The following is a 63,754-nucleotide window of genomic DNA, read 5'->3' as shown; positions in this document are numbered from 1 at the left end:
TTGACTTATCTTGACACTATCTTCAATAAATTCTGCTTTGAGCAGGATGCAGTGGATATTTTATTACCTGAAATACAATTAACAAAGCAATCACTGTAATCTGTATTCTATTACTTATTACAATTATTCCAGTACTGAAAGAACCACTCTGAACTTTGAAGAGACTTTGAAATTGTTTTAAGTACAAGTAAGCTGTCATTGAGGTTTTGCTGTGGAGCCTGATGCTGATTTAGACTTAAACGAAACTTTGTGTGCTAAAGGCAACTTGAAAATGCTGTAGCCTTGCCTATTTTGATTAGATGTTCAATTCAGAGTAAACTTAAAATAAGGTGCTTAGTCTCCCAAGACTGCATAGCTTCCTGCTATGTTCCTGCTTGTTTTTTTTTTTTTAATCAAACTATTTCTAATGCTAGCCTCTTTTATTGATGTAGCTTTACTGTTGTTTGTGCCAACAAGCAGATTTTGTTTTGTATTTCCTTGTCAAAAAGAGTTCTTCTGGTATCCCAAAAGAGGAGATGTTTAGGTGAACTTGGGCCTTTCCTTTTTCAAACCTCCCTTCAAGTAAGCTGTTAACACCTCTAGCAAAACCCAAGCAAAAAAAACCTCTGTTACCACATTTCTGGACTTTTTTTTTTTTTTTTTTTTTTTTTTGCAAGGCTTCCTTGTTTTCTCAAAGGAAAGAATTTCTTGATATGGTTAATTAAGGAGGAAGACTTGAAAACTACAATTTACTGCTATTGTCTCCTAAGCATTATGGAAATACATCCCAGGAGCAAATACTGTAAGGGACCTTGCAGTGGTTCAGTTTCTAATGTCAGAACAGTTCACAGTATCACAGTATGCTAGAGATTGGAAGGGACCTCAAAAGATCATCTAGTCCAATCCCCCTGCCAGAGCAGGAACACCTAGATGAAGTTACACAGGAATGTGTCCAGGCAGGTTTTGAATGTCTCCAGAGAAGGAGACTCCACAACCCCCCTGGGCAGCCTGTTCCAGTGTTCCATCACCCTCACTGAGAACAAGTTTCTTCTCAAGTTTAAGTGGAACCTCTTGTGTTCCAATTTGTACCCATTACCCCTTGTCCTATCATTGTTTGCCACTGAGAAGAGCCTGGCTCCATCCTCGTGACACTCCCCCTTTATATATTTATATACACTAATAAGGTCACTCCTCAGTTTCCTCTTCTCCAAACTACAGAGACCCAGCTCCCTCAGCCTTTCCTCATAAGGGAGATGCTCCACTCCCTTAATCATCTTAGTTGCCCTGAGCTGGACTCTCTCCAGCAGGTCCCTGTCCTTCTTGAACTGAGGGGCCCAGAACTGGACACAATATTCCAGATGCGGTCTCACCAGGGCAGAGTAGAGGGGAAGGAGGACCTCTCTCGACCTACTGACCACCCCCCTTCTAATACACCCCAGGATGCCATTGGCCTTCTTGGCCACAAGTGCAGTGTTGGCTCATGGTCATCCTGCCATCCACTAGGACCCCCAGGTCCCTCTCCCCTACACTGCTCTCTAACAGGCCGTTCCCCAACCTATACTGGAACCTGGGGTTGTTCCTGCCCAGATGCAGGACTCTACACTTTCCCTTGTTATATTTCATCAAGTTTCTCCCTGCCCAACTCTCCAGCCTATCCAGGTCCCGCTGGATGGCAGCACAGCCTTCTGGCGTGTCAGCCACTCCTCCCAGCTTAGTGTCATCAGCAAACTTGCTGACAGTACACTCAATTCCCTCATCTAAATCATTGATGAATATATTAAATAATACTGGTCCCAGTACTGACCCTTGAGGCACTCCACTAGATACAGGCCTCCAACTAGACTCCGCCCCACAGACTACAACTCTCCGGCTTCTCTCCTTCAGCCAGTTCGCAGTCCACCTCACTACCTGATCATCCAGACCACACTTCCTCAGTTTAGCTATGAGGATGCTGTGGGAGACTGTGTCAAATGCTTTGCTGAAGTCAAGGTAGACCACATCCACCGCTCTGCCATCATCCATCCACCGTGTTATTTCCTCATAAAAGGCTATGAGGTTGGTCAAGCATGACTTCCCCTTGGTAAAGCCATGTTGACTGCCCCTAATGACCCTCTTATCCTTGACATGCCTTAAGATGGCATCAAGGATAAGGTGCTCCATCACTTTCCCAGGGATGGAGGTGAGGCTGACCGGTCTATAGTTACCCGGGTCCTCCTTCTTGCCCTTTTTGAAGACTGGAGTGACATTTGCTTTCCTCCAGTCCTCAGGCACCTCTCCCGTTTCCCAAGACTTGGTAAAGATGATGGAGAGTGGTCTAGCAATGACTTCTGCCAGTTCCCTCAGCACCCGTGGGTGCATCCCATCTGGACCCATGGATTTATGGATGTCCAGATGTTCATACAGTACAAAGCCCCTGCCTCTGAAGAAACTGTGGATGTCAGAGAACAATGTTGTTTCGGGTTTTTTGTGGGATTTTTTTTTCCTGTATTTGCTCAAATAATGTTTCGCAGGTAGCATGAACAGTTGGGAATGTGGGATAAAAACTGTCTTCCTGCTGTTTAACGTGATGCTGATGAGACCTGCTCAGGGAATGATTATCTGGTGATTCTAAAATAGTGCTGGTACATATGTCCTAGGCTAAAATGTTCAAGACTAAGCAGATGCAGCAATGGTGACAGTTTCTTGGGGCACTTTTTTTCTTTCTTTTTGACACCTCAAGTGTTCTGTATTTTCCACACCAGTGTGGGAAAACAGACGATTGAACATGAGGGGGAACCTAATAGGTCTCTAAAATCAGTATACTTCAAAAATTATTTTCATCCTTTGTATACATCTGCCCAGGAACAGAACGGAGCCTGTCCTGTTTATGGTTGCCAAGGTTCAGCAGCAGATGGCTCTGTTTGAATTAGGGTAGGAGTCATGAAAGCAGCTGGAGCAGAAACTATAAGGACTTCAATAAAGCCTATGATTTCACTACTGCCTGCTAATGTATAGTGACTACATGGATGAGGAAGCTCAGAAATTATTTAGAAAGTCTTTCATCCACACTGTCACAGTTCCAAGGTAAGCAGCACTTTGACCCTCACTTAGCTCTTCCTGGGCAACATCCTGTATGTTGCATGGCAGTCACTGCTTCCTCAGTGAACTGTGCCGTCCCATCCAGTCTTTCTAGTAATTTTCGTTCTCTTTGGTAATGCTACTAAGGGGAGGTCATCCTAACTTTCTGCCTCAAAGGAAAGAATTTCTTAGTATGGTTAATGGGGGAGAAGGACTTACACCCCAAACCAAAACAAAAGCCCTGTATAAAGCTAGTGTAATAGTGAAGTCGCATCTTCAAATGTAATGCTAGAAAAAACACGTAACCACATGTATTGCAGTCTTGAGGGAATTAGACCAAAGGCGGCCATTTGCCATGCTTTTGTCAAACCCCTTTCCCCCAGGTCCAATTAATAATAGTTAATCTCTGTTCTTAATACTAGAATTGCCAACTTCACTGGAGTTTCTCCTGTTGTCCATAGGATGTGGAGCATTGAGGTGGTGCTCTGCAAACTGAATGGAAGCCACAGGGTGAGCAGAGTATTTATGGCCGTTTAATTTGTTTTATTGAATCAGCAAGCAGCACTGTCTTGATCTGTAGGTGCCCAATTACCAGACCTGGCCACAGACAGCAGGCTGGGGAGAAGGCTACAGGGCAAAATTGACCTTTGGTAGCAAACTGTAATTATCTAGGCTAATTAATCCTGATGAAAAAATCCTGCTTCTCTTAAAGTTGAGGTCATGAAAGGGGGAGAATTGCTCCCATTTTAAAACAGCTCTGGAACAGCTTCTGAGCTGTTCTGCCCTTCACAGGGGAGTCTCCTGGAGCTCCACTTCGAGTGCCTTTTTGCTGGAGATCTGGCCGTATCCCTTTGCATCCTACCTTGAGCAACCCGGTATCTTGGTAGCCTTTCCTTCCTGGAGTAGCAGTGAGACTGTTCCCCACCTGATGATGCTCTCCGCTGCGCTCAGCACATAGAGATCAGTGATTCTTCCGGATCGCTTTTTAACTAATCGAATACTTCACCCCGTGAAGCGGCTGCCTTGATACTTGTGCCTAGAGCGCGGCTGCTTTGGAAGTGTCTTCCTTAAGCAGGTCTCTGCTCTCAGCTCGGGACGTTGCCGCTCAGCCGGTGGGCGCTTTGGGGCGCAGACCCCGCAGGTGATGTGAGGGCGGGCGGCGGGGCCGGCGGGCGGGGCGGGGGCGCCAGCTCAACGCGGCGGCGGAGGGGCCATGGCGGTGGGGCTGGAGGAGGCCTTCGGAGCGGCGGGCGAGTTCGGCGGCGAACAGCGGCGCCTCACCGCCTTCCTGGTGCTGCTGCAGGTGAGGCGGCAGCGGCGGGGGGCGCCGAGGGCCGGAGCCAGCCGGGGCGGGGCGCTCCCGCCGCTCCCCTTGAGAACCGAGCCTCTCCTAGCGGCGTTCTCGGTCTTCCGTGTTTGCTGGGTTTTGTTAAGTTTGTTCGGGGTTGGTTTGGTTTCTTTTTCGCTCCCCGAGCAGCAGCATCCTGGGGAGGGCGGGCAGCGCGGCGCGGGACAGGCAGAGGAAGAGCCGGGGCCGCCGTGTGTGTCAAGGCGCGGGGTGCTGCGGCGCACCCGCTCGTACGTGCGCGGCCGCCTCTCCCGCGTTCGCCAAGATGCCCGTGTCCGTTCTGGACCAGCTTCCTGACCCGCCCGACGGCGGGATGCGGTGCGAGGCACTGGCCGCTCCGCCGGAGCTGTGCAGCGGGCGCGGGTGGCCCTGGGGAGGGTGGCGAAGTGACCCTCCTCTGGCATTTTTGCGGCAAACAGCCTCGTGGACCCCCCTCAGGCTCGTGGGCGTTTCAGAAAGGATTTGGTGGGGTTCGTTCCTTTTGCGAGTTGCTTTTCAAACCCCTTTCTCGCCCGAGTGCTGTCTTACATCTCAGCTAAGCCGAGTTTGTAATGCTTTCCTTACTTCTATGCCCCTCATTTTTGCTTCTTCACTTTAAGAGAGCCTTTTAAGTGTCTGCGAAGTGGAAGGAAATGGAGTCTGACCGCAGCAACTGTGGGTTTGGGTTGTTTTTTTTTTGCTTTTGCATGTCTTGTGACACGTGGTGTTCAGGCCCTGCCTTTAAACAGTGTCCACACCCGGTGTGCAAACACTTTCACTTGCTTAGTTTCTTCCTCACAGCTTCCTCCTGCATTTTGAATTAGACTGCTGTTCTGAGGGAGGGAGATGGTGCTGCGTGCAGGGTTTTGTTGTTTCTGGAGGAGTGTCCGAAGTAAGCACAGGATAAAATGGCAAATTAAACCAACGTCCAACCAAATGCACCACACAAAGACTTGTGGCTCAATGTAGTGAGCCATTCAAGATTCAAATCTCTTCTATCAATGGTAACATGCTGAAAGTCACCAGTGCGTGGATATGCTTGAGGTTAGTGTTATTTTACCTTAAGCAAAAAAATAAAACGAGATGTAAAGTGAAAAATCAGATGTAAAATGTGGAAGACATTCAGACCACCTTGACACCCATATTGATGAACAAATATTCTCATAAGGGTTTCTTTATGAAAATGGTTTTCGTTCCTGCATATTCTGTTTTTTATAATGACCAGGTTAAGTTTTCAGTCTCTACAATGGAAAGCACAAACAGAGACTTTTAGAAATATAACCTTAGGTTTCTTTTATAGATTTGTTTTTTGTCTTTGTTGTGTTTTTTCTTTAATAATAATAATCTTGATCTAACTGTTAGATCTCAAGATCTCAGCTATGAAACTATGATGAAGTTCTTAATACCTTCCTTTCCTGTGCCTGGCTGCAAAACTGCAAAAACAAATGGAACAACTTTGCCATAGGAAGGAGGATGTCAAGATGAAGTCTTCATTGAAAGTGTACCAGTATCTCTGGGGTGGTACCCGCTGCTCATAGCAGCCTCAATGACCGCATCTGGGAATTTAAACACAGTAGACTGACTGCATTTTCTTTGTGGTGCTGGGTAAAGGGAAATTGTTAATTTTCAGTTTAATGAAAAGCATACAGTATTCCATAAAGTCTCTTGGGATTGTTTGGGGTAAATGATTGTGCCTTATTTTAAGGTGTATGTGGCTTGTCAGTCGATGCTTATCGTGCTTGTGGGAGCTGTGCCTGAGTATCATATAGAGCAAGAAGGAATTCCAGCGAACAGAGCTGAGCTTGCCAAGCATATCCATTTTGTGGACAACTTCACTTCTATAGTAACTGAGGCAAGTAATTCCATGCATCTAACCATTTCTTCTTGGGATTTGTGTCACGGGTGCAGGACGTGCTGCTTGTAAAAGCTGAGAAGGGCTTAGTGTAATGTTTTCCTTACACCGTTAAGAATTATTGGAACCCACCCCTCTGGCTCTTTTATTTCATCATTCACAGAATCACAGAATCCCAAGGGTTGGAAGGGACCTCAAAAGATCATCTAGTCCAACCCCCCTGCAAGAGCAGGGTAACCTAGAGTACATCACACAGGAACTTGTCCAGCCGGGCCTTGAATATCTCCAATGTAGGAGACTCCACAACCCCCCTGGGCAACCTGTTCCAGTGCTCTGTCACTCTCACAGTAAAGAAGTTTTTCCTGATGTTCACATGGAACCTCTGATGCTCCAGTTTACACCCATTACCCCTTGTTCTATCACTGGACATCACTAAAAATACCTAGCTCCATCATCCTGACACTCACCCTTTACATATTTGTAAACATTGATGAGGTCACCCCTCAGTCTCCTCTTCTCCAAGCTAACGAGACCCAGCTCCCTCAGCCTCTCCTCATAAGGGAGATGTTCCACTCCCTTAATCATCTTTGTGGCTCTGCGCTGGACTCTTTCAAGCAATTAATTCCTTATGTACTTTGAGATTTAAAAATAAAGTATTAGTTTAGCTTTCCTAGCATAAATCTAATACTTAATAATTTATATTAAACTTTCTGTATATTATTTATTTTGTTTTCAGTTTTCTTTTATTACTAATGAACAAAGACATTACTAAAGAAGAATGATTATTTAACTACAGTTTACAACTCTGGAATTTAGGATGAGTTCCTCCCAGTGCCTGTTTTCTGCCAGGCAAAGGTTCAATTTGGCGTGTTTCTACAATCTGCTGTGGATGTAACTTTATCAGGTTGTGTTAGTTTCCCACAGAAGATATATCTTAAAGATTAAAGCTTGTATGAAAGTGAAACTCATGTACCACAGGTCTGGGTATTTTGATGTGTGGTGAAAGCAGGAGATGAAACAGATTGAAGTTCGCTGAGTGGGACAGAAGCTTGACCCTTTATCCTCACGCCTTATGAATTCCACGCAGGAGGCTGCATTTGTGTTTTGCTAGTCCCTGGGCTATAATCACTCAGGCAAGCAGGAGTGACCTAAGCATCACTGCCAGTGCCAGAAAAAAGACTGTGTGGGTGGCTTGGCTTGTAGTGTGAACTGTCAGAGTCCTGCTGCTTGAATTTTTGGAGCAGTTGTCAGTAAACTTGGATAAGACAGGTTAGCACTTGCTGTAGCTGGTGCAAGATTCTTGCTTCCTTCCCATTATCCCAAATGTGAGTGTATAATGTTTTTCTTGGAAAAATGTAGTGACCTGACATAAGGAGTGATGCAATATTGGATCATATCCCTTGTCAGAAACAGCCTGTTTTCCAAGAACACCCCTCAGTTTCAGGTTGTCAGGAAGATGTGTGATACAGGGTAGTGCTTAATTTATAATCAGAAATCAGCAAATTTTAACTAGTACTATGTTTTTAAAGTCAGTGTCCCTGTTTCCAAAATGCAGTCATTCTCAGGAGTTGTCAAAACAAATTTATGTTGCCCTTAATTTCCATAACTTATCTTAAGTTTTTAAAAATATATTACTAAATAGTCTTTTCACGGAGTCTTTAGATGCTCGCCAACATTTTGCTGTGTGCTAGCGGTCTAGTAAATAAATCAAACTCCATGTGGATTTAAAGAGCTGAGAGGCATTTTTGTTGTCAGGCTACAGTTAATTTTGACAAATACCTAACAAGTTACTTTTGTGCAAATAAAGTAGATAGACACATGCTTTTAAAAGTTATTCTTCACAGATTATTGTACCAGACTTGCTAAAATCCGAGCATCTTCCAGCAACATGCTAAGCAGCACAAGTAACGGTTTGCAAAAGCAATCTTTTCTCTTGCTCTGTGTTGAGAGAGGAAGCTGCTTTTGCAAAGTTTATGTCCCTTATTTTGGTGATGGAGCTTGATCTGTAAGTATTTTCAGTTCTGTTCTGGTTTGGCAGGGAACTGTTCTGCTCTGGAGCTCAACAGTGCTCCAGAGCAGGTCTTCCGTTCTGCTTCAAGAACTAATTGTTGTAATTAAGTTTGGAGTAACTAAGACTTCACAAATAACAGCTTGGGCTTGGTACGTGGAAAATACAGTTGTTAAAAATCACTTCTTGATCTGGCATCAGCCCTTGCTTTGTCAAGTGATGGTGCTTAGGAAGGCCTGTCCAGGAATGTCTTACATTTGCTGTAGAAATGGTCAGTTACTTATGAGAAGTTGATTTTTGCAGCCATATCCAGGAGCGTGAGGTTGTTTTGTTTCTTTGAATCAGCCTGAAACACTTCACAGACAAGAAATTGGCGTGCTGTGGAGTGCTAGCATGGAGAAGGAGGACTTAGCCAGCAGAGGCTGGACTGTGCCTTGGAGAGCACATGCTGTGATACTGTTATACTTGGAGTTTCCTGGGGACTTGTGCGCAGAAATATTTAATTACTAAAGTCTCCTCAGAAAGTTAAGAGACTAAGTTTGGGGGCTACATCTTTATCCAGTGAGGCAGGGTAGAATCTACTACTGGGTGGGGTATAGTAGAAGCCAGCTGCAAATGTTGCTGCACAGGAGTTTTACCATCACAGAGTATCTAGAAGTTCCCCAAAACTCTGAAGTGCTGGAACAGTGGGTGCATCAGACTAAAGAAGGCGTCCTGTAAACATGTCAAATCTGTTCCCGGTACCAATGTCTTGCAGGTTGCTTGATGGGTAGAGCACAGGTAGCTGGTGGGTTGCTGGGTGGATGGGGCCATGTCTTCTCTGTACTTTGCAATTATGTGAGTTCCAATTGAGTAAAAGCATATGTTTTGTGAGGTTGCTATAAATAAATTTTCTAGTAAATACGTTATGAATTATTTGGAATACTTAGTGATTAAATATTGGTTTGGATAACATTTTGCATGAAATAGTTAAATTCTTTTCCTGGAAAATCACTTAGGATTTTCTGATTGCCATTCTTTCCCAAGTTCATGATGTCAGGAATGTTTGTAATCTCAAAAGTGCATTTCTGAGTGTTGATTCTCCTTGTTTGCAGTGGAGGGGCTGCACAAGCTGCCTCTGTGCCTTGCCCCATCAGGAATCACTCCAAGTTTCATTCCAACTGTCAGTTCATTTTCTTCTCACAGTTTTTGGTTATGCTGCATAGGTTTAGCTTTTGGATGAGGTAAAAGTACATTTTATAGAGGAACTCGTCATTTGTTTGTAACTTTTGTTTGATTGCAAATGCATGTGCACAGTGAGATACTAACATATCAATAAGTAGTTAATAGCTACAAAACAAGGACATGTTTCCATAATCCCTTCGTGCTTTCTTCAATAGTTCAGCATGTGTATGATGAGGAAGGGCACCAGGGATTACTCATGGTTCAGGAAGCAGAGCTGCACAGCATTAACTCTCTAAGTACTGAACATGTGTTTTTCTTGTTAATGAATAATTTTTATTACCTGCTTATTGAAATAGGTAAGCTTGTTCAGTGTTGAAATGGCTAAGCTAGCACTAGTTCGGGCTTCCCTTGTTTTAATAACTCAAGATAGGTTGCCTTGCCAAAGCTTGGGAATTGGGGTACAACTAATTACACTTATTAAGTTGAAAGTTTATATTGTGATGAAATTTCTTGGGGAAGCGAAAGTGGAAAGAGATGTGAGAGTCTATTAGGAAAAAACCAGGACTACTGTTGGCTTACTTTGAATAAAATTTGAATTGGATATAAAGCAAGTGGGAAATGGCAAGAGAAGAATTTTAATAGTTTTTGATAGATTTTTTTGTTTTGTTTGAGGAGGTCAACAACTTGGTGTTGATACTTTTAACAATAAGGACATTTTTATTTTTTTTTTTTTGACAGTGGTACCTAATCGAGCAAGAAGCCTACAAAGTAAGCCTTGCATCATCCCTATTTTTTGCTGGATTGCTTATTGGAAATGTCACGTTTGGCCCTTTGTCAGACAGACTGGGCAGGAAACCAGTGTATATCTCAGGTAAGATTGTTGAAAGGCTTTTCTTAAGCATTTTGTATGGATAACATAATCTCTTTCTTTGCTGCCCGTGGGCCACTCTACCGGAAGGCTACCCATGGGTCATCCGCTCTCTCAGTGATACAGAGTCAATGATCTGTAGAAGCTTTTCACTTAGAGTAGAGCAGCACTAAAATTGGTTTCTATGACTGTGCTAAGCAGCATAGTGGTCACTAGAATATCAGTGGGAGATGAAAAGTAATGTGGTTTTGCTATGCCTGTCACTTTTGGAGCACCATATTCCACACGCTGCCTAGACGTATTGTTCTCAATAAAAATAATTAGCTTTTGTTTGGAGAGGGTGGAGGAAAATGAATACCTGAATACTGAACATCTTTAGAGTGTGTTACTCATATCCTGGGGTCTGTTTCCCAGCTGTGTTTGCAGCTGGAAGGGTGGCTTTTTAATGGTAACATTATCTCAAGAGAACGTCACCTTTGGCATGGCAGACCTCAAGTGTGTGACTTGAAAATGGTTGTAATTTTCATATGGTGTGATTTCAGGAAGTCAAATGTGAGAGATGAGGGACAAGAGTACTGTAAACTACTCATTATAGTCAGTAACGGACTGTGGTCCCTCCTTTTCTTTTGAGTTCAAGCTGTGCAGCAGAAGTATTAATTACTAATTTTATTCTCTCTCTACAGGTCTATTTTTGGATGTCATTTTTGGGTATGTCACAGCATTAGCTCCGAGTTATGACGTATTTGCAGTTTCACGCTTTTTTGTTGGAATTGTGAATGGTGGAATGGCCCTCGTGTCTTTTGTCCTAACACAAGAATATGTAGGAAAATCATTTTGATCATTTACAGGTGGGATTTGGGAATATTTAATCTTTTTATTACTGTGTGATGTATTGTTCTGACTATCAATACCTTATATTTTATATTTGTACCAAGGTTGTCAGGTTGTAGCATAAGTCAGGCAAGTGTGGTGAGGTTGATCCAAGCTCTTCTTTGTGTGGGAAAGGTACACCGACTAAGGAAGATGGGATTGAGTTTGATAAATAGCAAAATGGAGGGGTTTAAAAATTGGTACATTGAGGCCTAAAATGTCTCAATTTTTACAGTGCATTATATTAAAAAAAAGAATGTATCCTTTGGCAGATTCTGCCACCTTCTGAACAATGCTGTATGTTATCTTGGGGAAGGTATTATTCAAAGGGTTTTTCGAGGCTTCCCTGGACCCTGAAATGACTTAGTGCCTGGGTAGTGGTTTTTCCACTGCTGAATGTGCTGACCATCCAGTGTTTTTAAATCTCCTTTTTCATATGCCACTGCCAAGACTTAAAAAAATTTAACACTTGCACATCAGAGTGCTGTAAAGCCGGAGTACCTCAGAGTGTAATGCCCTTTTGGCTAGCACAATATGGGGAAAAACATGGTCCAAATGTTGACTTTCTGTGGCTGTGGACATATTTATTTCTCTCTCATTTCTTCAGTTGCCTCATGCTACTATTTTTCTTATTTCTTCTGTGGACTCCTGGGGAGTTATGAGACAGTTGTGGTTCACTTATAGCTTCCCACTTAAAGTACTGAATTTTCTTCTTCCGGGTTCACTTTTTTGACTCATGCCCTCTGTCTCCTCTGCCCCTCATTATCCCTTGCTCTGTTGTTTCTCTCTGCTCTTGCCAGCCTGTCCCCCTGCAGGGCCAGCATCCTGATGGACCAAAAACACAGCCCTGCTGCTTATCACTCTAGGTGCTTTATTCTAGTTTTGCTCAGCTGTTGAGAAAGAGGCGCTGAACAACTGATGAGGGGCTGAAGGAGGGGGAACTGCTGGGTGAGCTCAGCAGTGTTAAAGAAGCTCTCCTAGGTGTTGGCTGTGAGCTAGGCTTTGTGGGTGATAGCTGAGAGTTACTGGGTTAGTACAAGATCTCTTGTTAGTCTGCAGAGGGTTTGTTTTTAGGCTTCTGGAGTTCAAGCTGATCCCATATTTTTAACACATTTACTTATGCTTGTTCTTCAGAATTCTGTTGCAATAAACCTCTGGCTTGCAGCTGGTTTTGTACTGAACTGTCCTTGAACTTTTATAACTTCCAATTTCTGTGCCAGCTTGCTACCTCTATTGAAGATTAACTTAATAGGCCAAAATAAATCATTCACTCTCAACACTTCCTTTCCTCTCCTCAGGTTTTCTCTTTAGTCTGTAGGTTTCTGTTCGTCCCTTGCTCTCTCGTATGTACCACCCTATATTTTTGAAAAGGAGAACCGCCTGTGCATTATAGGAAGTTATTCTTCATTGGGATTGCGTATTAATTATAATACATGGGCTAGGGTTCTTTATTTGGTTGGGTTTTTTTGTTTTGTTTTCTTTTGTCAATGGTTTCTGTAGTCACCATTTTGGTCTTGTATTTTCAGGTTCATTAACTAATTTGACATTTGCAGTTGGCATTGCTGTTTATGCTTTGCTGGGTTACTGTGTGAGAGAATGGCGCTATCTTGCCTTGGTATCGAATACCCCAGGGGTCATCTTCCTTCTTCTTTCGTTGTAAGTGGTTCATGTGAATTATAATGATAAGAAAAAATATGCAGCAATTTAACAGTTACTTTTTCTTGTTATTGTTCAAGGGAGTGGTGGATGACTTTTTTCTGTATGGCTTTATGAACCAAGCAAGAGCGAAATCATATTGTGGAGGAAGAAGTGGGTTTAAATGAAGCAGGTCAGGGTTGCCCAGAAGACAGGCTTTTGTTTCTGCATGCTGTTACAGTTGTGGTGGTCAGTGTTGCAAACAGCAGCTGTGTGCCAGCTGTCCAATAAAACTCAATTACAAATCTGCTTGGGGAAGGGAAGGCCTGCCAGAGGCTGTGAGCTGGAGCATCAGCCAGGAACACTGCCTCCTGCCAAGAAAGTGTTTCAGTGCTACATACGTTTTGGAAGTGATCCTAGAGGGATTTTAGAGTTTCTTTTCATGAGACATATGCATGCAAAGGGAAATAAATGAGAGCACTTGGAATTGGCTTTTTAGCATGATACGCTATGTATCTGCTTGCCTTTGAGGTCCCTTGTGTGTGTTCCCAGCACTGTTGTGCTTAGGTGCCCCTATTCAGAATTCTTAAATAGGCATGAGCATAAAGACAATTATGAAATGCATCAGTATTTAAGGAATTGCAAGTGCTTAGCTTTGTCTTGGCTGTGTTGTTACAAAATATTCTTCTAGCATATCAAGTAATATACCTTGTATGCTTCTGACACTAGTGAAAGCTGTAGAAGAAATTGAAGTATTAGTTTAGTAGGTTTCCTACACATTAATACAGGGAATGTCTAGCATACAGCACAGAAAAAAACTGTTCTAATTTTTATTTCATTTTTTAAAATTTCAATTTTTTTTTTAGATAGACCTGATCTTGAAATAAGTGATGTTAAAGAATACACAAAAAAACTACAACCCCCTGCTTCCTGTAGTCAAGGAAAACAAAGGCTTTGGGCTGAGGAAGTTCTTCATAATGTGTTTTCCTTTATGGTATTCTGTTTCTGGTGAAGTAGAATTACTTCTCCCAAATACAAAAAACATTGGGATCCTCCAAAGTATTGAAACTTAGTTTGGTTGTAGGATGTATATTTGTTAAGAGTAGCAGAGAAAAATGTAGGTTCACTTAAAAATATTCCATTATTTATTTTATGGCTCATAAAAGTAGCAGCACACTCTCTGGTCTAAAAACCAAACCAAACAACCTAAAACAAATCAGGAATCATGAACTGAAGTTGTGGTAAGGATATTCTGATTATACTTGAGAATAAGAGATTTACAACTTAATGTGGGTACCAATGAGCTGGTACTGGAGCCTGACAAGTAAGTTCCCAGTGAGATTCATTTCTTTCTTCACTCCAACTTGGAGCCTTCCCATAATGAAGAAGCTTGAAATATACTTTGTGAAAACAAAGCTTTGCCTGGGCTGTTCAAACAGTTAGTTTGCAAGATGCTTCCTGGATAATGCTAGTGTAGCATTTCCTAAGAAGTCAGTTCAGCAGAAGTCAAGATTTACATTTAAACTCCTCTAGCATGACTGAGTGTTTTGTGAAGCATCTCCAACAATCCTTGTCTAAGATGACTGTATAATTATCAAGTACGTGGAATTTGAGAGGCAAAACAATGTAAGTAGAATGCTTTCTCAGAATTTTGTGTGGATACTTTAAACATTGATTTGAAAAGTGGAAAGATTGACTTCAGTGAGTGCTGTGTTAATAGGAATGAACTTGTCATTGTTGATTTTCTGTTCTTTCCTGTTAGTATGCTCCCAGAATCACCACGATGGTTGTATTCCCAAGGGAAAATGGAAGAAGCTGAAGATGTATTGCAATATATTGCCCTTGGTAATGGAAAAGAGAGATTAAATCTAAAATTAAAACCAAATGCAGGAGTTTTGAGAAAGGATGTATCAGCACCTGGTATCCTAAACTTAGTAAAACACCCTGTCCTTCGGTGGCAAACTGTCATACTGATGTACATCTGGTATGTAATAACAAGGTACAGAGGCTGTGACTGAGTCAGGCACAAGGAAGTGATTAGAAGTTTTCATCTTTTAAAAATCCTGTCCTCAAAACTGAATGAAATTTGTCAGTTGGTGGCTGACAATAATAATCTAAAATGATGTGTTGTAAAATTCATGTTTCATTATTATAGCTGTTGTGTTTTATTTTCAGTGTTAGTTAGAAACTGCTTAAAAACCTATTAAGAAGTAATCCGATGAGAACATAATATTTACATTGAGTGAAACGAGAAGCTGAAGCAGGAATTACTGAGAGGATGTGGATTTGAACCAGCCTTAGTAAGAAAAGGACTATGTGGGTTAGACAAGAGTAGAGATCTGCAGCAAGAATAAGCATTAATAGCCCGAAAGCCCATTACACAGGTTCAGTGGAGGAAGACTGGAGTCAAATAAAATACAGATTGCATAGATTTATATTAGGTGCTGTCTTCGAAAGCCAGTGTTGTTTTCTGTGGGGTGGGGATGTGTGGGTGTAGTTCTTTCCAAGGACAATGACAGTAGGTTTGTTGGGGAAGCCTTTCCAAGGTTTGGAGAAGATACTTGGTTTTAATCAATGGTTGCAAAGCAATCCTAGGAAGAAAACTGTATGTACAACAGTTAAGCATCAGATGACTACAGTTATTAGCTTTGCTGAATAACCTAAGGAAATAAGGTAAGCTAATAGAAAATTCTGAAAGTTGTGCTGTGCATATGAATGCATGCTTTTTTTTCTTTCAAGAAGATGCTTTGTTTAAATAAATAGCAACTATTCTCTTTGCCATGTTTTCCTGGGGGGGTTGGAACTAAGAGCTCTCTTCCTAGCAGGTAACTCAACATAGCTAATCCATAACTCAGCATAATTTCCCTTTTAAATACTTTCTTAGTCCTAAAGACAACTTATGTTGGTAATTGTAGGGATTGGTGCATGGATGGGAAGCTGCTAGGAGGGACAGGAACCAGCTGACCCTGGGGAGGTGCTTAGGCGGCAAATATAAGGAATTGTAACTGTGCAATAAATCGTTGATGACCCGCATTCTGTGAATGCTCTATGTCTTAACCCTAGTTCGGAGGGAACTAGTGCTTCCGTCCCTCACCACACGAGTAGCGAGAAACTACAAGTAATGTAACTTCTGTGGGGTTTTTTTAGGTATGTCTGCAGCTTTGTGTACTATGGACTAACTTTAAATGCTGGTGGATTAAGAGGAAATCTGTATTTAAATGTGGCTCTTTCTGGTCTTGTGGAAGTTCCAGCATTTCCTCTCTGCATGTTTTTTATTGAGAAATCCTGGTAAGAAAAACTTCCTTCCTCGTTTTCTGCATATATTTGTTTACAGCTTAGAACAATGTTCACCTTTTTCTGAGGAAGAAACTTCCCTGGTTTTCTGAACAGTATTGATTTTTTTTTTTTTTAATTATTTTTTTTATTCAGTCTGCTGCAGGGGTTTCTGCAGTTGATACAGAGGTTTTTCTACCTCTTTTTTCAGTTTTGTTCATCTTTGAAAAGCTCATCTCTTGAGTAATTAAAATGATTAATGTTCTTAAAGAAAGCTTGGTCTTTATGGAAAAAAAAGTGAGTAGCCTAGTTATTTCAGTATCTATAGCTTAGATAGATCTCTTACATATTTTATTCAGAATGACTTGTTTTTGTACTGCCTACCAACTGCAGTTGAAAGCAGTTTTCAGCATTGATCATTTTTACTTAAACGTTTCAAAGAGAACTTTGAAGTGAGAGCCATTCAGTTTTTGTTAAGGTATGAATGATCAATGTCCTTGTTATTTTCATACATTTCAGTGCTATTTGGAGGCCATCCTTTATGTGGGGAGTTATTTCCAAAGGCCAAACAGTCTGGCAACCCAGAGCTATTCGGGGTTTTATGTAACCTTCGGTTTGAGTATCTTTGTAATTGGTCTCACTGAGATCAGTGGCAAAAATCCAATTTTCTTCAGTCAGGTGAGGATGTCACCTTTTCATTTTTTTTGGGCAGTAAAAGTCTATCATCTTTGTGAAGCTAAAAAGCAAAACAACCAGCTAACCTTCACCTCTAGCCCAAGAAGCCTGAGTCTAGGACATGCATTTAAACCACAAACTGCACAAGTCCTTTTCTGTGTCTTTTATTTACATTGTAGTTTGTCAGATTAGTTGTCAAATGAAAGCTTATGGTTTCCTGAAATAAGGATGTGTGTAGTTTTAGGTGCTTAATGCAAACCAATGTGACAAGCCAGCTGCACTGTTTTCATTCAGTTTTTCCTTAAAGTATAGCTTTATTGTTGCAAAAATATTTAGAAATGTTGTTTGTTATAGATAAGCTGTGGTTCTGCTACTGTAGGGCAGTAGTTAGAAATAGCTGTGAGAGTTCACAGAGTAACAAGCATTTATACTATTTCTACATGCCTGCAAACTGCTATTGTGAATATCTCCATTTGTGATCCTTTGCAAATAATGATGAAATAAATTGTAATATGGCAGATGTGGAGACGGACTGGTGGTTTTCCATCCCATTGTTGTCTTTTAAAGCAGTAGGCAGTAGCCATAACCTTTGCTTATTTCTATGCGTATACGAGACAGAAATGCATACAAAACAGCTTTACTGCCTTTCATGACTGTATATATTTATGCAAAGTTGTAAAAGAGAAACACGGATTAGGAAGCATTAGAATTGCATTTTCTTGACCAACATGAAATTTGATCTTTGTGTGTATGCACTGTAGTACTCTCTTGGTGACAGGGTCCATTACCTTGCCCATATAGAGAAGAAAAGATGGAGCTCTTCTTGCTGATGTAGATGGGTTCTTCTCAAGGCTACATATTCAATAGCTTGAAAATCAGAGCTTTGCTAGAAATTAGAAAACTTCTGGGACGACTTCAGTACCAGAACTAGGAAAATAATGCAAGATTTGAAGCACTTACCAAGTTACAATGGGTTTAGTTGGTATCTTGCAGACAAATTGAAAGTATACTGAAGGACTTTGTTTCCATTTTTATCTGGATGCTCTTTTGCTTCTAGGTCTGGAAGACGTAAAACTATGACATGTTTTCTGATATTTGCAGGATTTGCCTGTATATTTACCATGTTTGTACCAACAAATGCAGGTAAGTGTGTAATGCTGCTAAAGTAGATGTTCGTTAATTTAGATAAAAGCTAACAAAACAAATTAATGGGTATTTTGTGACCAAGTATATGGGGGCCTAAAGGCCTATCCATTCATACCTCTTTCTTCTTCTGGGGCTAGTCAGGAATCCAGGGTCTTGTCTATATTGCTTTTAACTTGTTGCAGGCGTAATTTCATCCTGTTAGTTGACTAAGTTTGTCTGACTGCAAGCTCTTGGCTCTTTGAAGGTCTGACCAAGCTATTACATTCTGTCTCAAATATTGTCACTGCCTTTATTTATCACTATTAAGCAGCTTATCTTAAAATACTGGATTTAATAGCCAGACTGCAGTTAGTTTGACTGGATCTTGATGATATGGGATGCTGAGCTTAATTTTAAATTTGTTTTGGTGGCCTGTAATATTTATAGAAATAGGAATGGCGGTTTTCCTGCATTAGAAGGTTATTTCATCATTACAAAACCCAAACAAAAAAAAGCTTTAAAAATATAATTTGGTACTTGAAAATTAGAAATGGAAGACTTGTGATATGGAAGCCATGGGGATGGCAAGAAGCTTGCTGCCTTTCTCAGTCTCATGATGCATATTGCTGTGCTATGCAGTTGTGAGGACACGTCATGGTAACATGGAGTATCATCAAGTATATTTCTCATCTCAAAGTACAATGTTTTTTTAACATTGTCAGTGACATATGTTCAGTTTTGTATTTTCACTTTCCATTTCAAGTACAGTTTTTCTTTACTAATACTTAGGGTACTGAAAACTCATGTCTATATGACACTAACAGAAGTGGCTTCTTGTATGTTTTTTAATACTGCTTAATTTAATTACTTTAAATTAAGTAATAAATACTTTAATTGTATTTAATACTACTTAATAATTAAGTAGAAATTCTTTAGCCTTAAAAGTATTTTGACTGAGAAGCACCAGTGATGTGATTACAAGGCAGCCTTCTGTAGGTTGTGTTTATCCCTAACAGTTGTAAATGCTGTCTGGCATCCAGTTCAAACTGATCTTCGAAAAGTCTCAGGAAGAAAAACAGAGAGAGATTAAAAAATGCCATAATCCTGTTTGTCATGCTTGTATTAATTCAAGTCCTCAGATGTTTTGCTGCTCCTTTTATTGAGAGGTTTTTTCCTTTGTTCCAACAAGTTTGCTCTTTGGGCTTCTTTTTACCTATTTTAAAACAAAATAAAAGCAGTAGTGACTGGTCAGGATAGTGTAATCATTCCTGAAGAGTTGCTACATTTAAGGAAATCTGTCTTTTCCAGTTGACTTAACTTTAACCCCATTAAAACGTCTTACTTTTCACTGTGGTAAGAGTAAAGCTGGTTCTTGGCTCAGCATGATCTGTATCAGTTAAGTAGAAAGAAACTCAGCTCCAAGCATGATGATGACGAGTGAGGATTGTTGCATCTCTAGTCTGATGCTCCTATCAGTAAGGAGAACATAATTTGTCTAAGTCTGCATTCTTCTGAGAGATAAGGTCCTTGATTTTATTACAAGGGATTTAAGATTTTAATGAGAGATTGGGCACTTGCCTCTCATGTCTGTAACCTTCACTTGTTTTGAGAATCTGATAAAAGTAATTTCCCCTGTGGAATAAACCAAGAACATTGTTATTAAAGATCTGTACTGAGGCTGAGACTAAAAATCTCTTCAGTGGTTAAGTAAAACTGATACATCTTCAGCTCCCTCTTACCTTATCACTTAGAACTCATCAGTTAATTTGTGTATCAGATTGGAAGACAGTGGCAATTGAGGGGGAATGGAATTGTAATGCTCTTTTTCAAAAGTTGCTGTAAAGCATGAAGACATTGCTTTTTGTGCCTGCGTTATGCTATAGCAAGCAAAGGAGACTTCTAGCTTAGGGGTAACTAGATTTTAACTTCCATTTAGATTTATCTTCTTATGCTGAAAACATAACTTTTTGTGACTTTGATACGCTTTTCACTGAAGAAGGAAAGAAAATTTGGAATTCTTTAACAAGAGCTGAGGCAAAATTGAGTTAATGTCAAGTATTTCCTTTTGCATTGAGTGTGACCCTTTCTTGGTGGATATTTTTTCTGAAGTAAATTTGAAGACTTCCTTAGTTTTAGAAGTATGGCTTAAGTTACTTAAAAGAACTTCTACTTATGAAGACGACAGCCAGAGGGTGAATCTACATAATGGCACTGCAAATGAGACTAGTAATGACATAACTCTTATTCCATAAGGTCTTAAACATCAGCATCTTTGTGACCATTTATTTTCTCTGCAAGAATTGCAAAAAAAATGTTCCAAGGCTCTGAGGGAAATGTAATGTCAATGTCTGGGCTTACCTAGGGAAGCTGATGTGCAGAGGCTTAACACTGATTCTAATCCTGCAATAATTCCCAATGTAGCCAGTCTGCAGCCTCCCCTGAGGGAGGGAATCTGGAGAAGACTGCATTTTAAATTTGCTCCTGAGTTTGAGTGTTAATTTCTCTGTCTAGACAGACTCTTTCTTCTATTTTGATAGTAAGACCAAAACTTCCCAGGTGCACTAGTGCTACACTTCTAACACATAGATATGCAGTGTTCAATTGAAGTCTCCCTGGGAGAGAAACAGCAAATTTTAAAACATTTTTTAGAATTACAGATCTCTTCATCATTTCATTTTTGGTTGATGGAAGAAAAGGGATGTCCCAGCTTTCTGACAGCACCCAGTGAGGCTCTGAGGACCAGGTTCACACCTCTCCATCTTGTGGCTGTATGCAACATTCCACTGAGCAAAAGGAGAACTTGGATGAAAATGTTGTATCTCTTTTGCTTGAATTATAGAAATAACTGCAGAAATGCGTCACACTTAAAGACATTAAATAAAGTTTCTGGATTTCAGCGTATGTACAAATGAATTTCTGCTTTGGTTGAAATAGAATCTGACTTGATCAGATGAACTGAAGGGCAAAAATTAAAAGTCAATTGAGAAGCAATCAGATTTTCCATTACTTAATCAACATAATTTGATCCAAACCAAAACATGCTGAACTTGGTGCTGAGGAAGAGAACCTGAAATGCAGCTAATCAGAGCATTCATTCTTTCTTATGATTAAAAAATATAAATTATCTTTTTTTTTATTAAAATTGATGATGCAAACACAATCAAATCAGGATAATGAAAGACAGATTTCTTTTGGCCTTTAAATGATACACACTTCAGTTTAGTCAGTGTGGCTCTGTCTATTAGTAAACTGGGCTGCATTAGCACTTGTTCTTTCCAACAGCAACAAAGCTGTTGCATTTTAAGTCCCAAAAGGATGTCCTTGGGGAGCCAATAAACTGTTGAGGTGAATCAAGTTTTATGGTTTTAGTCTAATAAATTAGTTAAGGAGGCAATGATGTCTATTTGTACTTGTCAAAATATGCTGTTACCTGGTAAGGTATTCTGACTGCAGAGCTGGAAGTCATAGCCCTTCCATTTAGAGCTGTGATAGTTTTATACTTTCCCCCGCCAAAATGGGTCCAGTTTTCTTGGTGCTAAATATAATTTTATATATCTGTTCTGATTCTAGCTCTTACAATGGTTGGGACGAACTGAAATACTGCTTTTCAACATAGTTAAAAAAAGTGAGAAACCGGACTATTTATGCTTGTTCTATATATATATATTTTTTTTTTCCCCTGAAAGGTCTGCTCTTCAGTCCCACATTGTTAGCTTTGTGTGGAAAAATGATGGTCAGTGCTGCTTTCAACATATTGTATATTTATACATCTGAACTGTACCCAACAGTACTGAGGTAATTACCAGAGATTCTAGGCAATTGAAAATACTTTTCATGCATGGTGATACTGACTGCTGGTGTGCTTTAATATTTACCTGTAATGACTTTTACCTGTAATGACTTTTACCTGAAGTATTGATATGAATTCTTTCTGTAATTAAGGCAGCTTGACAGGGCTTGAAAGGGTTATTTGTATCAGTCACATGTTTTGCACCAATGCAGTTTCTTGGGCTGTTTGTGGCAACTGCCTTTAGCTTTGAATCTCGAATAAAAGTAGGAAAAAACTTCTCATACTGCAATGCTAGGTGCTGTATTTCTCATTTATACTATTGATTTTGGGGGATAAAATTACAGGATGCATAACCAAACATAATTATGTGATGGAAGTATATGCTGATTTAAGCATAAACATAGACTATGCAGTAAGGTCCCTGCTGAAAAAAGCAAGTGATAATCTGTATATTTGTTATTTAATTAAATATTCATAACATAACTCATTTTAATAGTTTAATAGTTTATGTTTGCTTTATACCATGTGATTCCTGAACAAGTGGGCTAAACCCTTATTTTTCATAGTTCTTATGGACTCTTGTGAGGTTACGCTCTCTCCTGTTGTCCCAAGATAAACCTGAGATAAAAAAATACAGTACCACAGTGTTGTTCTTCTCACCCCATCTCGGTTCTGCATAATTCTCTGAACTGTACTCTGTGTTCAGAATTTGAGCCATATTACACAAGTTGCTCAGAAGCAGCAACTACAAAACTACTGCAGAAATTGAGTCCTTCTTTAAAGACAGCAGGAAAGTTGAAAGCTGATGTGGAGTAGGAAGGCGTTCCAGCTGGTGGATGTGTCCTGTAGCACTGCAGAAGCAATTAAAGTGGTGACATGAATCACTTGATTCTAGGACACTCAGGTCTTGATGGGGAAAAGTATGGGGGTGGGGTGTGTGTAGATAAAAATGTGGGTGACTCCTTGGATTGGCTTTTTTTCTCTTGTGAGGTTCACAAATTGCCATATGTTCTGGAGGCATAAAAAGCTAGACTCTGAACGCAGGTTTTGTGTTTTGCAATCACACTTGAGAGGGTGGAGGTGGATTGTCTGTTTTCAGATACTGAGCTTGTGGTTTTTGGCACGGATTTAGGTTTAATATGCAACTCCCAAATACACTGATGGAATTTGGGTGTGGGGGTTTGTTTACATTCTCTCAGTCCAAACTTCTGTACTTTTCTTGTGGTGGGCAGTTTTTGACTCTTCCTGTCCCCTCTGCTTTTCTGGAGTTGAGAATCAAGAGAAATAAATCTCAAAATATTTCAATATTTTGATAATTTTTAATACTTTTGCTTGTTTCGCTGTGTTTCCATACGATGCTGTCTTCCTAAGTCTCACTGATATTCAGTGCCAAGTGTGTGGCAGCTCAAACTTAGCAGGAATTTCAGAAGTGTGCCTGTGTGTTTGAAACGAAGTGTTTGTGATTAGGAAGATTTTTTTTTAAAAAATTAATCGAGTAAAGGGCCGTTTCACTTGAGAATCCGCACTAAGATTCTAGCAAAAAAAGTAACTTTGTGTGACAAATACATAGACTGCCGGTGGAGAAAATGCAAGAATAAAGACAGTTCAAGAAGTTGCACGTTGTTAGGCCACTCATGTTTAATAATGTGATAAACTGTTAATTTAAACCGTATGAGAAGTCCTCGCGTGACAACGTACGTGTTTAAAAATATTTGATCTCTCTCTGGTGCTGTAATTGCAAGTATGAGAGTTCATGCAAGCAAAGCAGTGATGAGCGAGTGTTTTATTTAAAGCGAACCACGAGCACCATCTGGTGGTCTTTGCAAAGCTTTTTCCTGATTCTGGCGTGGCTCTGGCAGCGGAGCTTAGGCCCGCCGTGTGGTGAGACATGGACCATTCATAGCCAGTGGAGAGGAGGTGGAATGCACTTTTTTCTTTTTTTTTTTTTTTTTTTTCAATCCAGTTTCATGTTTTGCAGGAAAATTAAGCGTCTCCAGTATTACTGCTCCTTATTTAAACCTCCTCACTGCTTTAAGCGTGAGAGCTGTTGGGCGTATCTTTTTAAGTTAACTGATACATGGAGTAATGACAACTACACCTCACGTTAGAAACGGGGAGGTGCTGCAAGCTGGAAACTGTGTACGTGCTTTGGGCTTTTTTCCTTTTTGATGTGTCTTTAAAATACCTTTTGGGGAACAAAAAGGTTTAAAAAGAAAGAAGGTAACAATACCATTGCATTTTGGACAGAAGGGAAGACTGTCTTTGGGAACAAAAAGATTTTGTTGGTTTTTGGTTGGTTAGTTGGTTTTTGGTTTTTTGAGGTATTTTTTTCCCCATGCGAAAATGATTGATGACATCCTTGTATGTCATGAGTGAAACTGGAGTGGGGCCACTGGACTGTTTTAGGGTAGTTTTGGAAAGCTCATTTGCTTATTTTCACAGTGGGGAAACTCTTGTGTTTTCACTTAATGTCAGTGGTAGTAGGTAAAGTTTGTACTCCTTTAAAATACTTGCCCTTTTGATCTCTGGTTGTCTTTACAAGGAAAACCCCACAATTTCTTTCTGCTGAAATGCCCCTGGAGGAGTGCCACATGGCATGTTTTCTTTGGCGGGTAGCTGCAGCAGGGATAACTGGCTTGAGCAGAGCTGTGATTACTCTGGTTGTAGAGCTATTGTGGCTGGCATTAGCTCAGCAGGGTGCTCCATGCAGGGAGCACATGCAATCAGTCAGGTTTAGTAGGTGCTCTAGTGAGAGTGGTGAAACCAGGGCAGTAAGGTAAGACATGTGGTGCGTGGTCAGATGTTGGCAGTGCAGCATCTTAAGAACACTTGCTAGTAGTTCTTGGGCAATAATGCATTTTTTCCTTTGGATACCATGATGTTCTTCTGCTTAACCCAAATGGTGGAATTCTCCATCTCTGGATATGGACAGGCTTAGGGTCTGCGGGAGGGATGCTTCTAAACGAATGGTTCACACGCAGACTGGTGTGTCATCTGTTCAGGGATTTTGTTGACAGGGAAGGATGCTTGACCTTGTCTTTTGGGGTTTGGGTTAATGTTGCCTTAGTGTGAGGAAGTGTGGGTTGCAAATTCCCTTTTCCCAAGAGGACCTGATACGAGAGAAGGTTGCTTTGTCTGTTTATTTTTATAGCAGAGTCACTCAAAGTTCCTCATTGTCATCTGCTTCCTTTAACCTGTGCAAAGGGCCATTAGGAAGGGATGTGCAGGTGGGTGGTTTTGGTATAGTAGTGACCCATGTCACCTCTCTGCTTGTCATCTTTAATCCTGTTACTGTCTTCCTGTCTTTGGAGGAGGAAAAGGAAACAGGGTGAGCCAAAGCAGCTCAGCTCAGTGGTGTGACTGAGGATGATGATGATGATGAATGAGAGGAAGCAACTGAGACATGTAGGGAGAACAACAGCCACTGTGAGCTGGTTCTTGCTGTCTCAGTGATGTCTGGTGCCAATGCCAGTCTCTGAAGGAGCTCTTAAATACCATATTTAGAAGTGATACAGAGATAGGAGATTTTTGTATTTATCAGCAAACTCTTTTTCTTTTTTAACTTCTTTGAAGAGGATCCTTGAAGAGGCTCGTGCTGTTCTAACCTATGCTTTGATTATCACAGTCTAGATGGGATTGTTTTAAACTTGGCTGAAAACTGAAGGGAGCGTAGAATTCAGCAGCCCCTCTAGTGACGCATCTGGCCAGATGTTTGCAAGCTTCACATTGGCAATTAATTAGTTTCTGTTTGCGGGTAAGCACTGCTGTTTCATCTGTGCAACCTGAGATGGCAGAAGAGAGGCTGCTACTGACAGCCTGAGCTAGAGGTAGCATTCAGGATCTTCTGTCTGAAGATCCTGCCAGGTTTTGAAATCATGCCCCATCCAGCACAGGGATGTCCAATTAAATTGCCCTATGTGGCAGGTTGAAAACCTCTCTCTTTGTTCAAACTTTTGTGAAGGATTGCACAACAGGGTGGCTTTGTGAGGGTTTGAAAGGGTGTGATTCACCTTGCTAGCAGATACTCTTAGAAAATCTTCAGCGTAACTGGTGGAGGCCTTTGAAAAACTTTTTTTAATAAAGGCTAGTGGTAACTTAAAAAATAAAGTGTAAGTTGGTTCTGGCAGTGCCACCACATGTTCATACATGATTCAGTTGTTTATTCTGAAACTACAAGTCTTTCATTCTTTGTCTGAAACAGAAATGCTGGCTTGGGTATCTGTTCCATGTCTTGCAGATTTGGAGGCATTTTGGCTCCATTTGTGCCATCTATGGTAAGATTATTTTCTACTTAGAATGTAGCTCAGACTTATTGTCTCAAAAGCACTTTGCTGAATTTTTTTCTTGAAAAAGATTTGTTTTATGAAAAATTAAATAGCGTTCACTCAATTTCAAGAATTAATGAACAAGATGTTTAGAAATACCTTGAATTCTGTCCTTTTTGGAAATCAGATAATGTTCTGTGTTTAGTATTTCATCTGTTAGTGAAACGATTGTCGTAATACATTCAATACTGCTAAAGCTCACTCAGTATCTGAGTTCTTTTAGTAAACAAAATTTTTGTATGGGGCTGTTTCTGTGAAATTACATTTCTTGGGTATTTTTGTTCTACCAGTATATGAATAATTGCACAGATTGCTGGAGTGAAAAGTTGTAGTCTTCTGGTTTTGACTGGAGCTCATATGGATCATATATTTTAAAAGCAGGAAATAATGGTGGCTTTTTACTATGAATTTTTATTTTTAGAAATCTCTTAGTTGTTCTGTACCATTTGTGGTGTTTGGAATCACTGGACTGTCAGCGGGATTCCTGACTCTCCTTCTGCCAGAAACACTGAATAAGCCAATTGCTGAAAGCATTGAAGATCTCCAGAGCCCCAAATACCAAGTGCTTAAAAGTAAAGAGGTAGAGTAGTTTTTCTTTTCTTAACTGTAGCTTTACATTGTTTGCCCCTCTATCTTATGTGAGCCTATTATGATCTATACATGATCTATGATGATCTAGTACATACTGCTTAGATTATGCTTGAATGAATGTGTACATGAAGTTTTGTAAAGTTGTTTCTCTTGCATTCAGTGGAGATTAAATTTATTCTTTATTTGGCTCATAAAGATGAAAAGGCTGACACCTGTCACCTCTATGTATTAAATTATACGTAAATTAATGATATTTTATTTCCTTAAAGGGAAACAAATTGTAGAAAGGCAGTCTGAAATAGTCAGGAACAATATATTTGGCAACATTCCTGGGTTTTACCGTAAAACAACTAGGCATATTTTTCATATATTAGATTGTGCCTGTTTTGTAGTGGAACATAATCTTATATACCTGAGGAAGTGTTTTATTCTTCATTAGTCTCCTGGGTTAGACACATTTAAAGTGTTTTCCTGTTACTGATATGCACTAAATAAAACTTAGGCAGCGGGAATGAAAGTTTTCTTTGTTTCAGCAGGTAATAGAATAGAAAATGTGAAGCACACCCCTTAAGTTTGGGAATGGCTTCCCAGAATAATTAGTTTTCAAAGAAGGGGAGGCAGAGAGGAATTCCCGAAAGAAAGGAATTGTTTGCTTAGAACTAAGTAGGCTTAGTGTAGATACGTTTCTTATGTTTTTCCTTTATATGCTAGCTTAATTGTCTGGTAATTATTGTACTTAGTCATTTTAGTCATACTACACACACTATTATGCTTGCCTTCTTAGTAATCTGCATTCAGTTGGAATGGGAAAAAAATTGAGTTTTTAACTTCTCAGTTTTTTTAAAAGATTTCTCATTTTCATATTAATATTAACCTATAAAATAGGACAAGAAAAATCAGACATGCAAACTGTTTTTCAATAATTATTTTTCTTCTGTCTGACAGGCAGTGTTAGAAGAAAACACTTAAATTTCAGAACGCTTGTCTGTGATGGAAAATGCAGCTTCCATTGAGAAGATGCTCTAAGGGGTGAAGAGCAGATTCTTGCTCTACGTATCTGACAGGAAACGTTGGAGAACTTGTATAATGCTGCTTGTAGCATGTTAAACAGTTTTATGTGGAGGCAAATTGAGAAGATGGAAGAAGTTGATCGAAGCTTGTGAGAGAAGAGATGACAAATTGGTGCATTAATGACTTGGCATGCTGTAGATGTTTGGACTTCTTTACAGCTCCTTAAAATGAAGTATTAATTTATTTTACAAAATGCAATTGCTTGCTTCAGATTAAGCTATAATGTTGTAATTGAAGTTATGTGTATAATTTAAAATTTAGATGGCCTTATATATACAGGCAAGCTGTAATCGTGACAAGTAACAGCATCCTGTATACACTAATTTTCTCTACAGATAATTTTTTTTTTCCCTCTAAATTACAGTATAACTCACAATGTGAAGAGACCAAAGATTTCTGTAGGTTATTTGCCTTAGTGTATCTAGCATAAGAAACCTGAATAGGAGATCTGAAAGGAGTATAAACAGATTTTATTGTGGGAGTAAATAGTTTTTTCATACAGTTGTACATGAAAAGATATGTAAAGTTAAAAATAATACAATATTGGAAAAATTATGTCAGGCCTTTAAGAGGGACATTTAAAGGACAGAATGAGTAACTTTTTAGACAAAAGTTATTTAATTTGAGTTGTAAATGTGGAACTAGAAATTACTGAACAAGTCATATATTGTATAAGATATGTAATAATATGTAATCCGATACATTTTACATATGAGTTGGAAATTATTCCTGTAAGAGGGGAGGGTGTGTTTGGTTAACAGTTAATACATTTATGTTGAAATAGATGCATCACGTTATAATTTTCTGACAGCCAACACAGTTTTGTTATTAAAAAAGAAAATTATGTAACATAGAATCATAGAATAGTCAGGATTGGAAAGGACCTTAAGATCATCTAGTTCCAACCCCCCTGCCATGGGCAGGGACACCTCACACTAAACCATGCCACCCAAGGCTTTGTCCAGCCTGGCCTTGAACACCGCCAGGGATGGAGCACTCCCAACCTCCCTGGGCAACCCATTCCAGTGCCTCACCACCCTCACAGTAAACATGGGTACTATGAGTGCTGCTTTTTCCAGGATGTTTACCCAGACTTTTTTGAAGACTACTTGTATTATTTTGATTTTGGCTCCCTATCTAATGTATCTGATAGGAAAAGGTTAATTAAAGTCCTCCGTATTTTGAGCAAGTTCCGTAGTCAAATAATAGCTCTGCAAATGAACACGCAGCCGTGCAAGTGTATGTGCACTTATGCATACATGTATGCACAAATAAGCAGGTTGCTCTGCCAAGATGTCTCAAAGAAATCTGTGCTGTGTCTATGCATGCTGTACAAACGGCCTGATAGGTCCCCAAGAGGTGAAAATCAATTGGCAATCAGAATATTTAGATAATGCTGATGTACAGGAGGATTGCATGTACATTTATTTAACCTCTGGGGCTGAAGCTGATGACAAACAACTTACAGAATATGCTGCAAACCTTTATCTTCTGCTCATTTATTTATTCATCATTTTTGTAATTTTTCACTTTCATGTGGATTAGAATTAAGTCTGTGAATTTCCTTTTTCTGAATATTAATGCCTTACATTGCATGAATATTTACAACCATAGTAACTGATTGTACCTCTTCAGAGGATAATTGGGTCAGCAGAGATACGATAAAGAGCAAGTTTTGTTATTGTTGACTTCCAATTTTATTACAAGAAATAAAATTTAATAGGAGATAGAATGCTATAGAGTTGTATTCCCAAAGCAGAGACAAGACTGGAACAGGAGGATTGTAAAGGTACCATTATGTGGTGGGAGTCTGTCTCCCTTCTGCCACGTGTTATCAGACCGTATCATGACGTTTTCCCTCTGCATTTTATTTGATGTCATGTGAAAAATGGGTAACAACGATCATTTACATTTTGAACATCCTTATTTCTGCTTTATTTGACCTGGAATTTTGCCTGTCGTGACTTGTGTGAATTTTGTGGATTGATAACCTGAAAACTGCCCCTGAAAAGAAGTTAATGATCTTTTTATCAACTCTGGCATTACTCATGGTGCCTGCCGCAATTTTTGAGTGTTAGGCTAGTGTGGAAGCTGGCTTGGTGCTTTGTCTCCAAGATCAAAAAAAGGATACAGATAGAAACGTTGACTTCTATTTTTGCTTCTTTTCAATTCAACACCTTGTTTGACTTTTAAGTTAAGGCACCCTTGCTGCATTTTGCTATTGCTGGCTAAAAAGATGCAATTTAGAAAAAAAAATGTTTGGGTGGTTTGTTTTTTTTTTTTTTTTTTTTCCAGTTACATGTTTAGAAAAAGGGAAATTATTTGCAGCTATATTAGAATCTTTTTCAGTTGGACTAATGTGATCAGTGCATTAGGTCCTAAAGTTAAAAAGGTCCTGAAGTTAAAAAACCAGCTGTGTCATTCATTACTGTTATATGTCACAGCAAATCTGAAAAGACAGCATTTTTTTGCCAAATAGCTGCTTCTTGGAGTAGGTATCTTAAAACTTTTAACTTTGTGGAGTTAGAAATTCTTCACTTAGAGCAACTCTTTTTCCTATTTTTTTTTTTTAATGAAGACAAAGCAGTTTTGGGGAGGGATGTCCTAATAAATTCTTTACTCAGTGTGGAACTATTACCTATTGCTTTCCTTTTCTCTGTAAAAAGAACCAAGGCAGCTGAGTTAATTTAAGTGGTTTGATTATACACATTAGGTCACAATCACCATCCTTAAGTACCACTTCTAGCTCTTCCCCTGTGCTTTATTTGTGTGTAGAAACTTGATTATAATTTTACATCTGTACTGTTCATCTGTTTGTGTTAGAACAATGTCTTCAGTGCTTAAGCACATAGTTGTGAAATTGCCTTTTTCTTTATCTGTTTTTAAATTGATTTGAAGACTTTTTACTTCAGCATTTGAGATAATCCTGCTGCTTTCTGGCTTTTATGTTTCAGCTGCAAACCTCAAGGTTTAGAAAAAAAAAAAAAAGAAGATAAAGAGTTGGCTGATTTGCACTGTTCTTAAATACATCTGTGATACAGGTTGTCAAGAAGGGAAGTTTGAACTAATTTAAGGGTTTTTTTTCAGCCCTTTCTGTGTTTCATGTTTAATCTTACTGTATCCTTCCTGAAGGAGTGCTGGGATTGTTTTTTTGTCTTAGGTGCTAAGAGTGCTGAGCAGAGGCAAAGCTTGAACATTCATTTATGCCACCTACATTTTAATGCCATATTCCTGTCATTATACAATATTTCTCCTTTAATTCTTGGTTGGCTTTGCTTAAGTCCAAGTTTTTCCCTTATCAGAGGAAGAATATAAATTTTAAATATTCAAAAATATTTTTCCATTGTTGCTCCAGTTCATGCTATCTTTTGTATTTCGTTTCACATTTTGTGGTTCCACAGCCCTCCCAGTGACCCGCTCAGCACCGAGAATCAATGGGAAATCAGCTGAATATACGTTTTCCTGGCTCTCAAATATCCTCTGCTTTATTTTGTCATCAGCCAGCAATATACACCCACACACTGTATTAAAAAGCAGGTCAGGTATAAAGGCAGGGCTTGAGTTCCTTTTCCTGTAAAGTAAATTTTGCCCAATATTCATGTCAAGCTCACCTCAGATCTTTTTCATTGCCCCATTTGATGCTTCATCAAAGCTTTTTCCTCCAATGCTGGAGCACTGTATGTTATTGCTTGAAGTGAAGTCTAGGGATCCATTTTTAGATTTTATCCTTTTTAACCTGAGCAGAGTGAAGTACAAATAATCATTTGCTGTGTTGACTAATACTCTTGCAGCTAATCAGCTGAGAAAGGAGGAGGTGAACTTTTCACACTACCATCTGTAACCAGCTGGTTCTGCCATTTAATTTTTAGTTTGCTTCAGGCAAATAACTATATAGTGTATTACAGCATGCAAGAGATCTAATTTTTTTCCTTGCAGTGAGTTATCAGCAGTTCATTGGAAAGGTCATCTTTTTCCTGTCACTTGCCACAGGAGATGTAAAATTTCCCGGAGATGGCTTCTGATAGATGCAATCTTTCCATTAGAGTTAAACTTGTGAAAATAGTGGACAGATGTACAGCTGTAGGCAAACTGTCTGCAAATCTGGGATGGTCTTTTTTTATCGTAGCACAATTTCTTTATACTAAGACTTCTGAATCTTTGAAGAAAGGTTTGGGCCATAAGGTGCAGTGGGAGCATTGTCTGTGCTCACCTGAGCAGAGTGGTAGACCAGAGTGGCTGGAGATGTTTCTGAGGGAAAGGGGATGTGGCTGAAGAGTAGCAGAGATTTGGGAATCAAACTGTTCCCAACTCCTGCATACTTGTGACACGATCTTGAATTACGCCAGCCTCATTTTAACTTGGTATTAGTTATAGTACTTTCTATACTAGATACACTCCTGTTCCTCTGATTAGTCTCCTTGTTTAGGAAACAAGCTAGGATTGGGAAGAATAAACCAGAAAACAAACATGGTGCAGCAATTTTGACAGCTTATGTAAACACAGTATGGCTCTGCCTGGACTGGTTTGACAGCTTGGTTTCCTACCATGGTCCAAAGATATCTGAAGCTGTGCAGGCTGATGGCTTTCACTGAAGGAAGGAGTGTGTGAAACAGTGCTTTAGTGGCATCTTCCCAGGTAATAGCAACCTAATCATGCTAATGGCAGGTAAGGCTGAATAGACTGACCAGCTCTAATTTTTTCAATAGTTTGAGCACTTGTGATGAAAATTTTTATATTGGGCTTTTGTCAGCCAGGTAGCAGTGCTGCCAAGATTATGTTGACTGTATTTAAGTGTCTGTGTCATGAAAGGCTCCAGGGAAAAATTGGCCATTGCATGTTAACTCTTTTTCAAAGAGATTATGCATCTGCAAATTCCTTGTTTGCCACAGCCTCACTTGCATAATTTTCTACCTTCCACTGTACTTTTTTCCCTACTATCCCATCCACAGTGACGCAGAGGAAGGTTGAATCTTCATCTCTGTGTACCAGCATGCAAAGAAAAAAAAAGAGGCTGCAGTATATTGCTGGCACACCTAAGGAAACTAGAACCTCTACACAAAATGGAGTTACTCCAGATGCGTCCAGGATTGTTCTTTCTTTTCACCATCCCATATCTCATGGTTGATCAGCTTTATAAATGTTGGTGTCAGTGTTCAGTGACAGCTGGCTCTGAACACTGCTGCAGCAAAGCCTAGCAGCAGCAATGTTACGCTGTGCTCCCTCCACTAGTTTCTGTTGCAGCTCTGGATGCATTTCATCTGCTTTGAATACAAATGCCTGATCCTTTTTTAAGGCCTCCTGATCTCTTGATTTCAAGAATATAATATGACAGTTCAGCAGTCTGTCATTGCATTATGTTTATTTCCCTTTATTGTTTTAGATTGGCTGCCTTTTTGTTCCACTGGAGACACCAGTGATAGGAATGACAGCAAATAGGGATGCTTGACTTAAAGATATACCCTGCAGTTTAATGCTGTGTATTTTATTTTGTCTTTTTTTTCTTGTTTTGAGAATGTTCCAATTATTTCTCTGAATGGATGCTATTCCAGAGTGTCTCATTTTTATATCTGTGTGCCTTGAATTGAGTAAGCAAATGGCTCAAAGTGTTTGTGTAAAGAATCTCCCTCACCATGAGCCCAGTTTTACTTGTGTTAAGACCTGCTGATAAACCAGTAGCATGGCCTCTGTGGGGAGTCGAAGTGGCTACTCTGACTTGCAGGAGCGTGTCTGAGAGAATTATTGCCCGACCTTCCTTTTAACAAGAGGGGGGCTCTTCAGTGGTGAATTCCTAACCTGCTTTGATGGGATTTGAGGGACATTTTCAATGCTGAGATTTCTGACCGATTAACCCGTGGGTATAGTGACCCTGATGGTTGGGGTCAGAGCTGGAAAGCAGCTCCACCTCCTGCCCCCCTTGCTATGCTCTCACTCCCCAGGGCAGCGGGCTGTGGTCAGCTGTCAGCCAGGCTGGCCTGATCATGCATCTTTTATCATTGCTGGTGTGCTTTGCTGGGCCAAATTTCTGAGCTTTCCTGGGGATTGAGCTTTTACAGAACAATTTCTTGGTATTTAGCTCCAGAGAAAGTTCCTTCTGCTGTGGTTTGCAGAGTTTGTCCCAGCTGTTGCAGCATCCTTCGGGTGTTGAAATGGAAATGCTCTTGCTGGAGCAATGTGTGCTTGTGCACTGTACTGTGCTGCCTCAGGGGCCTTCTGGGTACAAGCAGTTGCAGAACTAGTTCAATAAAAATCTTGTAACTAGCAGCTTCTTTCTCTGAACAGTTGGCTGCTTGAGGGGGTGATCACTTCTCCTCAGCTGGAGGGAACTTTTTACATTTGGCCTGGTAGTTCTTAAAAACAAACAAACAAACCCAAAACCAGAATTTTTGAAACAAAAAACCAAGGAAGAACTATGACTTATGCAGCAGTTAGTCACCTCTGTTGAAGAATATCACAGAAAAGTAAAACTGGCAGCAGGAGGGCTCCAGCACTCACGGTCTTAAATCGCTACGGATCTGATTTGACTGTTTTATTATCTTTAATCCTAGTGGTCTACCAGGAAGGAGGGAAAATAATTACTAATGACAGATTTTAGTTAATTTATTGGTGGTGGAACTAATTGTGTGTTCCAGGTGTTCATCAGTTTAGCAAGACAACATTTAACTATCAAATGTTCTAATTACAATGTGGTTAATTAAACATGATTAAACTGTTGGGTTTACAGACATGCAACTAATTATACATAATTACACTTCTAGTGGATTTATGGTATGCATCATGCAAGATGTATGTAACTTTTAAAAGTTGCTTTTTGTAAGACGCTACTGTATCTTTATATGTTAATATATAGGTATTGACAGTTTGCTGTGTTTTTAAGCTAGAAATATACTGTGAAAAAAAAGTGAGATACTGAATTAACAGATCAGTTAAGAGCCATAAAAATGGTGGGAGGTGGAAAGGAGGGTGCCTGCTCAGAATTTGCAACTGAAAGTGTAAGTCTTGTATGAATTAATAAAAGCTGGTATTTCCTTAAATTTTTCTGCTATTAAAGCAGAAGCAAAGGCTTTTGATACAGTAAGGTCAGTGTTCATTGGGTTCTCCAGGTTGTAGGTTAGCACCTGCTTCAGAGAGATTTGATGAGAGAATGGGGTGTTTACTGGTAGACTGAAAGTCTCTGAGATGGGTTTCTGGGGCTCTCCTGGGGGTCCTGGCTCCTGTGGTGGGTTTGCTGGAGATGGGATGTGGCCCCCAGTGTAATAAGGACATGGAGCTGTTAGAGTGAGTCCAGAGAAAGGCCACAGAGATGACCAGAGGGCTGGAGCACCTCTCCTATGAAGACAGGTTGAGAGAGCTGGGGTTGTTCAGCCTGGAGAAGAGAAGGCTCCAGGGAGATCTTAGAACAGCCGTCCAGTGCCAAAAGGGACCTACAATAAATCTGGAGAGGGGCCTTTTATAAGGGCATGTAGTGACAGGACTAGGGAGAATGGCTTTAAACTGTAAGAGGGTACATTTAGGTTAGATATCCAGAAGTAATTCTTCCCTGTGAGGGTGAGGCCCTGGCACAGGTTGCCCAGAGAAGCTGTGGCTGCCCCAACCCTGGCAGTTTTCAAGCCAGGTTGGATGAGGCTTTGAGCAACCTGGTCAAGTGGAAGGTGTCTCTGCCTGTGGCAGGGGGTTGGAACTGGGTTAACTTTAAGATCCCTGCCAACCCAAACCACTCTGTGAAGTGTGTGTGAAGCACGCAGCACTGATTGTTATCAGCCAGACTCATGGGCAGGGCATGTGGAGAGCTGTCATCCTGCTGACATCTCGCCTGGATCAGTGCATGCACCAGTGTCGTCCTTGAAGCCAACTCTGCCCAATTCAGTAACTGTAGTGTGTGAATTTCAGCACATCTTGAACCTCCCCTCAGCCCGCTGGCTTGTGCCTGCTTCCCCACGACTGGCCCCTGCAGGTGGAGGATGAGAGGGGTATGTGACGCAGGGGCCGTGGCCCATGGCCGCCTGCCCACAAGATTGTGCTGCAGAGCATGGGTCAGAGCAGCCTCAGAGGAGACATGCGGCAAGGATAAGGGTGGTTAATCAAGCCTTCTGTCGTGGTTGTGGCCTCCCACCGCTCTCCCTTGCTAAGGTGTTCTGCTCTTTGTTGTCCCAGGGTAGTATAGATGCTTGTGCCTTCTTCAAACTTAAAAAGTTACGACGTGGATTAAGTCTTTGATGCTTGGGGTTTGGTTTTGCTGTCAATTATTGTCCTTTTGATTAGTGCCTTATAGCTGTGTCATGTATAAGGTCTCTGTAGTAGTCTTTTATTTTAGGTTTAATTCCTGTCCTGATGGATGCATGTCCCACTTAATTATGAAGAGTGCTTTTGTTAGGAAAGCTGTGCACTGTGCTTGTAATAGAAGTTATTTTAATCTTTAGTTATTATTAAGACTCTGTTTAAGTTGAACTATGGAGAAAGGGGCACCAAGGAAAATGGGTGTTAGTGCGTGAAGGGGTTGTGATGGCTTAACATAGGAGATACGAAGTGCTTGCCTTTTCTGGGGCGTTGGTTACTCCAATGACTGTGCTCGCTAGGACAGGGGGGAGCCATGGAGGCTGGTGTGAGCATACCTGGGCTGTGAGCTGGCATCTTGTCCCCAAGCACCAGTGCTCACCTTTGCTTAGGACCTAGTCTAATGACAGGTGAAGTCAATTTTGCAGGATTTCCCATACCATTACCTATATAATAAATACAGTGGTCTTATTTCTGTGTTCTAGAATAGAAAACATTCACGCAGTCTGTAGATGAGTATTATGGAGACAGCTGCATCAAGGTTGCTTTCTAATTTGGCATGACCAGGTGGTTTGTGTATTGGAGAAAGGAAATATTTCCTGCTTAAACATCTTTATTTGCAGTGATAATGTACACACTGTTGACCATCAGTTATGTCCTAATGAATTTGCTTATCACTGTGTGTATGAGATTTGCAGAGCACAGAGGTTTTTGGTAAACTTTGAGTTCATTATTGCATGAACACTGAGCATTCATGGGAGTGTAGTACTTGCTTTTCAGTGCATGTGGTTTGCATGTGTCACTGGTACCCAGATGAATATACTGGAGTATGCTGAATCCTTCTTCACTTTGTGCATAATTTCACAGCCATGCATTGGAAATCCACAGTGATGGCAGGCAACAACTGGAAATCCACAGGAATATCAAGCTACTCAAGAAGGCATGTCCTTTCCTCCACAGGCATCAGTGAGTTAGCCTAATCATTAGTAATAAAATCATATGAATGTCAATAAACACTTCTAAATAACTGGACGCTTTTTTATTTCAAGTCTTGTTCTCTCTTTTTATGTGCAAAAGTATATACCAAAAAGTAAGAACAGTTCCTTCTCTAATTGGAATTTATCTCTGTGCAGACATCTAGTGCCAGTAGGATATACTGTAAATACTAAAACTGCAATGGATTTATAACTGTATTGTGTTTTCCTAAACCAGGAGAGCAGTGTGTGGAATGAACTTGCTTTAATTTTCATGTTCTGTATTGAAATGGAATTTTGTATTGAATTTTCCTGCCTTGCTCAAGGTGATCATCTGGGCTGTCAAACATAGCATTGAGGACCAGTGTAGCTGTGCCAGGTGAGTGTCCAGCCTGGCAAGGCCTCTCATTTGAGGTGAAAAGACCTTTCCTCCCATGTTGCAGGTAATATAGAGATGGCCTTTGGGTGGAGCAGCTTTGCTCTTGCCCCCAGGCCTTGTTAGGCTCCTGTCCATTTCTCTTCCAGTTGCTTGAAAAATGATTTTTGTTTAAATGACTTATTTCAGGGACACTTAGTTGTGCAAAGAAACTAATGATGTATGTGGAAATGGCTGGGAGATCAAGGTGTCAGGGTGGGTACTGTGACAGCCCTGAATCAGTACTGTTATGGGAGGAAATGGAAAAAGTGGGAGAGGATGGTTAGTGCTCCCCTTGCACCTCTGTATTACTGTTGGCAAAAAACCTTAAACAAAAAGGAAAAACCAAACCAGCCCTGGGGACAGCCATATACTCAAATTTTCCTGCAGCCTGTTCCCAAATGTCTGTCTCTTCAGGCTGGCAAGCCACCCTGTGATGAGCTCCGCTTAGTGCCAGCAGGCTTTGTCAGCCTGGACGCAGGACTAGTGTTTGGGTAGCTGCCTGTGACACCTGCAGAATCTGTAGTGATGCCCATAGGAGTGCACTGTGCACGAAGCACAGGAACTTCTCTGGTGCCTGCTGATGTGCTCCTGAATCAATACGTTGTTCATCAGGGCTCCTGGTAGCCCCCTATGTGTTGCTATGCCATGAAGGTCTGGAAGTGGCATTAAAAAGTTTAATCTTTTATTATTGTTATTATTAATTTTGTCTTTTCATGAACAACAAATTACAATGAAATAAAAGAGGGTGAAAATAAAATTTTATACTGTGCCTTTTAGGCAGTTCTCTACTTGTCTCAGACAAGAAGGCTAAATGAGCAAAATAAATATTGATTAAGTGTCTGGTCTTTACTTAAGTGCTCTTGAAAGTTAATCAATCCACTTGTGCCCTAAACATTGTTAGCTTTTCAGTTCAGAGGGGCTGGGGCTTTTCTGGCTTTAAGAGGACGGCAGAGCTGAAAGCAAACTAATAAGCTTGTTTGCCTATGCCTTGATGAGATTAAGATAGGATGGTGTACTGTCCCTCAGATCATGTTTTCTGTATATTTAATTGCCATTGCAGCTTGTGAACACCCCTTTACCTAGTGTATTTATACTTCAGGAGGCTAATGCTGAGTGGTGATAGTCTCTTCATCTTGCATTTGTTATATAAAAACTTGAGGTAATTTGGGTTTGGGGAAAAACAACAACAAAAAGGCAGAAAGGTGGATTTTCTCTTTGTGCCTATTAATAGGTCTGTATACTTCGGAGGCTTTGTTGAAGAGCATTAAAATGTGTAGACTTTTAATGGAACTGCAAGCGAAAACAGAATGAATCCCTACGACTTAACCTAACTGTAACTTTGTTCTCAAAAAATGAAAAGGGATGTAAATGTCCTTTTGACCTTCAGACCACCCCTGGTGCTGTAGCCCGCCTCTGACCACATCAGAGCAGCCCTAGGCAGGGAGAAGAAGGGTGGCCTCTTGGCTTTGGGACAGCTGTGTAAAAATTCGGCTAGCTTTGAAAAAGAGCACAATGGTTTCTGCTTCTCTGTCAATAACATGGATGAGGGCTCCATCTCTGGTGGGCCATCAGCCTGGATGTGAGCCATGACCTTTACATTACCACGCTGAGATGTTTTCATTTAGGTAATTTATTAGCTGTTGATGTCAGCAATATGAAGATTCTCCATTTATGTTAATATGCATATATTGGTGTATGTTTTCATTTGGAGGGGTTTTTCTCTGCTACAAATGCCACAGACAAACACGCTGCCCCAAACAGCCACATTTTTCTGCATGAATTTTTAAAATCCATCCAGGGAGACTGTTTATCTGGTCTGGAATAAATCACTTGGTCTAGGTAGAGGGGACCTTCTTGACTGGCTTCTGATTCCCCTGGGCTGCTGGTGCTTTCTGATCAGGACAGCAACTTGGCTATGCCAATAGCTCTGCCTCACCTCTGCTCCATAAGGAACGTACCTGCTTGCCTTCACAGGTAGGCGACAGTTGTTTGGGCTTATAATTAGTAACTCTCCCTGGCAGTTTTGGTCTCCGCTTCCCACTATACCATAATTGCATTATATGCAAAGACTATGTGATGGGATGGGGTTAAGAAAAGGGAAGTCTCAAAAAGTGGCTTTTGAAAAGACTCTGTTGATATAGGCTTGATCTTTGAGCTTTGTCTCACTGCTTTCCGAATGAAGTCCCTGCTTTTGCATCACCTTGGTTTCCTCCCTGTTCCTGGCTTATGGCTTCGCCTGATCAGTGACATGCAGTGATGATCATTTGCATGTTCCTTTTTGTGTGACAGCTGGATTAGTGTTTTTGATCTTGCTCATTGGCAGCACGCGATCCCTTTTCCTTCCCCTCTTCCAGGAAAGGTGCCTTCTTGTTTTGGCAAGCTTTGGTGGTGAAATGAGGATGCTGGTGCTTGCTGCTGTCTTCCGGGCAAGATCTTTGCTTTCAGCTTTCTGGGACCAGCTTAAGAGGTGGAGCAAGCACAAGGTTCTGCTTGCCCAAAGCCTGTAAAACAGTTGGGGGAAATTAAAAAAAAAAAAAGGTACAATAAACTACATGAAAACCTTGAAGAAGCTGCAGTGAAGCCACTTAATGACCGAGGAAAGGGGGAAGATGAAAGAAAATGACTTGAAAACACAAAGTAAATTACCATAAACAGGTATTTATGCACAGGCAGGTTTGTGAAGCCTTGCTCTCTGCTTCAAGTTAATGAACAAAACTTTGGGACAGTTCTTATTCAGATGTGATTATTGCCAGATTTGTCCATGCAGAGAAAGGAGAATTGGAAAAAAAAATAAAGGCCACTGACTATAGCAAGGAGTGAAGGTGAGCAGGAGTGGGTGTGTGATAGTTCGGCCTCATCCTCTTCTGCACCCAGCCAGAGGGTAGTTTTGCTCTCAGTGTCTCAAGGTGGAAATGTGCCACCTATGCATGCAAGCATCACTGCTTCATAATTACTCCTAAAATAACGAGATGAGTTCATGCACCCAGGAGAGAATCTCAAGTCTGTAATGCCTGTGCTTTACTCCCTATTTTTGCCTTTGGGAATGTGTGGGGTGCCTGCATTTGAGGCAGCTGCAGGGCTGAGGTTGTGAAGAGAGGCTGGGGCTGCCCTCTGCCTGGCATGAACAGATCTGGTGGCCCCATGGCTATAGGCCCCACTGAGCCCCTCAGACCCACAGATGGCACCACGGGGGAATGGAGATAAGAGGAGAAGAAAACACTGCCAGGAGCATGGAGAGACAGAGAAGTTGGGAGTTAAAGAGGGAGAGTGAGATGGGGTAAAGGGGACAAGGAAGAGTAATTTATCTTTGATTTTCATCACCCAAACATAGTTTAATTGGTAAAAAATTAATTTTCTTCAAGTTGAATCAAGTTGAATGTGTTTCACCTATGACAGTAATTGGTAAGGGATCTCCTTGTCTGTATCTGTCTTTGTCTGTGTCTTGACCCATGAGATTTTTCACTGTGTATTCTCCCCTGCCTTGCTGAGGAGGAGGAGTGAGAGTGTGGGTGGGCATGTGGCCACCAGCTGTGGTCAGCCTGCCATACAGAAAAGTACTTACTGGACTTCTAAAGCATACCTGCAGTGGGGTTTAGAAGAAGAGGTTCTGGTAGTGACTGCTGCTAGGATTTCTTGTGCTTTCCAGTATGTGTATGGTCATGGGGTATGTACCACTGAGGTACTGTTCTCCAGGTGTGCAAATTGTACCATACAGGAACCCATATACGTACTTATATATTAAATTGTCTCCCCTGAAGCAATGCCTGGATTGCTTACATATATACTAATGATTTTTGAAAAGTATTTTAGGTTGTTTTTAAATTTTATTTGCAAGAGGTGGTTTTGATCCAGCATTGTGTTGGCTGTGGCAGGGAAGAGGGGCAAGGAACACAGTACAGCTTCCAGGAGTGCATCAGGAGAGACAATGGCCTTGCCAAAATTCATGCCAGACTGGTAAGGCCAAAGAAAGAAATTGAGAAGTGCATAGATGCTGCTTGTCATCAGGGTTTGCATATTTGAATATGCACAATTCACTTCACAAGGGACAGCAAACACTGCAAGGGCAGAGCTTTAACCTGGCATGCCTCTAGGCTGCATCCCTGCTGAGTTTGAGAGTGATTTCATAGGTTGTGGAAGAGGGAGGTTGTGTAAGAACAGGATGCAGCCCACTCTCATACAACAAGTACAAAGCAATTAAGCATTAATTGTGGAAAGGATGAGCTTTACTGTTGCCTGGTTTGAGATGGCATCCCAGTTTTGTACCCAGCGGTATGCAACAGCTTCTGCTTGGAAGTGGAAATTCTTAATCTGAGTGTGTTTTACGGGAACTGCAGGTGGCAGTAGGGGCTAAGTTTTACGGAAAAAAAAAATGTATTAAATTTCCTTTCTCCACAGTAGCTTGGCATATGGCAAAAATTTGAATCTCTGCAAGAAGCCTTCATTTAAAGCCAAACCTCCATATTTTTAAGGACTTGTCAGCTCCTTTTGAGTGTAATGTTTTCAATAACTGTAATGACACTTCTGCTCCCTTTGGGATGCCTTGCAGTGCCTTCCCCTAGCATGGGATTCTGGTTGTTGTTTTGCAGCTTTGGCACTGATCTATAAATGCTCATTGAATTCTGCTTTTATTTACCTTGTTCCAACTGGGTAAGTAACTTAAGTAGTCTATTACTTAACATATACCACAAGCAAAATTGCGTCCTTTTGAATTTAAGAAGAAGGTGAATTGCTGTACTTTAACCATAGGACTTTGAAGTCCGGTGTGTTACACAGAAAAACCTTCAATAGATCTGAATAAACATAAACACAGATTTTATCAAGCTCAGTTTGGTTTCTAGTCATTGAGAAGACCTTAATTCAAAGATTAGCAAAGAAATAACAAGCAGACTGTTGTCCTCCATGCTCCGTGTATTTTTGTTGTAGGAGTTATCTGTCATCTAGTGCTTTCTCATTTAGGATACACACATTTATTTGTCTGGTTCAGCTGGAATAAATAATGCACTTATTGCATGCCACGGGGAACTTAAGAGAGACAATACACTGAAATAAAGGTGGACTTTCATGGTTCATACAGCTCATTGTATAAACAGATGCGTGCCCATGTGCTGTATGTACGCTGGGATCAGCTGGTGGGGGGTGTGTGTCATTTTTAAGTTACAGTGCACTGGATGATTATTGGGCTGGTAAAACTTTTTAAAAAAAGCTGCTATTTCTGACCTCCAAGGTGAGGCTGACTATAGAAGAAAGGGTTTTAAAAGTACTAATTGTTGTTACTGACAAAGTTGTACCATAGCAAGCGAACATCCCAGAGGGACTCATTCTGTTACAGGCAGGGTCAGTTCAAAATCTGCAGTAAACATTCTTGGTAGCATGTTTTCCAACTAAAGAGCAATAGTGAAGTACTTAAATGTACTGCTGGGAATTTACTACTTCTCTAGAGCTAATTGCTTTTGTTGCTAGTTTTTCAGATGTACACGAAAAAGATGACAGCTAGTTTGGACTGTGGAGGACTCCTATGTGTTTTGAAAGCCTTCCCTGGCATGAAGCTCTGATATTGTTTCCCCCCTTATGCTTTCTCCTTGGTACTAAATGCTGATTATAAGCCATACATCTTATAACATATCACGTTATAAGTACACATACATCTGTGTATTTGTTCCTGGTCAGAGAAGGAACATCAGTGAATCTCCATACAGGAGCCAACACTGTTAGAGACCATGTCCTGGCCTCCCAGTAGGACATACTAGCACAGAGCATGATGTCAAACTGTATAACCTCTTAAAAAACAATTATTTAGGGCATGTAGAAAAGAAAGCACATTATAAATTAAACAAAGAACAAGAAGCATTTTAATAATGGTTCCTGACTGTTATAACAGTTCTGGGAAATCTCAGACTGTGCTTATAAGGCTTTCCTGTCAGTATGCTGCTGTTGAGGAGCGGGCTCAGGAGGGAGAGAGGTGTTCTTTGCACATATTCAAACACAGTTTAAAGATAATTAGCACAAGCTGCACTTATGGACCCTTCCTATTCCCTTATCACAAACATCCGTCTGAATTTATTTGGCTGAATGTCTGGTGAATGCAAATGTTAAGGTTGTGTTGCCTGCCCTGAGTGCCAAATTTGGCTTATGTGCAGGAATACGCCTGTACTTGTCCAATCCAGGGAGAACTGGAGCACCCTGTGATTTACCTTAACAATTATAATCAAAGCCACACAGCTCAAATTATGAATGTTTGATCTTCAGAGCTTATAAGCAACCCAGAGAAGAAACATCCCAGAAGCAATTTTATTGAATTAACTTAAATAATGTGTTAATTTTAGAAAATAATCTCATGTGAACAAATGGCTAAGTTAATCAAAGTATTAATTTGTTCAGCTCTTAGGGATATGTAAAAACTTAAATAATGTGTAAATAATCACATTTTGCATATGCATACTTACTACAAAATCTGAGTAAGATGTAGTGCACACATAGCTGAATAGAGACTATGTAGATGTGTTTTCATGATGCTTAAGGTGGGACTAACATACATCAGCTTTGGAGATGGTATAGGAAATTGCACAATTCCAGTTTTGGTGCACATGTTAATGTATATTTCCCTTGTCACCAAGCTCTTGGTAAAGAATCCCAGTCAGTGTCATAATGGAGCAATACATAATGGAGTAATACAACCGTTTGGCAAAAATTCTTGCATATAAGTAAATTAAATGCAAAGCATACCTGTATTTGTGAAGTATCCCAAACTGTGCAACTCAGTTGGAAAAAGAGAGAAACAGGAGAGGTGCCATTGCCATGTGAAATGCCACTGCAGTTGATGCTGCAATCAATAAGAGGTAGGTAAGGCATGCAGTGGGTCACAGTTTGTTCCTCTGCTGCCTGCTGCCTCCAGCCTCAGCAGCAGTGAGCAAGACCCATGCAGCCCAAGCAGGTTGGGGTGGAACTCTCCAGAGGCTTCCTTAGGAGCTGCAATCTTCTTTTTGCAAGTGATGTAGGAAGTTATGAACCTAACTTACGGTGACTCCATAACACGTATAGGTCTGCTGGCAGATGTTGAGGGCTGGCAGCAAACTCTGGCAGCCTTCACTGGAGTTTGGCCACCCTGTACTACAGCCCATCAGGGACTGCACCATTTCTGCATCTGTACTGAGCAAATGATGGCTGTGGCAAGGAGAATGGTGATACCATGCCAACGCAAACCATAGCACAGAAAATGGATGCTTAATGTTGAAATTAATGTGCCTGTAGTCCTACTGTGCCTGCTTTGTATGTCTGATATAGTCATGGGGAAAAGTACTGTGTTATTTTGTAGATTGACAGGAGATTTTCATTTCTTACAATGTACCAGTCTTGATCTTATTTAGCTATTTCTATCCTGGCATGTGGCAGTGGTGCAGTATATTAACACTCTCACAGCAGTCTTTAGTGGGCTCAATAAAATTAATGTGAGTATTAGTCAAATACTGGCTGACAATTCTCTTAGGCTGGGCTCTGACAAGAGTTGTGGTTGGGAAATTATGATTTTCCTTTGTTATTTCATTTCACTTAATATTGATGTGTGGGGCGATATATATGGTGGTTATTTTTTTAAGTAGGCTCTTTATCCTGGCTCAGTCAGGGACTGGAGTCTGGTATTTGTATTAGATATTGTATCAAGTGATTTGCAGTAGCTGTGGGGTTTAGTGGGATGAGAGCTATTTGTTTTTACACAGAAACCTGTGGTTCCTTTTGTTAGGGCTTTGGATTGCTTTTATGTTCCATTCTCATAGGAGAAATACAAATGCTACTGAAAAACATATTTTGATTACAGACATAGTGAAGAAGCTTTACAGAAGAACTTAGGTTCATCTGCTATCTGCTTGATTTTTTTTTTTTTTTAAAGTATGGAAATTATATTCCACTGTCCTCCTACAGACAAAATAGCACAGAAAAGCTTGAATGAGAAATGCAACCTTGCAGCTGCTATTGGCCTGGGCTTTAGTGGTCCTGCCCTGTACGAAGTTACAGGGGAAGACACTCCAGGGACAGCAGGCCCTTATGGGTGTTACAGGGATCATATGGAAAAAACAGGCTGAGAATGGGGTGAACATGGAGAAATCAATATGTGATTTTTTGGAGCCAGACTAGCAAAGATGCTGCTGCAGCTCGCTCAACAGGAGGGCTATGTCTGAGCAGGATGAGGAGGGAAGCATCCAAAATAGTCTCTAGGGGCTGCTTTTCCCATAAGCAGAAGCCAGCAGGGACTTTTGATTCCGGCAGCCTCCAAACTGGAGCTCTCCATGGCTTTCCCTTCATTTTGGTGATGGGTCTCTCTTCCTGCCCAGCCCTTCAACTAGTGCTAGGGAAAGCTCCCTATGGCCTTATTGTGTTCCCTACACACATATTCTTCTGTTCCTCATTGATTTATTCATCTTAGCTCACTAAAGTAGATTCACGAATTTATTGCTGTTCTCCCTTAGGAGAAGGTGACCCTGTCCTTGGGCAAGGCTATGCTATCTGGTGGCATGTGACACTGTCTGGATGTGATGATAGTTACTGCATTGGCTTGCTTTATCCATGAAGCTTCTGAAATATGCATCTTTTGGATTTTACTGTCACTAGGTAATCTGATCAATATACTGGATGACTGCCAAAATTCATGTGGGCCCTTGAAGCTGATACGTGAGATTTGCTACATTATGAGCTGACCTGTTGCACCTTAGGTTATTTCGTTGCTCAGGCATAATAGCTATTTAATTTTGTTCTTCCGCAGCTCCTGAAGAACAGTAGGGAGGAGTAATCAGAGTGTTCTGTGGAGGAAAAAGGGTGTTTCTAGCCAGTTGAAAGACTCACAAACTCCATTTCACCCTGGCTTACAAATCAGCACTAGGGAAGTGCTATATTTCTGCTTTTCTTATTATCTAGTACACTTGGAACAGAAAGAGGTGTGTTTAATCTTATATACTTAAATGTGTTGGCATTTATCTATTCAGTCATGTTTATTAGGGTAATTGAAAGTCAGATCAGGTGTGATGATGCTTGCTGACCTTTAAGCAAGGGACCAAAACAAAAGGCAAAACAAGTTTTACAAATCCCTCAACTACTTGCCACAATCTCACTACATACACATATAAGTGAGCATATGTAAAAAGTAAAAGGCTTGATGCAGACAAAAGACATTCTGATAAAAATTTCAGATAAAAGAAAAAAAGACTTTAAAAGAAACATACCCAGCACAGTTTTCTTCTGTGATAGCTAAGGGGGGGAAAGGTTGCAATCCTCCAATTACGATTTTTGAAAATACAGAATAATCAGTGCTAGCAGCAAAAAATAGGATTCTCCTGATATTTTTCAACTGTGACTCAACTGTTAAACCTTGATTAGCTTAAATACAAGTCTGTCATTTAAATGCGAAAATAATTTATAGTAGCACAAGATAGAAATTGGAACTCAAACAATTAATGTTGGCTATTTACTGGTTGCTTCCCATGCTAAGCAATTCATTTGAACACTCAGGTCTTTTCGTGCATTCTGTGGAATGATTTTATGCAATTTGCATAGAGAAATTGCTTACTTACAAAGTACATCTCATACACTACAGAAATTTCCCCAAAGTGGCATTGCTGGGGTTGCCTGTTGGAGTAGCCCATGGAGAGCCTATGTTCCCATCCTGCCTGGCAGCTGCCCTGGCCTCTTCCTGGCATGAGCGAAAATTCTCTTTCCATCAACATGGTTCTGCAAAGCGTAAGGAAAGCAGCTTGTGGCCCCTTTGGTCCCAGTTTGCAGCAAGCTGTGCTCCAAAGGCAATATGCTTTGCCTGGGGGTGAGTGTGAAACCTGGGCAATTCCGGCAGCTGAAGAAAACCGCTGCTGCTTCTCAGTGGGGCTGAGGCCAGGTGCTGCCACAGTGGAGTGGCAATGCCTCTCTGAGGATGGATGTTTGCAAACTTTGGTGACTTTGGGACAGCTCTCTTTTGGACTGGAAGAATTTGCCCAGATGGCACCATTGCCATGAGAGATCCTCTGAGTTTTTCTTGTCAGCTGATTTGGTTATGGAGATTTGGTTTTGTCTTCTCTGAGCATCCATATGTATGAGAGAGAGAGGTATTTTATTAATTTCCCACTATCAAATGCAGAGTCCTCTCAGCACAGACCCTGTGTATGCATGACCATTGGAATTGCTTTAGTAACAGTGACAATAGCAAAAATTTTGCCTAGGCAACAAAACTATAATAGAGATTTTAACTTTAATATTACATTTAGAATATTTCTCCCACACCATCTATTGTGGGCTGTAATTTCTTCTTCCCTTTAACTGAGAGCACCTGGAACTGCTGTGTCACTGATTTTGCTGGTGTCATTTCTCTCCCAAAGGAAAATCTAAGGCTGGTTCTCTATAAAATGACAGTTGAATTCTGTCATGCCCCTAGCTATGCAAAGCTATGTAAGCTTACCCCAGGATTTTGCAGACTCTCATCTGTGACCAACTGTATTTCTGTGGCAGTATTAGCTATCTTCCTAGACCACTGCCTGGTTTGCTTTGCTAGGGGACAAAAGAACTGCTCACTCCCTGAATGAGATGTAGTCGAGGAAGGACAGTGCGCTGTGGGGACAGCATGCTGACCAGCAGTAGCCCAATCAATATCTGTGTAATTACAGGTCTTAGGGCCTCATTTCTTTTTTGTCAAGCAGGTTCCTCTGGTTTGTCAAAAATACTTAATAATAAAGAATTAGTTTAGATTGCCTGAGCATTTTCTGAAATACCATTTGACAGAAAAGTGGGTTCAGTGATGCCCACTGTTAGTAGCTTACAATACATTTTGAAAACTGGCTCTGTAATACCCCTCTTGCTTGCAATTTTTATTTTGCTGCGTATTCTGGGTATGCTGATTTGTCCAAATACCCACAGCTGAAGATTATGGGCATTGCAGGAGCAAAGCCTAGCAATTATATCCCCTTTTCTGTGCCAGCCTGGAGGCTAATCCCCATGTCCCTTTGTTTCCTTTCCTTTGTTCCCCAGTAGAAAGAAAAATGCTTCTGGCCTGTCACCTTGGTTTTACGTTAAAAAAGTTTTGCATGTTTTTCTAAAGATGGATAGAATTTTCCATAGGGGAGAGGCACCACACCATGTCTTGCAAGACCTGTGTCCTGAGGCAGATACCTAATTAATGTATTTCACATGAATGAGAGGCACGTGCAGAGAGGTCAATGTTCAATTATGCAAATAGTCATCTAGGCTTTAATATTAAACTGGAATAAACCTGTCACAACAGCCATGCTGGGGACAGGCAGCAAGTGAACTGCTGAACCTGGGTGTTGCATTAATGGAGGGGGTGCAGTGGGTGCAGGTGGTCAGGGTCCAGCTGGCAGCTCCCAGCATCACTGGAGAGCTGCACCCAAGGGCTGAGCTTCACCTGGCTCCTATTCACAAAAGGAGAGATGAAGTGTGTGTGTGTATATATATATATATAGCTATAGTATAGCTTGGTACAATGTTATTTAAAGAGCTCTCAGTATTAACTGAGCCTCTCCTTGGGTCGCCTACTGTAGACGTATGAAGACACATGCCTCTTGTGTTCTCCTGCCAGCTGTGGTTGCAGTGACTTACATGGTGAGGACTATCAAGTCAGAGGTACTGCACTCTGATAAGGTGTGCTCAGTAGAGCTTTTGTAGTGAGGAGGCTATTTAATTGTGATGGACTTGATGAGCTTGTGTAGGAATCCAGGTGATCCTGGAGAGCCCCAGGAGGAAGGAAACACAGCATGCAGGCAGTGTGTACCTCCTGGCAGGCATGAAGCTGTTTGACCATCTGAGTGTGTTCAGATCCAGAGGAAAATTAAAAGTTGAGCACTACAAAGAAGTTTTAAGGGAACATGTATGTATATCTATATATATAGATAGAATTCCCCCTCCCCCTTTAATCTCTCTTTTCCCTTTTTTTCCAGCAGAAGTCCTCCTACCCCTTGGTACTTGCATCCAGTGCAGTGGCAAGGCATACGGTTAATATGGTTGGTGAGCTTCTCTTAATGAGGGTGGTGTTGAAGCCTTGTGGGTCTCCCTTTCCTCTGCTAATTTTTGGAATATATTCTGCTTTTGTCATTTTACCTGTTTATTTTTTATACCTTGATGAATCCCCATGTGGCTGAGCTGGAGTGCTCATCTGAGAGATGCTCCAGGGGACATGATAGGGAGGGCACATTTCTTCTGATACCCTGCTTCCTGGTGGTGTTCAAGCATGACTCTTACCTTGCATAGTTAAGGTAATGGAGGAGGAAGAGGAATGTTGCCTGCTGTTGTGTTAGATTAGGTAATGATTTTCTAGCTCTTACAAGCTATATCAGCTTTGTTTCAGTGTCCACACAGTGCCTTGATTCACTATCAAAAGAAAGTCTTGAATTATGCAAACAGTAAAGTTTAAGGAGCAGAGCTACTGCTGAGCATTGTTGTATATTACCTCTGTTGAATATTCATAGTAATCAGAGATCCCACAACTTTGTTTTTGAGTGTTAAAATTTGGTTTGATAGACTCAACAATTCCAACCTGCACAATAGGTGTAGATACAAATATCAAATAATTCTGTTACCTCCTCAGAAAAAAAGCGGTTTTAGGCAGTGGACAAAGGGACTGAAAACGTAAGTCATGATGATATATTGGGTATATCTGACAAAAACAAGCACTTCATAATGTTAAATTTCATTCTTTGACAAATCTTTATTCAGAAGTCTTTGCTCTAATAGGGTTCAAAGCCAGAATATGAGCAAAGGCAAACTGAAATAAAGGAGTTTAATTGCCATCTACCATGTTTCTGAGTTACTTATTATGAGAAGACTTGTTATGAGATGCATGGTACTGTGGGGAGGCAGAAAATGAGAGTATTTGTCACTGCAGTTTGTAGAACTGTCTCACACTTCAACACTTGCTCAGGGAGGGGGAGGCTTGTGTAATGAACACACAGAAAATGCATCTGGTTGTGAAGAAGGATGGTTAGAAGTGGAATTGGGCCAGTCTTTTCCTGTTTGCTTTTATGATATGCTGAGGGACCTGCTTTTCCCTTTGAGGTCTGCATGTTTCATTAGGTTTTGCAGTTAGGGAGAGAAGGTAATTGAATATATTTTGGGCTGCAACAATGAGCACTTCCCACTAACAGAATCATGTTTTGCTGTTTTCACTCTCAGCTTGCTGACAAGATGATAAAAGGTAGTGTGGTGTGTGTGCCTTGTTAAATAGGCGCTTTACTTCCAAAGGTAGGTAGATAATTTAAAAAGTGCTCTGCTTGAGAAAGGCAATGAGAGGACATGCTGTTACAGAGGAAGGGACTGATCTTCAATGAAGGAGTAGTTTAGGGGGTAGGCAAGATCTGAGCTGGATTTCTGAGTGTCCCTTCCTGTTTGGCCTCAGGTGTGGGACAGTCTCAGAGGCTTTTGAGGCTTTCAGTGACTGCTCCTAACTCTGCCTAGTGTGCCAACACTAGGGAACAGCTAAATGATGGTGCTCAAACAGGACTTTAAATAGAGGATAGGAGGGAATTGCTTGTTAATTGTAGGGGCTTTTGATCTTTCCTGGTGGTTTTGTGCTAAGTGGTAGTGTCCCAGTGAAGTATAAAGAGGGCAGCGTTGGTGGCTGGTTTCCTTGGTGCTGTTGAGGGTGGGTGAGAGCTAAAGGAAGGATGAGAGATTACATTTCTTTCTGATGCTTGGTGTGGCTGAAAGCTTAGGCTGCAACTCCATTGCATCAGCAGACAGACATGTGAGAAGGAATAGAGATGTTAGTGATGGAAGCATATGTAGAAAGCAGAGAGGCCAGGAAAGGGGAAGGGATGAACAGATGGGAGGTAGAAAAATAGTGAGTAATGTGAAAGGCGAAGAAAAGCTTTTCTGCCAGACACATACCTGTTTCCATGCCTGGGAGAGGCTGTTGCCCAGCAAGGAGCTTGGGTACCTGCAGATGGCAGCTGTGACACAGGAGATGGAGTTTGCGAGGTCTCCGGCAGCAAAATAAAGACCAGTATGAATCAAAGGCAAGAAAACAGCCACATTTCTCAGTCTGCGTCTGTCTGTACTGCTGGCTCCCAGTTGCAAAAGGACTTCTAGACAGTCAACCTTGCAGGCAGAGCAGAGGCTATGTGGCTGTGAAAACCTTGCAATGCCCCTCTGTCGGTATTTAATAGGGGCCAGGAAGGAACCATCACTACATCCTCATTATCCACTTAGTTAAAACAGCTGAGAAGGCAGAGTGGGGGAGTATCAGGCACTGCTTCACAGCTGGTTGATGGCTATAGCATGGAGAATGAGACCTTGAGAACCACAGATGCTTATAGGAAAGCTCCTGCAGGGTTTTGTTGTTCAACACTAAATCCTTCCAGCTTGCCGCTGGGTGCCGTGCAGCCCTGTTGTTGATGGCTCAATGCTGGGCCCAGGCAATGAAACATCCATGGCTGCTTGAAACAGCCAAAGAGAAAAAAAGGGTAAAATCTTGAATAGGAAAGTGGCAAGAGCTGAAAAATCAGTAAATGGTATGATGAATGAAGGACGACCTGGAAAACCCTCTCTCATCGCACCTGCATCTCTCTCTCTCTCCCTTCCTCCTTACTGCTCTGCTTTTATGTTCCCTTTGGGATCATGCAGAAAACAGGCAATCAGACAAGGATTTTCAGGGGAGATTAGGAATAAGTGTTGCGGGGTTTTTTATGATTATTTTTTAATTTTTATTTTCTGTAGCATAATAGAACAATGCCAATGCATGCTTTTTCAAAAGCACTTCAGTCCTTTTGCTCTTTTTGTGGATCACTGAAAATAAAAGTAAAGTGGTCTGATTGCTGCACTCTATATATGATGCATTTGAATATATTTAAACACATTCTGGTATTGCAAAGTCATGACAAAAACAGCTAGGAAATGCTAAAAGAAAGCTGCTGGGGAAAAATATTTTGGATTTTGTAGGCTCTTTGCAGGTAAAGCAAGTTGCCTGGTTAGCTACCCAAACTTGCCAGCAAGCCAGTCAGTATCAGGCTTGCTGAAACTGTGGACTAATATAAGCTTGATAGCACGGAGAGAGGATCACCTGCTATGCTCTTCTCACATGCATGTCTATGTTGGACTCTAAGCTTGGGCTTGTGGTAAAGTGGCTGTTGTGTTTCCTTGATTTCTGTGATAATCTGGTGTGTGTGCTTAGGTCTAAGCAAGCCCATATTGTGTGTGGCTACTCTTCCCCCACATTGTGAGTGATGTGTATGCTCAGTGCTAGTATCACAGAAGGGTTTTGAGTAACAGATGAAGTATCTCCACCAACCACAAACTCCTCTTTATGGCCTAGATTGAATATCAGTGAATTGCATTCGTAACAGATGAACAGATCCCTGTGCCATCCCTACACCATAAAGCTGAGTGCTCATGAACTCTGCTGCTCTTTTGGTTGCTCACATAACAATTCTGTTTAAAGCATAGGTAAGGACAAACACTATTCTTCAGTCATCCCTTCCATTTCAAAGAGCAGTGAGTTAGGCAGGCTGCTGTTGCCTTTACAACTTCTGGTGGTTAAAAACACCATGTGCATTTTTGTATGATGAGGAAGTTAACAGGAAAAGTTGCTCTGCTGCTTCCTGGTTTTGTTCTTGTACCTGGCAAAGTGAGTTTGGGAAGACCTGCTGTAAGCTGCCTTACATGTTCCTGTATGGCTTTTAGGGTGAATATCAGAGAAGAGCAGAACTCAACTTTGCTACTTGAAAGATTTAAGTGTCTTACAATAACCTGAATTTATGGCTATTTGGAAAGGATGCAACTGAGCAAGTTGGGGAACCCCTGCTAGAGACAGAAATTTGTCTTCAAGTAGTAGGCATAGCTTTCGCTGCGGTTGCTAGCAAGGAGCTCACAGCCTCTATTATTTGATGGCTAAAAGCATCTTTACAGCTGTTTAAGCTTACAGCAGTTTTGAGAAGGATGCAACAGAGTGGAACAAATTGTTTTTACGGGTGGCATGAGCCCTTGCAAACTGCGGGTGTGTGTCCTGGATGAGCAGGGCCACCCACCAGCAGCTGAGCTGGAGGATTGGGATTTAGGCAGCGAACAACATAATTGTAAAAAACCCCAGCTTTAAGCAGAGAACACTAGCATTTGGAAAACGAGGAAGCAGAAACCCAACCAAAAATGCTTTCCCCAGAGGAAAGACATGCCGAGAAATTGTTCTTGTCTGAAATATCAGCCCTGAGGAGCTCTTACCTAAGGCTGAAGATGTAGTTGTCAAGTTAAATGAGTGTGGCTCGATCTTAGGCAGTCTCCTTGCTGCAGGTGTGTGTGTGCAAGTCCCTTACGAGTCAGGACATGTCCATTGGACATGACAGGTAACAGCCAATGGCTTCTTAAGTATGGCATGGATCCTAGGATGAGCTTAGCTAGGACATCTTGGAAGTGAAAGCATGCCCTAAGAACAGATCTTAACTGAGATTTTAATTCCCTGGACTGACCATAGTGGATGTGGTTTTAAAGATAGGACATAAGGATTGATTTTCTAGTGGGAACATAGTTCTCTGCCCAAACACCCAGGAAAATGCAGGGCCTTGGCTTTCCCTCCTGTTCTTTATACTGGTCTACGGCTTCAGAATGAAATTGTGCTGCTCTGTACAGTACTTTGGCCTTAAACCTTTGCAAACATACAGCAGTGCTTTAAAAAAACACACACCAAAAAAGAAAAAAAAAATTCAAACAAGAAAAACCACAGCAACACATATTTTTTTCCAGTGTACTTCGAGAACCTGCAAGCACATATTTGCAGTGATTTCAAGCTTTTTAAGGATCAGAGGTCGCAGAGATGTATGCAGTTTTAAATGAAGCTGAGATTCTTTTACACGTGTGACCTAAGAAGCCTGAATTTAAAGCAAGTACAGCACTGCAGCACCACAGTGAATTCGGGAGACCTAGAATTCAGGGTCTCCTCCAGGGAGCGTTGCTCCCCCACCACTCCCCTGTACAACATGGCTCCTGTTAATAGGAGAGAGATGTGAAAGCTTCTGCAATAACCCTGGTTTATTCTCTGCACGGATGGGAAGTTCAGGGTGCTGGGAAAAGGCAATATTAGGGAACTCCATTGATTATCAGTTCTGCCAACTCTCATGGCTTTACTGGCACCATGGCTTTTGGTGCTAATGCCACAGCTCCTGGGGAAATCTGAGCGTGTCAAAGTGTTGGTATCTTTTAGACTTCTGATCTTGTGGTAAAGGGGGAAGCTAAAAATAAGACACAGCTGCAAGAAGCAACATTCCGGGGGGGGGGGGGGGGGGAGGGGGGGAATATAATTCCCCAAACATTTTTGAGGTTTAGGATCTTGGTTTGAGAAATCTGTTTTGAAGACACACTTGCTCATAAGTCCAAAAAAAGAGATTTATCTTTGTCTTCATTGAGATTTTTGACTTGGATACAGTCAGTGATCTGCTGTAACCCTAAATCAATCCTGTCATCTGACCAATTATTATCCATTTTGTCTTTGCTACTGAGCTCTCTTTCTCTTCTTAAGTGTGGTATAAAATTTGTATGTACTTCCTGAAAATTTAAAGGTTTAAAAGTGCATTATGGAGTGCTCTTCAGTAGATGTGCACATGGCCCCCAGGAATTTAGGGGTAAAAGTGCTTTTAGAGGTGTTGAGAGTTATAGTCCTGTTCAAAGATTAGTCAGAAATTCAGCTACACATTTGTCAGAACCCATAAAACTTGCCAAGACGGCAAATAATGTGATGTCTGGGTTTTGGCTGTTGACCAAGCACAGTGCAAATACAGGCAGGTACAAAAGCTGGAAACAAGAGGTTAGTTATAGAAAACACAAAACAAAACCCAAGATGATGGAAGAGAGAAAAATGTTCTGCTAAAAATACCCCATTAATTGTTCACTGACAGAAAAGACAATTTCCAGAAGAGATTGTCTTCCCAGATGTAATTGTGGGAAGAAGCCTAACTACTGAACCAAAATCGTGCACATACTGTAGGCTGATAATAATGTATTAAGTATAAAATACAGAAAAAGTCAGAAGAAGCCACGCTGTATTTCCTTCAGATTGTGGATTACCTCTCTTCCAAAGATACTGGATATTTACCTTCCCAGTACCTAAGCACTTATATGTATTTGCTGTTTGTAAGTGAAATATTTTAATTGGTGTTGAAGGCTCAGGATTATGAAGATTTTGACTGCCAACAAAATGCCCAGGTGCTGAAGGAGGTGACTGCTTGTTGGTCGGAAGGCGCAGGTAAAGCTACTTTCTGATTATCAGAGATGATTCAGACTCTCAGACATTGCCTGACTTGGCATCATGTTGAATATCAGGCAGAGAAGAGGATTCTTTTGTCCCTGTCTGAGATGCAGAATTGTGATTCCTGCTCTCTGTCCCACGTACGCGCCTGTGCAGGCAGCTAGACAGCAGCTTTCCCTCTGCAGGGAATGGCACTCGGGGGTTTGCAGAGAATAACATTTTCATAGCTTTGTTTTCAGCTTTAGGCAGGTCTGGCTTAATTTTTCTGGAGATGCAAGAAGGCTTTCCTGCATGGAGGGTGTTGCACTGCTGTACTGTGTCACTGATGTCCGGAGCTCAGTGTTTGTCCCTAGTTGTAAGTAAAAGATCCTCAGTAGGACTGGGCTGGAGATGTGCTGCTTTTTGCCCCTTCTGCCCCTCTTCTGAACATCTGGTAGAAAAAATGCCTTTGAGAAAGGGTTTTTGATCTCTTTCAATGCAGTAATGGATTACTGCGAGACAGCAGTACCGGGGAGAAGGAATACAATTTTCTCTTTCATGATTTGGCTGAAGATCAGAAATGTGCTTCCATGAATAGGAATACCGTTGATGAAAATGGTGTGACTGTTGATGCTGTATTACTGCGGTACCTTGCAGTGTTGGTAGCTCCAATCTATCTTTTCTTCTTAACTTAAAGTTTAAACTCCAAGAAGAGTGTAGGATTTTAAAAATTTCCCCCTGCAACCTGTGCAGACCTTGAGGTATGAACCAGACTGAGAGATAAGCAAAAATAATGCATATTTGATTTTCATTCACGCTTTTTTATCCGGCTGAAAGAGCCCTATATGGCGTTAAATGATATTGCATCTCATTTTTAGTTGAATATAAGCTGATGGTAATAGATTAGGTGTCAGATAGCTTGTGAGGGCAACTACCTGGCAATAACATATTATTAACAGTAGCTTAAATGATTGCACTTGTTTCAGAACAGAAAGTGGAGTTTTATCTATTTTTAACAAGAGTGCCTGAACTATCTGATTGGAACTTAATACTGGGGAGGCCTTAAAATAAATTCAATTTTTCTTCCTGATGATCATTAGGGTATGATGGTTGTGGGTTATTTTTAGGTGGTATTGTCAAATCAGAGGAGTTGAAAGCTCACCCCTCATCTAAATGTTCTGGGTGGTGGTGTGTGCTTTGTGTTTTTTTTTGTTTAGCTGCAGATTGAAGTCTCTGTATATACTTATGCACACCTTCTCTGTGGTTGATGGTGTTTACATAAATGTTTAGGACATTCTCTAAGCTGTTTCCTTCATACAAGACTGTCTGGAATCACCTTAAAATACCCTTTTACCCAGTACCTGAGGGAGAGCGTCACACCATTTTGGGACCTTGGCAGCTCCTGTCTCTGAGGATGACATGTGCGTGCACACATTTATCTGGTGTGTTCCTGCAACTCCCCAGGACAGGGCTGCGGCCAGGGCCAGGGTTTGTGAGCCCTGTTGCCTGAAGGTTACCTGGGACCATAGCACCCAGGAGGGCATGAGCAGAGGTACAAGGAGGAGAAGCATTTAGCAATATTTAGCAGGGTCTTTCACCAAACCAGGCTGATCCACTCTGTTAACCTGGGGGACATCTGCTACCACAGATATTTCTGGCACTTGTCGCATCAGCTGACTGTCAGTGAGTCACACTGGGAGCACATGGTGGAAAATAAGGACCTGTAATGGTCATACTTCAATGTTATGAAATTTTTACAGTGATGCTTGTGCTGCACAAATCTAAAGGTCAGAGAGGAAAATTGCAATACAAACTTCAATTAGTAACTGAGAAAGGGAATTACTGTCATTATGTGTCAGAAAATCCCTCTAAGCCCTACAAGAGCCTGCCGCCTTCTCCAGTGATAGATAAGAGGTGCAGTAGCAGTAAAGCAGCAGCTCCTGCCAGGCAGGAGCAGCAGGCAATGCTGTGCCATAAAATGAGAGCGGAAAGCAGGCAGGCTTCGTTTGTGGAGGACCTGTCATCCCATAATCCAAACCATGCCCTTATTCACCGGAGACCAAATGTGAGGATCTTTGTTCATTGCTTTTTGGTTGGTTGGTTTTGTTTTGTGTTGTTTTTAGGGTAGTTTTAGGAGAATTGACTAAGGGAGGCAGAGATCATTTGGTGGTGTAAAGCCAGCCCTGCAAGAGCTGGGGAGCTTGACTGGGAGGAGGCCCACGAAGGGTGAAAACAGCTGCTGTAGAAATCCAGATGAACAGTTCAGGTACATAGGAGGGATCAGGGGTACAGTTTAAAGGATCCATAAAGGGATGGGCTTCACAGATGATTGTTCTCTCCCACTCCAGTGCTATGAAAGATATTTGTGCCCAGGACTTGTACCAAGGAATTGTCATCCACTTGTGTATGGTGACTGTTGCACAATTAACTTTGCAGTTTTGAACTGCTTCCCTGTCTTGAGCGGGATACTAAGTAGTAAAATGTTTTAGGCTTGTTTTCATTCCTCGCATGGTGGGGACAGGCCATGGCAGCATGTCCTTACAGTGTCTCTTGGTGGGGAGACTTCGACTTGTCCTCTACAGCGCATTAACTGTGATGCCAAATGATTTTCTAGAGCTGGCTGCCACAAAGAAATGCGATGTCATGCTAAGGAGGAAATGACAGAGCTACAGCAGGATGTCTCCCTCTCAGAAGCAAAAGAGAGAATGAGAAAAATGAGGGATAATTACAGACTGTTTAGTAGTTATGACAGGCGGTTTAATTTGCCTGGTATAAAAGGAGTGATTTGATGATGTTAATTGCTCCCAACAATGTTGTCTATTAAAAACAAAATAGGGATTTTTTTTTTTCTTCAAAATTTCTCGGGAAGTTTTTGGTGATGTTGGACTCTCGAGTGCAGAATGACATGGCAACTGCTGCAGTGCCCGGTGACAGGACTTTTCCAAACACTCAGCTTTAGAAATAGTCTATGGAAAGATGTCCATGTCCTGGGTACCGCATACTAAAAAAACCCAAACCAAAACAAACTTGAGGGGAAAGTTAAGTCCTCCCTTAAGACCCAAGATCAAGACTCAAATGGGACGATATTAAGGATGGAGATGTTTTATTTAGTAGCATAACAAGTTTGGAACAATGTCCTCCAGTTCTGGGCTCGGCAGAGAGGAATTCAACACCACTGGAGTCAGAGTGCTACTTACTTTGATTAAATATTTTGTTATAACAATGTTAATTTGAATCTTTCTTTTCTTACTGTAGTTTTGTACAAGAATTCATCTGCCTCTTCCAGTGTTTAATATTCACATGCTGGAAGAGTAATTTAAATAGGTAATAGATACAGAGTGTAACCATTAAATCTTGTTCATAACAATGCAGACTATTGGATGGCAACAATTGCAAATATATGCCTGGCTTTGCAGGATGCCAACGTGTTCGCTTGGGACACAGAGCTCACCTTAAGTGACAATAAACATTTTATATTTAGATGTTCATTGCTGAGCCAGATGAACACCAAGAGCTGCAGCATTTCTTTCTTTTTTTTATGTGGAGGCCTTATGCAGACTGATGGCAGTCCTGGGGAGTGACCCAGCCTTGCTTGAGTGGGATGGATACACATGCAGATTTTAATCAGAAACGGCAGCTATAAAGCAGCACTCTGTGGAGTGCCTCTGAGACCTGTACCCTTGCTGATGTTCACATTTGCATGGAGAAGGGGGTGAGCAGGATGCCTAGCCATAGGAGAATGATAACATTTGAAATTTCTGGAAGAAATGCAGGCATTTGTTTTTGAGAAGAGTTATTTCTGCCTCTGTTTTTCTTCATTCCTGTCTTTTCTGCTCCTTCTGATAAGTAGTGTGGCTATCTGGTCAGAAGGTTAAGCTATGGAGTGAGTTAAATGAGAAGGCTTTCCTCTGAGGAGGGAAAAATAGAAGTGGCTTGGACTCATATATTGTAGTTAAATGGATTATAACTGTCAAAATGTGCTGTATCTAGATGATGAGTAAGGCTGGGTCACAAATTGGAGAAATTGTGGGTGATTTAGGACATCTGAAGGGTTTTTTGTTTGTTTGTGACGCATCCGTTTTTTAAGAGCTTCTCCAGTGCTAGCTGGATAGCTTCAAGAGTAACATCAGGTTGTTTGGGGGTCAGAAAGAAGTGCTTGAATTGCTTCAGGAGGAGTGTGTGGGGTTTGCTGTGTCTGGAATAGCTTTGTGGGCATCCCCGCAGGTGGAGTGTTGTGGGCAGTGTGTGGTAACACCCCTAGAGGTGCAGGGTTTTGGGCAGGTGGTCAGAGTGTGCTCATGTGGCTGTCACACCAGCCTGTATGTGTGTAATTCTGTGCTTGTGTGGGAGCTGCCGGTGTCTAGGTGAACAGGACCTCAGTAACACCTTCCTTCTCATGTTGTTTTAATGTTGCAAGATTTTAGTTTGTCTCCCATTGTTAATTATTGGATTGACTTCCCTTCAAAGCAAGTCACTCCTTTTTCCAAGTACTGAACTGAAAATTGTGACCAAGTCTTGTATACAATGATACTTTGTGCTGGAAAGTCATTGAAATGATTCAGGCACCCACTTTTGTGCTTATCCATTAGGGGAGGACTTCATGCATGCTGTATTTTGGGAAATGAATGTGCTTTTATTTATCTGTTTAATTGGATTCTTGTGTGAGAGAACACTGTTAAAATCATTCAATTGCAAACTGCTGGCTTGCCGTAAAATCTTCCCCAAAATAGTTAACAGCTATTTCTGAACAAGACCCTCCACACATCCTGACAGACACATTCTGAACAGTTGAGATGACCCTGGGAAGTGGTTGTAGCTTCAGATAGAGTTGCTGTTACAATAACTCAGCTGTCATATTGTCAAATTCTCCAGCTCCCTGAATTGCTGATCTTGCTTCTACACTTTCTCTTACGTGGAACTTCTGAGTCCCTGGTGTAAGAAAAGCCTCAGCAGCTTTTAGTTATCTTTTTGGCAACTTCCATCAAAATTTCTGACTAATCTTCACAGCTTCCAGCTGCCTACTTGGTACTAGTTTTAGGGAGCTCGGCCAGTACTAATGCCAGCCCCACTGGGGTCTGTGCCTGTCCTCAGGTTATGATGGCTGGTGTGATGCTGGTGATGCTTCTGGTGCAGAAAAGGAGCCTTCCCTCAAACACAAAAATAGGGCACAAGTCAGCTGGCACGCTCAGTTCATGCTGCTGTAAATAAGCTCAAGTTTTCTGAAGGATGGCCCCAAAGTGACAGCCTTTTCATCTCCACAGGAACATGAAATTCAGTAATGACGATTGTAAAGTAACAAAAGTCCATAATAAAGATTTCATCCTTGTGAAGCTACCAGACAGCAGCTTGTGCCTGAAGTTATTGAAGAGAGTGTGTTAGTTAGCGTTTAGAGGGTAACAATTTTCTGATACATATTGATTGCATGAACTAAAACCAAGAAGTACTGAATGCTTATCTGGGAAGTACAGCAGAAAATTAAAGGGGTTTGGAGAAGGTTTGTTGGAAGAAAAAAGTTCTCTTTTCTTAAAATAAATGCACTCACACTTCATATCCTTAACCTTTTATTATCTTTTTCATTTCTACTAGTTGAGAAAACTGAAAATGAAGCTCATTTGTTATCCTTGTTTAGCCAAAAGCCCTTCCTGGAGGAAAGAAATGTTAAGAAATGTTTAATATGCAAAACTAGCAGGATTTCTTGTAAACTAGGACAGGACTTACCAGGCATGGCATAGCATAGGCCTGGCCATTTCACCCTCTCAGGGTTTAACAGAGGGCTGGGATTTACCTGAACTCAAAGTTTAATCAGGAGAACCAGATTTGCCCACACCAAGAAGCAAAATACATAGTTGTCTTGCTAGATACAGTGTGATATAGCACGGGAGAAATGGAAAACAGTAATGGTTTGTGCTAATGTTATGTGGAAGGAAAAAGAAAAGCAACCTGAGAGAAAACCTATCAGATAATGGAAATATCCAGTCACGATGTTACTGTTTGCAGTAGGGTAAACTTCAGCTGCTCAGAACAAACATAAATGTCAGAAACCTATAGGAAAGATGAGATCACCCAAAGGTTAGGTACAAACCCAGAGCAACTTCAGTGTATTGAAATAAGTGAAACTCATATTGAACGCTAAAACATTCCTCTTCTATCAGTTCAGTGCTGGAAACTGTAAAACCAAGTGATAAAGTGAATCAGATAGAGCAATGTATGTTAGGCTTCTTATTGCTGACAGCCTGCCCTGGCAAAGGCTGAAATGCTTTTGTGGGTATCAGCAGGCTGCTGCATTCCTACAGTATTTGCGGTTAATGAGATTACGGGATTGTTGTGTGATATATAAAAAAAGCTAATATTGTATCTACAGTATCAAGATGTCTGAGCAAGTCAGAGATGTGGAAAGATAAGATCAGAGTGAAGGTATGGGACTTCTACATGGGGATATATGTATGCGATTTTGTCCATTTACTTTACTGCTTGCAGAGAATAGAGATGATTTGTTACCAAGTCCAAAAACACCATTAGTATGCTACATTTGAGATGCATACCCTAATCTTATTTACCATTGTCCTGTGCAAGGAATTTTAATTATTCTGTAAGGCTTAAAGGAAAAATACTGCCCAGGAAAAAAAAGGCGGAATAATGCTGCAGTAAACTGGCTTTCTCACTTGCAAGCTGTGAGCAGCAACAAAAAAGAAAATGTGGAAATGTGTAAGCAACATACATTTTTTACTACATTACCTTGTGGAAGCAGTATACAAGAGCTATTAATATTTTATTACAGATATCTGTAACTGTGCTTGCAATTGACTGATGTGACTGTATGATAAGAACTAAGTTGACAAACAGGCATTTCTCAAGCACAGTTCTGGCTCATTTGTTTGTTTGTTTTCATGGACAACTGCTAAGCTGTACCAACCAAGCCACTACGGTGCTACGCAGGGTTTCCCTTTCCACACCATGCGTTTTTCTGCACACGTTGCATGTGGTGAGGTGCTCAGAACAGAGAGAATCCTGCAGCCAAACACAGATGATCTTTTCTGCTCCTTTGCCGGCATCCCTCTCAGAAATGATGGCAGTACTGTTACCTGCAGTACTGTTGCTGAATACATAGTTGCTTGATTTGTGGGGGGGTTGCTTGCTTGTTTAGTTTGTTCGGTTTTCCCCTTGTTTTCTTGGCCTTTTTTTTTTCCCAGTAGTTCCTTGTAGGCCTGATCTAGCTGAAAACTCTCCACAGCAAAAATCCTGCTTTATATCATGATTTAAAGAAGATGAGCTGAAACCGAAAAACAGTGATTACTCGGGTCCTGTTCCATGCTTGCTCAAGGTTGACATGCTGCCACAGACCACTGTAAAGCTGGGAAGTGGAGCTGGCATGGGGGCAGAGATGCACTGCTGTGTGGGACACCCTGTGGCTCTGATGTGGCTCTGTGATCCTGTAGCTGGAGGGTGGGTTTCCGTGGGTTTTTGTTTGTTTGTTTGTTCGTTGTTCCATAATCTTATTATCTTAGGACAGATAGATTGATAAATTGATGTGAGTGCCTGTCGGGGTTTAAGCCCAGGCCGCAAATCAGAACCACGCAGTCTACTTCCCCCCCCCCCCCCACCTTTCTTCCCTCCGCTCCTGGAGGGACGGGGAGGAGAATCGAAAGAATGCAACTCCCACGGGTTGAGATAAGAACAGTTTAATAACTAAGGTATAACATAAATCACCACTGCTACCACTAATAGTAATAATGATAAAGGAAATAACAAGGAAGAGAATACAACCGCTCACCAACCGGTACCTCACCCCCACCCTGCAGATCCAGCCCTTCCGGGTCCCCAGTTCTACATCCTGGGCATGACGTGCTGTGGTATGGAATACCTCTTTGGCTAGTTTGGGTCAGGTGTCCTGTCCCTGCTTCCTCCCGGCTTCCCCTCCTCCCTGGCAGAGCATGAGACTCACAAAGTCCTTGGTCAGTCTAAACATCGGTGTTATCAGCTCTGTTCCCAGGCCGAAAGTCAAAAACACAGTGCTGCAGCAGCTACTAAGAAGGAGAAAAACTGACTGCTGCTGCTGAACCCAGAACAGTATCATGTTCAAGTCAGTGGAAGCAAGAGCAGCTTTTGGTGAGACTAGAGGTGATATTTGCTAAAAGCACCCATGGTAGTACATTTTAAAATTCTATTGTTAACTGAGTGCCCCACATAAACATTTTAATTTTTATTATGTTAGTAATTTTCACTGGTTTGAGCCATCTTCTATGCACTTGCTTGGTTGCAAAAATTTCTCCGAACAAGCCTCTAATAATTTT

General features: G+C 41.1%; 1 protein-coding gene across 1 annotated transcript; it reads left to right on the top strand.

Annotated features, from left to right (window-relative positions):
* Nucleotides 1–4,222: 4,222 nt before the first annotated feature.
* LOC308223135 (solute carrier family 22 member 15-like) lies at nt 4,223–27,520 on the top strand. The gene is given in 13 exon segments (XM_080621800.1): nt 4,223–4,339; nt 6,069–6,215; nt 10,126–10,258; nt 10,939–11,090; nt 11,094–11,103; nt 12,652–12,781; nt 14,523–14,744; nt 15,908–16,048; nt 17,766–17,851; nt 21,520–21,628; nt 25,825–25,897; nt 26,370–26,528; nt 27,485–27,520. Coding segments are annotated over 13 exon segments (1,476 nt in total). The 5' UTR covers nt 4,223–4,249; the 3' UTR covers nt 27,509–27,520.
* Nucleotides 27,521–63,754: the final 36,234 nt, after the last annotated feature.

This window comes from Psittacula echo, assembly GCF_963264785.1.
Source record: "Psittacula echo genome assembly, chromosome: 6".
NCBI classification, from domain to species: domain Eukaryota; kingdom Metazoa; phylum Chordata; class Aves; order Psittaciformes; family Psittacidae; genus Psittacula; species Psittacula echo.
The sequence above is the reverse complement of the archived record's forward strand: the minus strand, read 5'-3'. Positions and strand labels throughout refer to the sequence as shown.